The following is a 72,089-nucleotide window of genomic DNA, read 5'->3' as shown; positions in this document are numbered from 1 at the left end:
CCTTTTGGAGGGAGGTTGGACTTGTTTATAAGGCTAGAGAGGTTCAAGGACCTCAAGGCTGACTTTCACACTTAGAGACCTGGGCTATGTAAAGCAGTTCTGCATGTAAATGGCCTATTTGCTTTACCTGCCCAGCATGGGTTTATCAAATACTCTTTATACCAGCAGATCCAACTCTCAACCAAACTGCTTACAGTTTGCCTTTTGTCTTCTTTCCCCTCAATGGAAATTTCTCTTCTCTGCCTTGCATTAGTCAGGGTAGGATACTGTAACAAATAATCCCAACATTAACTGTTTTAATATATATAAAAAAAAATTACCTCTTGGTTATGGAGCTGTTCTGTGTGGATTGGTGTAGAGGGGGGAAGAAGAGATGGACTTTGTTCCACAAAGCCATTGAAGTACCCTGGTTTCTTCCCTCTTGTGGCTCTGTGCCACTTTAGATACTCAGGTTCTTCTGTATTAAACTTACAGATGGAGGAAGAGAGTAAGGATGGGGCAAAAGATGTTTATGGGCCAGGCCACTCCTGCTTACATTCCATTAGGGTGTAACTCAGTCACATGGCCAACCCTACTGTGAGACAGGATGGAAAATGTAATTTGACTGCCAAAACAGAAGAGAAGAACATAGGTATTGGTGAGCTTAGTAGTCACTTCCCAAATATCAAATACCTTCACTGCCCTTGGCTCAGCCACCTTCAAATAATGCTTTTAGAGGAGCATATTATACATTCAGTGATACTGAAAGATAAACGACCCTCAGAAAATGTCTTTTGGACTTGTGGTTCCCAGCTGACATATAAAGAGTTTGGAAGTTGTCATGCTTATCCTCACAGGGAGACAAGAGCCAAATACACTGAAAATCACCAACTCTTCTTAGATTTACCAGAGAATTTTGGTCACATGACAGGGTGGCTCCCAGAAAATTGGATGGACAAACAAATGCAGAGAATCTCAGTTTAGCAGGTGCAGAAGCCAGGAACAAAAGCTCACTGGTGGAGCCAGTTCCTGTAGGAACACTTTAACTGTGGTTGACAAATTAATGGAGGTTCAGTCTGAATCAGCCTGAGAGTTAAAATCTCTATGGTCCCGGGGCACCTGGGTGGCTCAGGTCATGATCTCATGGTTCGTGGGTTCAAGCCACACGTTGGGCTCTATGCTGACAGCCAGCTCAGAGCCTGGAGCTTGTTTCGGATTCTGTGTCTCCCTCTCTCTCTGACCCTCCCCTGCTCATGCGCTCACTATCTCTCTCTCTCTCTCTCAGAAATAAATTTTTAAAAAAGATTTTTTAAAAAATCTCTGTGGTCCCAATCTTCATCTTCAGGAGTCCCACCAAGTTCTCAGGTGAACATTAGAAAGAAATCTCATGTTTCCAACAGCAGCAGGGGAAAATTAGCTATTTTGAAATACAGCCAGAGTATGTTATTCTCCTTTAATTTTTTAAAATGTTTACTTATTTTTGAGAGAGAGAGAGAGAGAGAGAGAGCCCATGAAGGAGGGAGGGACAGAGAGAGAGGGAGACACAAAACCCAACACAAGCTCCATGCTCTGAGCTGTCAGCACAGAGCCCCATGTGGGACTTGAACTCACAAACCATGAGATCATGACCTGAGTGGAAGTCAGATGGACTGAGCCACCTAGACGCCCCTGTTATTCTCCTTTAAATGAAAACAAAACAAAACAAAACAAAACAAAAACCTTCTCTCATAGGATACTATCTTGCCATAACCTAACCAGGTGGAAGGCAAATAGCCAACTCTAGGCCCATCCAACTTTCCTCTCTTACCTAAGGGGTAAAAATTAGTGAAGCATGTGTGATGTCCATTCTGGTGGCACAAGCTCACTGAAGTCTGAGATCTAATCACAGGTCTATAGAATGCTTCTCTTCCCCCACAACTTATTACCACATCAATCAGGCTCCTCTGTTGTAACAGGAGATTACAGCTGAAAGAACTGCCATCCTCATTAGCCAGTTAAAAAGGAGCATCTAGGAAAACAAAAGACAATAGAGGAAACAAAAACATGGACACTAAAAGAAATTCTAGACTCTGGCACCTAAAGTTACAGCAAACACTAAACACAATCTAACACCTGACCAGATAAACATAAAACCTCACACTTTATAAGGGCTTATTTGTCTCCGTTCCTCTTACCTGATAGAGTATGTCTGGCTATCAGCAACAACAAAAAGTATAAGGCACCCTAAAAGAAAAAAATAATCCCAAGAGCCAAAGCTAACTTCAGAGCCAGACTCAGATATAGCATTATCATACCAGGAATTTAAAATAACTATGTTTAATATTCTAAGGGCTCTAATGTAAAAAGTGGAAAAAATGCACAAACAGCTGGGTAATCAGAGAGATGGAAACCCTAAGAAACTTTTATTCTAAGAATATTTCAAATATCTGCACTCTTAAAATCAAGGAATGGGTCAGTAATTAAGACATCTTATGCACTGAGATTATTTATTACTATTTTTTTTTCCTACACAAAACAGTTTTTTTTTTTTTTTTGTAAATCTTGCTCTTGATGCAGTCCCAATGGAAGGGCCTCCCATTTCTTCCAAGGATGGCTTCTATTTATTTTCACCTGCTAATAGTGATGGCAATGCATAAATGGTGTTATAGGATAAATCATGACTTGTACCCTTAGGGTTATAAATAAGGTTTTTGATCATGGGGCTTGAGACACAGTGATGTGTTTCAAAGTGTCAGATTCAAGCTTAATATGGGGAAGAACCATATCTATTCTGTTCAGCACTGAATACCCAAGAAAGCTTTGTACATCCTTTTGTTTTATCTGTTGCTCCATTTACCAATCATTCTTTCAGGGACATCCACAACCAACTAAAAAAATGCCTCCATTTTCATTAACACAATCAGAATTTTTCAGCAATAGACTCTCCTAACTCTATTCCCTGATTTAAAGAAATGCGTGCAGTGCCTGCTATATGCCATTATAGGAAAGTGCCAGTAATAGAAAGGTAGAAAGATTTGGTCCCTCCATTCAACAAAATCATAGTCTAAACAAAACCTTGTGAATTTTTGATGAGATTATTCAAAGAATCCTATCATGAACACTAATTATGTGATGATGAGAAACTGAATCAAGTGTTAGAGAACCAATAATCCATTGCCCACTCTAACATCTCTGGCAAGTGATATCCTACGTAGGGAGCAGTTTCCAAGGAACTCAGAAGACAAAGGGAAAAATAGGAGTCTCATAGACTTCCTTAACTGTTTACCCAGAAATATATAATGATGTTTCTTTCTTTTCAACACAGTCTTTAGTCTTTAACCCTTAAGTAATAAATCTCAACATTTCTGAAAAAGAATTCTCAGCTGACAAAAATTCCTCTTGAATATAATGACCTACTGCTAACTGTTTTGGCTGTATGTGAATTTCCAGGGCCATGTGTTACACTCAGAAGCAATAATGTTACTATTTCCATTCAGAAGAGTTCCTGTCAATCCATCTTGTGACTTGATCCCTCTAAACTGGCAACAGCCACACCTATTACATAAAGTTTTTGCTGGAATTAAATGTAATCATACTTAAAGTTTAAAAAAAAAATGTTTCTGTGTTTTTGCACTATGCCAGCTATGTATGATTAACTGTATAAAACAAATTGCTGTCAGATTTGCTCAGTGCAATTTTGTATTTACTGCATTTAGCCACAGTTCCTCTTCTAATTGGTAATGATAACATTTATTGAGTGAAAATCATGTGCCTGACTGTCTTCTAAGCACTTTACACAAATTTATCTCATACAGTCTCTGTGATGAATCTGTGTAGTAGAATTTAGTTTAGATCAGAGGAAAGTGGAGTAAAAAGAAGTTTAACAACTGTGTACCATCATACAGTGGTCATGTATGGTATACCTGCCCATATTTATTAGGACTGTGCTCTTAATATTTACCCCATTATCAAGAACTTATCAAGAGTCTGAATTTTACCCTACTTGAAAGCTAACAAGAGAGTCTGTCTCACTTTCACAGAAGTTGTTGGAAGTCACAAGGCATGTGGATCAGAGACAAACAGGAGTTTATTAATAATGCAATAGTAGTAACCAGAGTATCACTACTTTTACAGTGGTCCCAGACCCCTAAATGCCATAGGCCATGTGAAGAGAGCCAGAGAATACCTATATATTCAATAGGTTGCAGTATCAAAGACAAACCTTGAAGTTAAAAGAAACTTGACTTTGTTTTTAATATTTATTTACTTTGAGAGGGAGAGCAGAGTAGAGAGAGGGAGAAAGAATCCCAAGCAAACTCCACACTGTGAGCACAGAGTCCATTATGGGGCTCAGACTCACAAATGTGAGCCAAAATCAAGAGTCAGATGCATGGACTGCCACCCAGATGCCCCAAAAACTTATGCTTTCTGCCTGCATATTTTTTTAAAATCTATCTGTTTCTCCTTTGCTATTAAGCACAACACTATATCATCCAAGGCTGTCCACTATACAAACATCTTTGAAATGATAGTCCAGAACAGTGGGAAGTCAATGCCTCCTTCACAAGATTTGCAGAAATGCAAAAATAACTATGAAGAATTTCATCCAGACAACTATTTCAAAAACATGAACCTATTTCTTCTTTGTGGTAGTCTGTGTTACCTAAAAGGAAATTCAGTGTGGAATGAGCTGTGATTTATCTCCTATTCATCATTATTTCATTTTCTATAATAGTAACAAACCCCCAGAATTCAAAGGACACATGGATTTCCAAAATAAATACATTTTCCAACTCTCTTGCAAGTATATTTGACCATGTGACACATGTCTAGCTCATTACATTCTGATAGATACTTCAAACTATGTATGTAATGTAACATTATCTAGTAACTACATACTTTTTAAAAAGTAAAAATAAAATATGAGAATAATTATAAGGATATATTTTAACCCAATATACACTAAAATTATCATTATAACATACAATTGATGCAAAAATATTTGTGATGTAATTAACATGCTTTTTTCATACTAAGTCTTCAAATTTCATTGTATTTTAAACTCATACCACATCTCAATTTGATATTGAGCTATATTTCACATCCTTAATAGCTACATGTAGCAAGGGGCTATTGTCCTGGACAGTAAACATCCAGCCAATGAGATTTGAGAGGAAATGATGTGGTTGATTTCCAAACTGTATTTTTAAAAGGAAAATAATTCCTTTTCTCTTGCCTCATCTGTTTTGCTACCTTGATATGGTAATGGTGGCAAACCATCTTGGACATACTGACTCAACAAGATAAGAGATGCCTGCATTTTAGAAAAAATAGAGAAGATAAGCTATGACCTGCTTATTCTGTCTATGCTGTTATCAGAGAGAAAAACAAACTGTATTACTTCAGTTACTCTCACTTTATTTTCTCTTGTAGCAATTAAAACTACATCTTAAATAACATAAATTGTGTCTTATTCATTTATGTATTCTCATTACCAAATGGAGTGTGACTCTGCAAATGTTTATTGAGGTAAGATGTAAGGGTATAGCAGGGATCCAAATCACAAGATCATCTGAAAAATGAATATGTAGTGGCTGAGAGTCACACTCACAAGTGGATACTAACCAGAATTTATTCTTATTTAAATTCTGGACATGAACAGTTTGGTGACTGCTGCACAGGCATACCTCAGAGATACTGTAGGTTTGTTTCCAGACCACTGCAATTAAACAGATATCACAATAAATGAGTCAAATGATTTTTTTGTTTCCCAGCTATGTTTATTCTATACTGTAGTTTATTAATGGTGCATAGCATTATGTCTCTAAAACAATGTACATAGCTTCCTTAAAAAAATACTTTATTGGGGCACCTGAGTAGCTCAGTTTGTCAAGCAGTGCAGAGCCTGCTTGAGATTTTCTCTCTCTCCTTCCCTCTGCCTCCCCTCTGCCTCTCTCTCTTAAAATAAATAAACTTAAAAATTTTTTTTAAATTAAAAAAAATACTTTGTTGCTAAAAATGCTAAGCATCATCTGCGCTTTCAGTGAGTCATAATCTTTTTGCAGGCAGAGGGCCTTGCCTCAGGGTCAATGGCTGCTGGCTGATTAGGGTGGTGGTTGCTGAATATTGGGGATGTGTGCCCATTTCTTAAGAACAATGAAGTGTGTCCCATAGATCAACTCTTCCTTTCATGAGTGATTTCTCTGTAGCATGTGATGCCATTTGATAGTATTTTATCCACAGTAGAACTTCTTTCAAAATTGAAGTCAATTCTCTCAAGCCCTGTTGCTGCTTTATCAACTAAATTTACATAACATTATAAATCCTTTTGTAATTTCAACAATCTTCACACTCTCTTTACCAGGAATACATTCTATCTCAATAACCCACTTTCTTTGCTCATCAATAAGAAGGAACTCCTCATCCATTCAAGTTTTATCGTAAGATTGGCATCATTTTGACACATATCCAGTCTCCACTTCTAATTCTGTTTCTGTTGGTATTTCCAGAACATTGGCAGTTTCTGACTCCAGTGCAAGTCATCTCTGAGGGTTGGTATAAACTTCTTCCAAACTCTTGCTCATGTTGATATTTTGACCTTTTCCCATGAGTCATAAATATCCTTGATGACATCTAAGTTGGTGAATCCTTTAAGAGGGTTTTCAGTTTATTTTGCTGAGATCCATCAGAGTTATCACTATGGCACCTACAGACTTACAAAATGTATTTCTTAAATAATAAGACTTTAAAGTCGAAATTACTCCTTTAGTCAAAATTAGTAGATGCATTGTCAAAATTACCATGTGTATTGTCAATGAGCAGTAATATTCTGAAAGGAATCTTTTTTTCTTGAGCAGTGAGTCTCAAGAGTGGGTTTAAAAAATTCACTAAATCATATTACAAACCATGATACATCCAGGCTTTGTCATTCCATTTATAAAGCACGAACAGTAGATTTGGCATAATTCTTTATGGCCCTAGGACTTTTAAGATGGTAAATGAGCACTGGCTTTAACTTAAAAGTCATCAACTCCATTAGCTCCTAATAAAAGAGTTAGCTTGTCCTTTGAAGCTTTTAGCCATTGACTTATCCTGTCTAGCTGTGAAAGTCCAGGTGGCATCTTCTTCTGATAGAAGACTATTTTGTGTACATTGAGAATCAGTTGCTTACTGCAGCCATCTTCACTAATTATCTTAGCCAGATTTTCTGGATGATATGCTGAAACTTCTACATTAGCACTTGCTGCTTCACTTTGCATATTTATGTTATGGAGATGACTTCTTTTCCTAAGTCTCATGAACCAACCTCTAACTTAACACTTTTCTTCAAAAGTTTTCTCACCTCTCTCAGACTTCATAAAATTGAAGAGAGCCATAAATTTGGCTTTACCCTGTATTAGGCTTTGAGTTTAGGAATGTTGTCATTGGTTTAATCTTCTATCCAGACCACTATAACTTTCTCCATATCAGCAATAAGGCTGTTTCGCTTTTTCTTTTTCTTTTTTTTTTTTCTTTTTTCTTTTTTTTTTTGGAGACAGAGAGAGACAGAGCTTGAGCAGGAGAGGGACAGAGAGAGGGAGACACAGAATCCAAAGCAGGCTCCAGGCTCTGAACTGTCAGCACAGAGCCTGTTGCGGGGCCCAAACTAACAGACCACCACATCATGACTTGAACCAAAGGCAGAGGTTTTAACAGACTGAGCCACCCAGGCACCCCAACGCTGTTTCACTTTCTTATCATTTATTTTTTTAAAAATTTTAAATGTTTATTGACTTATTTTTGAGAAAGAGTGTGTGAGTGGGGGAGAGACAGAGAGAGAGACACAGAATCCAAAGCAGGCTCAGAACTGTCAGCACAGAACCCAACATGGGGCTCAAACCCATGAGCCATGAGATCATGACTTGATCCGAAGTCTGATGCTTAGCTGACTGAGCCACCCAGGTGCCCCTCTTTCTTATTATTTATGTGTTCATTGGATACTACATTTAATTTCCTTCAAGAATTTTTCCTTTGCATTCACAACCTGGCTAACTGTTTGGCATAAGAGATCAGCTTCTAACATGCTTTCCTCACTAAGCTTAATTATTTCCAGGTTTTGCTTTAAAATGTGAGACATGTGACTCTTCCTTTGACTTGAATGCTTAGAGGCTGTTGTAGGGTTATTAATTGGCCTAATTTCAATATTTTTTGTCTCATGGAACTGGGAAGCCTTAGGAGACGGAGAGAAATGAGACAATGGCTGGTCAGTAGAATAATTAGAACACACAATGTTTATCGACAAATTTCATCATCTCTTAAGGGTATAGTACATGGTGCCCCCAAACAATTACAATAGTAATATCAAACATCTCTGATGACAAATCACATTAATAAATAGTAATAAAAATTGAAATATTGTCAGAATTACCAAATGGGACAGAAACACCAAGTGAACAAATGCTGTTAGAAAAATGCTACTAATAGACTTGACACAGGATTGCCACAAACCTTCAAAATGTAAAACATGAAGCATCTATGAAATACAATAAAATGATAAAATGAGATATGCCTGTATGAATAAATTTAAAAGTATTTTTAGAAGCAATAATATAGTTAGTCCTTTCCAAAAACATAAAAATGCAGAGTAGTGTTCAATTCCTTGCTTGTCTATAAACATATGCATTAATTATTTGAATTAGTTTTTTTTTTTTTAAGTTGAATTAATTGGGGCTAGCATGGTCTACAAAGAATTATTAAAAGAACTGAGACTTGAGTAAGATCCTGGAGGACAGGTAGGATTTAGCTGAAACACACATTCTCAGTTATACATATTCTTATTTAGAAAGTTTGGTATTTTCTCATAGCCCTATGGTTTGAACAGTACATCAATATATAGCTTGTCCTCTGTCTTAAAATAGTCCTAACTCTTGGTTTCTACTAAGTACCTGTTCTACTTTATTATTACTAATGAGGAAAACGATGCATGGGCTACAAAAATAATATGTGCCCAGTGTAAACAACAGAAAACTCAGAAACTTAGGAATAACATTTTAAAAATCACCAGTAATCTCACTTCTCAAACAATCACTATTGGAGCACCTGGGTGGCTCATTTGGTTGAGTGTCTGACTCTTGATTTCGGCTCAGGTCATGATATCAGTGTTTTGGGATAGAGCCCCATGTTGGGTTCTGCACTGGGTGTACAACCTGCCTAAGATTCTGTCTCTCCCTCTACCCTTCTTGCTGACTCATGCATTACCCCCAAAAAAGAAAAAAATTATGCACATACATCAATGTTTATTGCAGCGTTATTTACAATAGCCAAGATATGGAAATATGGAAGCAACCTAAGTGTTCATTAATAGATGAATGAGTTGAATGGATAAGAAATATGTTATATATATATATATATATATATATATATATATATATAACTATCCATAACCATATATATGTATATGCATAGATAGATAGATAGAATGAGATGTTACACAGCCATAAAAACAGCCATAAAAAAGGATGAAATCTTGCTATTTGTGACAACATGGATGGGTGTTATCCTAAGTGAAATAAGACAGAGAAAACAAATACCTTGATTTCACTCTTATGTGGAATCTAAAAACCAAAATTAATGAATTAACAAACAAAAATCATAGCTCCACAAATATAGAGAACAAACTGATGGTTACCGGGGGAAGGTGTGGAGGATTGGAAAAATGAGTTAAGTGAAGTGGACGTTTCCAGTTATGGAATGAATAAGTCCCTGGAATAAAAGACACAGTATATAGAATATAATCAATGATATTGTAATCACATTGTATGATGGGAAATGGTAGCTACTATGCTTGTGGTGAGGGTAGCACAGCATATAGAGAAGTTGAATTACTATGTTGTACAACTGAAACTAAGGTAACATTGTGTGTCAACTGTACTCAAGTAAATATTAGTTTTACTAGTTATGTAAAACACAATCAAATGAAAGTTTCATCACATATTTAATTACTGTTGTTATATTGGACATTAGCTACATTTTGTTTTGTTTACTTAGCAATCTTTTTATTTTTTAACTTTTATAACTGAGTTTTGTAAAGCTTCTGCAAAAATATTTATCTAAGTCTCTGACTATCTCCTTGGGTTTTATTTTTAGAAATCTTACTCAACCAAGTATTCTCAAAGATTTTGATACATATTTTTCAATATGTTGCCATAAATGTACTTAAACAAGAATATAAAATAATATATATAAAAGAATATAAATTATCAGTTTCTCTGCCTGTTTACCAAGTGTTATTCATTTTTTAACTACTTGACAATTTTTTTTTAATTATACAAGTTATGTGTATATGGAAAAGTGCAAAAGAAAGATAAGAGAAAATACCCATTATCTCTACCTCCAGAAATAATACTGTGGGTTAACAAGATGCATTTCTATCCTGAATGGTCAGTCACTGTGAAGAACATCTTTCCATGTAAAACATATCTTTCTATTTTATTTTATAAATATATAATAGTTTATTGCATATATGTCATTATTAAATATATTATGGGGTAATTAATTCCAAATGTGTGCTATTGTATAAATGTCCAAAATAGACATCCTTGTATATGTGTTTTGGACACACATGTAGACTAAATTTGAAAAGAATTATTAGATTAACAGTTATTAGCCTCTTGATATATTTTGGTAATTATAGCTAAAGTGTCTCTTAAATAGGCTAGATCAGTTTGTGCTTTAAAAGCAATATATGGGACCACTGCTTGCCCATATGTTGCCTAATAGGCAGAAGTAGTATTTCATTGATTATGTAAGTTGTAATGCTTTGATTAGTTATGATGTTGAATAAATATTTTTATTCATCAATACTATATTTCATAAGATGTAGAATCAAGTCTCAAGAATCTGATATTCTCATGGGTTGCTTAGACATTTCTTATATACACAGACATTGAAAAATTTTTCCCTCAGGGAGTTTTTAGGGTTCAGCTCAGTGCAGACTTTTTTTTTTTTTTTTTAGATCAAATACTTTCTCAACTCAATAGATCAATGGCTTTTGATATAAATCTTTACATTAGTGACCACAATTAACTCTTAATTTTGCTTTTGAATTTAGAACATCCAGTAGAGTTGCTTCCTCAATAAAACCTAATTGTTTTATCATCACCTTCAGTTTTATTTTCCTGTTGCATTCCTAGGAAGGAAGATGTTCTGCCAGCAGAAGTATAAAATGACTTGAAATTAAGGTAACCACCTAAAATTTGTCTGTGGTTTACTAAAGAATCAGTTTGAAGTATGCTCTATTTTAATTAGTACCTGTAATGTTTATATGTAAAGGCCTGATTGTAGCCAGAAAGACTGGAAACAGAGACAGACTAATATGCTAGAGAAAGGTGACATATGAAAGAGTCTGGGGTTCTATACAAGTTGGGATAATTGCTTTTCTGAGGGATTCTTGTTTCTTAGAAGTAAATTTTAAAAATACGGTTTCTGAATAACGATAAAGTCAGGATCAGAGGCTATCACATGAAAAAAAAAAAGAAAGAAAATTAGCAAAAGTGTCGTTCCATGCTGCTGAGTCAGACGCAGGTGTCAATACGTGGTCTCTTGTGGAGCCTGCGGGACCAGAAGGAAATTTAATTATATCCTATCAACCTAATAGCTTTTACTCTCTTGTAAAGTTTGTTGCCATAAATGTCACATGCCAACCAATTGAGTGCTGTAGAAATATCCCAAGAGTTGATAAAAGAGAAGGACTAAACTTTAGTTTTTAAGACAGAGCTAAGTGTTTGGACACTGTAACCTATAAGAGATATAGAGAGCGCTGTCACTTGGCCCAATTCCATGGAGGAGAGAAAAGCATTAGAATCAAAGGGCTCTTGTTACTCTTTGTGAAATGAGTTAGTCATTTCAAGCCAAATCCTCATGGACAGATGTCCAGACACCTGTTGCTGTGGTTACTGTTAACAAACAGCTTTTTGGAAAGTGAATCAAATCTATATGCCTGTATGCAAGATAACATCATTGTATCAGAACATGCTTGCACAGAATCATGAGAATAAACTTGGTAATGCTATATAGCAATACTGTATACCATGTTGAGACAGTAGAGATGATCCTTGGTCTCACTGTGTTTGGACCAATGGAAACAACTATAGAATATAAAAATTAGAAAGTTAAAGGAAGTGTTGAATCTATTTCTGGCACTGATGTCTTTTAAGTCTCCTAGAAAATGTGTATCTTAATAAGAAAAAAGAAGCATAAAAATAGGTTTGGTAACTTTACTTGGCAGTGTGTGTGTTTCAGAATATTAAAAACTAGGTTAAGAAAATATTTTTAAGTTTATTCAATATTCTTTCTGCATAGCATAGGGTTTTTTTTTATTGTTTGTTTCCCTTTCTTCTCTAGTTATAGGGTAAATAGCTATAAATATATGTAGGTTATTATTAAATAACTTATATTTTTTCTTTAAAAATCATATCTTTAGATGATTTACCAGTTTTAATTTGTGATTATTCAGATGTATAATCAGAGCCAGCTTATTATAATGCAATGTCGGGAAACAACTGGTTGCTCTCATGTTGTTTTTGCTTTAGGCTACCTGCTATTGAAGAAAATTAACTTGCATGTGCATATAGGAGAAGCATCTAAACATGATTTATTGTATAGAAATTAGTGATTGGATTTACAAGTTTTAATATTGGTGACAAAGTTATTTAAACTATTTATTTCAATTGGTGGTGCTGGTTGTGGGTTATATGGGCATCCTCTGTATCCTTTTTGTGACTTTTCCGTAAGCCTAAAATAATTACCAGAAAAGTTTAATTAAAAAGTAATATGGGAATTTGGTTTAGTAATTTCTTATAGACTTGTAGAATGCTACATCCAAAAAGAATTTTAAAGATGATAATTATGGTTTTAAGGGCATGATGATCGATGATGATTATGGTGATTAGATGACAAATATTAAGTAGGTATATATACCTAGCACTAAGAAACACTTTGAGAAAATGCTTCGGGGTGCCTGAGTGGCTCAGTCAGTTAAGCATCCGTCTTCAGTGCAGATCACGATCTTACAGTTTGTGAGTTTCAGTCTGCATCAGGCTCTATGCTGACAGCTCAGAGCCTGGTATCTGCTTCGGATTCTGTGTCTCCCTCTCTCTCTGCCCCTCCCCCACTCATGCTCTGTCTCTGTCTCTCTCTCTCTCTCAAAAATAAATAAACCTTTAGAAAAAATGCTTTGTTTTACTTGCATATTGTTATCGTCTCTTTTTTCTTTTCTTTTCTAAGTAACTACTGCCTTATTGAAAGACACTAACAAGTTGATAGCAGACTTGCTGCTTTCTTAGTGATTAACATAATCTTCAACCCAAGTCTAAATTTTTATGGAATTTGGAGAAATTAAATATTTTAATTGTATTTATTATTTAATGGTTTATTAAGGGAAACTGTCACTGGATAAATGTGAATATCTGATTTGACTTAATTAATAAAGTATGAGTTAAAATATGCTTTATCATGCATATTAAAATTATGCATAGGTTAGCAGGAATTTATTTTTCAATTACTGAAAGAAGATGTCATAAACTATAGAGTGATTTCAGTTACTGCTGAATAATGCCATCGTAATTAAAGAGAAATATTGTAAATGTAAACATGATTTCACAGTGTTTTCTGTTGGGTTGTTTAAAACAAAGCAATGCATATATATATATTTCAGTTCTACTACCATTTGCTGTTTCAGTCACAAAGACACTGTCTAAACAGGTAGCTTTCAAACTTATCTCAGCCTCAGAATGCTTTCCTCAAAAGTTCAAGAGAGATGTGTAGTGTCCGTTTAATCCAGCATGATGTTCTAGAATTGTGTCTCTAACTTTCTCTTTTCTCTGAGAAGCACTTGAATGAGGGTGCCCTTTGGGTAGAGTTTGGTGGATAGTTTGAAAGCTACTGTTAAAACAGTTGAGATGTAAAACCTGGTTATATACTTGGATAGAATGAAAAAGCAAAGAAGGCTTTATTTATTCTTTTCCAATAAAGTCTTAGTGATTTTCTCTTAGTGTCAGTTAATAAGCTTTCAACTGCTAAAATATGAAGTCCAAACAAAAATGATTTAAGATAATAGAGAAAATTTTGTCACACATAGATAACAAGTCTCAGAACAGGGCAGGCTCCAAAGCCTTAGACATAGGTGTTAATGGCAACATCAAGGAACTGCATTTTTCAATCTCTCAATTCGGCCTTTGGCTGTATATCTCTCTCCTCAGGTACCAAAGGATGGTTGGCTTCCAGTGTAGTCACAAAATGACTATAGCTCATCCAAAGCCAGTGTTCTCTCAGCTTCAGTCCATGAAAAAGAACACAAATATCATTCTAAAGATTTCTGTAAGAAGATGCATTGTGTCTTTTTGTATATATCTGGGACATGAAGCCAATTCATTGAGTGATACGTTAGCTGACTTGCACATAGGTCCCTGGCTCTACCTTTGAAACAGATAAAAGCTGCACTTTAAGCATGGGAGCTGAGTTTGGGGCAAGGATGGTACCTAGAGAAAAGCACAGTAAAGTTAACAGAAGAATGAGGAATAGACATAAGAAACCAAAAACTGGCAAGTGCTTACTACTTTTCTTAAAACTGATGAAGTTTATCCATTAACTCGTTTCCTATCAAAGCTTTTCTGAGTTTCCACTGTGCTCGTTCTGTTATTTCCTGTCTATATCTTAATAAAACACACTGTATCACACAAATACATAACAATCTATATTCTTCTATCTGATAAATTATTCACTATGTGCATTTATAATAGAATGTATGCATTCCCTAAATATTTGAAGCTGAAAAAAAGTCATCACCACCATCCCCCATTTCCACACATTTCAGTGTTACTGGCAGAAGGCTGCAGATGACTTTGGGTTTTCCAATACCCATTGTGATATGTTACCAGACTCAGTAAGAAATAAAAGAAGAAAAATTGTACATTCCATGTGTTGAGCATTATTTTAGGTATAAATTCTGACCAAATCATTGCTTCCAGTTTACCTAAAAGAAACCTCTGAGGAATTATATGGACCCTTTTCTTGCTTAACATTCAAACATGAAAAGGACATGATGATGAATAACTTGTATATAAGTAAAAACATACAGGGGAGCCTGGGTGGCTCAGTCTATTAGATGGCCGACTTTGGATCAGGTCATGATCTCACAGTTTGTGGATTCAAGCCCCGTATTGGGTTCTGTGCTGACAGCTCAGAGCCTGGAGCTTGCTTCAGATTCTGTGTCCCCTTCTCTCTCTGACCCTCCCCTGCTCATAATGTCTCCCTCTCTCTCAGAAATAAATAAAAAACATTAAAAAATTAAAATAAATAAATAAAACCATACAAATCATAAGATGCAATAATTGTATTTTGAAAATAATGATAAATACAACTGCTTATGAATCAAGGAAATATAAAACATATATTTTATGATAGATTAATAGAAAATGAAATGTGAATTACTTTTTTTAATGTTTATTTACTTTTGAGAGACAGAGGAAGAGAGATAATCCCAAGTAGGCTCTGCAGTATCAGCACAGAACCTGATGCATGGCTCAATCCAATGAACCATGAGATCATGACCTGAGCCGAAATCAAGAGTCAGATGTCAACCAACTGAGACACCCAGGTTTCCTGAAAAATAAATATGAATTTTAATTGGATGCTACATTAAAAAGTCAGTGCTATTTCAAAAACAAATGGGCATATAATGGTTTTCTTCAAAATGACATCTAATTATTATTAAGCTTATTAATAATAATATGCTTATAATAAAAATTATTAATTATTAATGAATTAAATTATATTAATATTGTTATTATTAAGCTTAATAATTAATGTAATTATTATTACTTAAAATTATTAAGCTCAATTTTTTTAATGTTTTATTTATTTCTAGGAGAGAGAGAGACAGCGTGAGCAGGGGAGGGTCAGAGAGAGAGGGAGTCACAGACTGAAACAGGCTCCAGGCTCTGAGCTGGCAGTCAGCACAGCGCCCGATGCGGGGCTCGAACCCACGAAGCGCAAGATCATGACCCAAGAGAAAGTCGGATGCTCAACCGACTAAGCCACCCAGGCGCCCCAATTTTTACTATTTATGAAGGAAAATAAGTAATTAACAAGAAGGGAATTTATAGAAAAGTTTAATAAAAACAGTGGAGTAATTATCATAAGATCTGAATATATTAACAGGCAAAAGTTTAAAGTTTACTCTACAATGTACGTTTAAAAAAGATGATAAACATAATATGTGATCCCATGTACAGTAAACAAGCCTAAGTGTGAATTTCTTCATAATGTCTTTATCTGTAAATAATTTTATAACCTCTTCTTAATAGGAGCAAATGGTTAAACAGGAACACTTTAAATGATTCATGAAGAGGGATACCTCGGTGGCTCATTTAGTTAAGCATCTGTCAGACTTCGGCTCAGGTCATGATCTCATGGCTTATGAGTTCAAGGCTCATGAGTTCAAGCCCTGCATCAGGTTTTGTGCTGACAGCTCAGAGCCTAAAGTGTGCTTGGGATTCTGGGTCTCCCTCTCTCTCTGCCCTTCTCCCATTCATGCTCTGCCTCTCTCTCTCTCTCTCTCTCTCTCAAAATATAAATAAGAAGTAAATAATCATTAAAATAAATGGTTCATGAAAATGAATTGCAACAATAATCAGAAAAATCAGAAAATCACAAAAAGAACAAGGATACATATATTTAATAGAACACTCTTGCCAAACACACTAGAGCAAGGTAGAAAATATGATGCATTGCCATGGCATGCTGCCAGGTCACAGGATACTTAGAGGAGAGAGGCATCATTGGATAGATAGACATGTCATGAGCAGATAATACATACATGAGAACAAATATTTGCAGAGTGCTAGAGTCAGAGTATCCTTCTTAGCATGAAAGGGAACTACAGCAATAAAAGTATACCGTTTAGGTCTCAGAATATGACACCTGAATTTTGTGTGGTTGCAGTGTGATTGAGAGCTCTCTATAGATGGTATAAATGTCCAGCCCAGTAAGGTGTGATAGTCTTCCAAACTTTGACTGCATAAAGGGAAGTTCCATACATGCCCTTACCTTGCCTTCTTAATACTTCATGCCTTTTCCTTTCTGTTGAGTACCAGGGCATAAGATCTTACTATCCACACACAGAAATCCTTGCTTCCATGCATTGTTCTGACAAACAGCAGACTCTCACTGCTCCTGACCTCTCTCCTTCCAATTTCTTTCTTCTCTCTCCTTATAAATTGTAAAAGTTAGAATTTTAGCCTTCCCCACCCCAAGAACTGTGCCTTGGCAAGACACTCAGGTGAGGAATGGGTATCTTGAGTCTCTAGTATGAAGAAATTATCATTTCAATTTGCAATTTTTTTTTGGCCTTAAAACACTGTGGCACAGAAAGGACAAAGATTAACACATAGGATTAAAAAAGTAGAATTGGTTACAAATTGAAAAACACATAGAAGGCAATTCTTTCTAATTAAAAAAAATGTTAATGTTTATTAATTTTTGAGAGACAGAGACAGAATGCAAGCAGGAGGGGGCAGAGAGAACAGAGAGGATGAAACAAAATCTGAAGAAGGCTCCAGGCTCGCAGCTGTCAACACAGAGCCCCACATGGGACTCAAACTCACAAACCGTGAGATGCTGAACTGAGCCGAAGTTGGACATTCAACTGACTGAGCCACCTGGATGTCCCAGAAGGCAATTCTTTAATGCCATATAAAAGATTTTCTATTTACAAGCAGAAAATGTTGAAAAGTAATTGACTAAGTACCCTGTCCCAGTAAGTAGAGATAGGAGAGAGTGATTGAAAGAAAGAATCCAGGGCTTAATTCTGGTCTGTTATGGAATAGCATGTGTAAGAAATTGTGTGGAAACTTCTCATTCAAAACATATCATACTATAAAAACCAACAAAGCGGGCAGAGCAAGAAACCAATAAGAAATTAAAAAAAAAAAAAAAAAAAAAAAAAAAAAAAAAAAAAAAAAAAAAAAAAAAAAAAAAAAAAAAAAAAAAAAAAAAAAGCCCTGAGGCACAACTCTAGAAGATCTGCCAATGGAAGAAGCTTATGCAACCTAAATATAATCCAGGGTACCTCTTCATCTTTGTATAAATTATATTCATTAATGGAAACATAGCCTAATAGCTAAACCAATTAACACGGCATCTCAGTTTTAACCTCCACAGTTAAGGGAGACCCAAATCAGAATGAATTGGATATTTTTCAAACTTCCCTTTACTGTCAGTCAACATTGCCTTTCATCCTTGTAGTAGATCCAAAGGCTTTTCTCAAGCCTTTCCCTACACACTGTGCTCTCTCCTGCCTCTTCAGCTAGCAAGGCTTTTGTGTCTGTATTCTTTCTGCTTTTCTTTCTGATTATTTTTTATTATGTAGCTTGACAGACTTTCCTGCTTGTGTTTTTTTTTTTCTTTCTGCTTCATTTATTACCCATATTCTTCATAAACTAGTAGCTGTTCCAGGAAAACCAGCAGTTTGACTATTATATTTATTAGTATTAGTATTAATCTTTTCCCCACTATCTCTCCTCTCCTTTATCAATTCTTTTGATTCTGGGTTATAAAACCCCAAACTGGGCTCATGTAGGTTATGTGCTCTTAGAGTGTTGCAAAAGATAAGAAGCTAGTGTGCAGACCAAATTATTTTAGGGAGCTAAAGATTCCTCTACTTATTCTGCCATTCTGATGTTATAGTAAATTCTAACATCTAATAATTCTAATGTTTTGTTTTGTTTTATTTCTAGGAGAGAGAGAGAGACAGCATGAGCAGGGGAGGGTCAGAGAGAGAGGGAGTCACAGACTGAAACAGGCTCCAGGCTCTGAGCTGGCAGTCAGCACAGAGCCCGACGTGGGGCTCGAACCCACGAACCGCGAGATCACGACCTAAGCGAAAGTCGGACGCTTAACCGACTAAGCCACCCAGGCGCCCCTAACATCTAATAATTCTAGAGTGTAAAACTTAGAACTAGGGAAACAGACACAAGATAAAGAGGGAAGTGAACACATAGGACACATCTGCCTAGAAGGCAGATACTTCTTTTTGTTGTTGTTGTTAAAGTTTCATTTATTTATTTTGAGGGGGTGTAGGGGCAGAGAGAGGGAGAGAGAATCCCAAGCAGGTTCTGTACTGTAAGCATGAGGCCCAACATGGGCCTCCAACTCACAAACTGTGAGATCATGACCAGAACCAAAATCAACAGTCAAACACTTAACCAACTGAGCCACTCAGGTGCCCCAAGAAGGCGGATACTTCTGATTGTTTCTTTTATGAGCTGATTTGTGTTCAGGGAAGTGAAGCAGTAAGTTGATTGATTTCAAAAAGTCAGAGATAGACTAGATAAACTACCTGCACATTTCAAAGCAACATATTCTGAAGTGTATCCCACAAACCACCAATACCATGAAACATTATGGGGGCAAAAGAGGTTTAGCAGTAAATTTTGATAAATATGTTTGTCTTTTGGTTATTCACAAGGCATAACTGCATATTAAATTCCCCTAGAATCTTGCTGAAATAAAATCTGATTATTTTTGTTTATGTGAGTGCTTCTTATCCTCATTGGTCAGGATACTATTTCCTTTTAGGATGCTTTTCTGTCAAACACTGAATTGGGTTGCATTTCTAAAGGCAAATAAGCATGTATGCTGAGGGACACCTGACTTCTTTGAAAACATATGCTGATTTCTCAGCTTACTTGTGAACTGTGTTATAGCTTTTGAAAAATATCCATTCATCCAGTTCAACCCCACTTGCTATCAAGTGATTTAATTACTGCAAACTAAATTATAATTCTCTTCTTTTGATGCAGAGTTGTTTCTAGTCTGACCTTTAATGACTCTCTAAACAATAATGTTTGGCAAAGAGAAATGTTGTCAGTCAAGCAGAACCATAAACATCTGTGTTTGTGTATAGTAAACTTGCCTATTTAATTAAATATATAGATATACCAGGAAACTTCCACATTACTGGAAATTCCACTGGAAGAATGTGAAATCTTCCAAGAAAGTGTGTGCTACCTAAGAAAGGCAAAATTTCTCTCAGCATTAGAAGATTGATTTTCTTGTTGTGACTGTTTTCAAAATGCATGTATCTTAACTTTTCACCTTCCATATGATTAAAGCTCTTCTTTATTGTCAAGGGCATAAGAAAATAAATTTTAAATATGTGGGAATAGAGTTATAAGCAGAAGTTTTCCAGTTTTTAATATTGTACCAAGATCTATCATCTTCATTCTATCTTGAAAAATACTTTTGCCTCATTTTATAACAAGATTCTGATAAACAATGGCAATGTATTCACAATTGTTCACTAGTCTAAAAATAGTTCATTAGCACGAATATTAGGCATGATTAAATGCTGCAACATAATTATTTTGTCCTATGCCACATAATACCCACTTGTCTTTTCTCTTGAAATCATCCCAAATCTATTTTTTATATCCCTAAATTTTTAAGAGCTGAAACATTAAGATATTAAAAATATATAGAATTGTCTCTCTCTCTCTCTCTCTCTCTCTCTCTCTATATATATATATATATATATATATATATATATATATAGACAATTCTCTGGAAAAAATGTGTGGTCTTTAAATTATATGATTAGTTTATAAGCAAGGACAACAGTTATTCCTACATTATATTAATCTTTATATGACAACATTCTATAGTTAATTATAAAGCAAAGATAAACTATAGTTTGGAATCATTGACTATATTCTTCATATTTCTCCTCTCACAAATATTACCAAATGGTTAAATATCATGTAATGACAATAATTTAAACAGTTTTAATGATCATCAAATGAGTAGGTTCTTTTAGATTGGAAAGGTAACATATCATTAATAATTGTTAGGATTGTGTGTGTTGGCAATTCAACCCTATTTCCCAGAGAGTAACTATCACAGCTATACCTATAAGCAATATCAGTGTCATCCTTATTGTACATATGTATGTATTTATTGAATTGCATAATATGTATGATCAACAGGAACACCTTATTGAATATCAAATAGATTTATACCATTATTTTCAATTTTTTCCTTGAAAACATGGTACTATATTATTAAAATTAATTACATTGGAAAGAAACTTCTGAGATAGAATGATTTGTAATAAGATTGGTTTTTTCCTTTTTCAATTGAGAAAAGATACAGATGGCAGATCATTGTTCTGTGAATTAACACTTATTTGATTTCATCAGTTAATCCCTCTAAAATAGGACTCAGAGTTGTAGTTCCATGGTGTAGGCAGACCACCATAATGACTAGTTTTAAGGAAAGTTTCTCTTTCATATCTGTTGTCTGCCATTGTAAATGGATTTTGACTGACTTTACTGGATTTCCACCTATGAAATTTAATGATTCAAAAACATTAAACATAAGGGGCAAAGGAGGTAGAATATAGTTTTCAAAAAAATTTCACTGTCTCTGGTCTTAGAGCTTATGTTCACCCTTATGAAATATTACAAGGGAAGGACCACTCAGAAAGACTGCCATAGTAGCATCAGAGGCTTCTTCTGTAAACAATTAATCACTTCTATCTGCCAAAGATGGGTAATAAGCTGAAATAGTAGCTGAACAAATTAGTCCTCTACTATTCTTATCCTACTGCACTCAGATGACTGCATTTTTCTTGTGTCTGGCAGCCCCAACTGAGTCTGGGATCATAATCATACTTGTTACTCTGACTCAAACTTTGTCATCTTCCCCTTAGCCACTAGCATAGCCCTCTTCAAGTGAGTATACCTGAGATAACCTTGCTTTTCTGGGTGTTTCTATTAGACCCTTTGGGGTTCTTAATTTCCCTCTCAGCTTGGTTTTCTTGAACTTCACCTGTGGGCTAGGCCACTTCCAATTCCCAGGACCAACAATAAATTCAGGAAGAAAAATTAAGCAACTTAAGGGACTCTATAAACAATCGCTTCCTGCCCTGACGTACCCCACTGAAAATGAACCTTACTTAAATCACTATCATGGCATACATTGTAGTCTACTTTGGGAAGCTGGATTTGAGACTTGTTCCTGGGTCAGTCTCATTTTTGGTGTCCCACCTATTACTTTGGTTCTACTAGGTCCAAATCTCTATCTTGCCTTTCTCACTTACCTTGCAATATTCTGACTGACTGACCTGTTGCTGAGTTGCCTGCATGCATTTCAGGTTGTTAGTTTTTCACAGACTTTGCTCTTGTGTTTTACTGATTTGTAAAAATAGCCTCTCTCCCTTGATTTTATGAACCTTCTCCAAGATATTATAATGACTATATCTGCTAGATACTATCTACTACCTGCTAGATTTCACGTCTGCCAAAATGTGATTCTATGTGCAAATCCTCATATCCTCTACTCAGTTCACACATAGAGTTCCAGATTTTGTTGATGTTGGTATTGAACGACTGGAGTTAGAACATGAAGAGCTCTGTCACCCAATTCAAAATGGAGTATATAAAATTTAAGAGAACTGGTTAAATGAAAATCGCCAAACCATAATGATTTCCTTCACATTTTACTACAATTAGCACAATTGGTGATTGAAGTTTTATTACACAACCACAAACACCAGCTGCTTTCCTGTCAGAAACCAACCAAATATGCCAAGACAAGATTGGAATTTGGGCTTTCCCATGACCAGAGAATTAAGTAATTGGAGAGGTCCAAGGTCCATCTGGTCTAGTCACCTGCACACTTGGATATCAATTCTGAAATCACTACATCAAACCTGTTTTTAGAATTTCCAAGGACAAAGGTGCTACAAAGTTGTTAGTATATTTGAAAAATGTAATTACACTTAAAAATGCACCTTCATAGAGCAATGGTCCCCTTATTTCTGAAATGTTACCTGATTCTGTGTTTCATCTTCTGTGCATGTAAAATGTATCTTCCTTGTTGTCAGTCTTGAACACTTAGTCATGACTGTGATTTCTTCTGTTCTAGAGGTTATTTCTTTGAATTTTTTTACTGTGATTTTTCCCCGACCCCTGATTTTTTATATAAATATTTTTAAAAAATTTTCCTTAAATGACAACATTGATGTGAAAAGGTACCAACGCCTAAAGAAATTAGGTACTTTAGTTCCCCACTCCACTCTGTGCAATAGCAAGGCTCATGTCAAACTAGAATAGGCCTTGTTTTCCCACAATTAACTTCCAAGAAAAATAAGACAATGAGAGTGCATATATGCTTTTTTACAAAACTGATGCTATGAATCTTAAACAAGAAATAAAACATCTTTAAGCTGGCTTAGAAGACAATAAATTCAAAGTAAAGAGTAAATTGGAAGGAGAGCAGTGATATTTACCAAAGTCAAGTCATAAACAAGTGAAATTAGACAGAAATTACAATCTGCATCCTCAAAGTCACTGAAAAATTAATGCCATTGGGAAACAGCCTCTGAAGATATTTAGCTTTTAACATGTAATACTAAAGACATCATTTTCCTGTTGCAATTGTAGAGAAGAAAAGCATAGAGACATTTCAGAAGGTCTTATTCCTTGAACTGCTTCTTGGAAATAGCACTTGGGAGCTAAATAAATCATCACCACAATAAACTAATTTTCTTGATTGAGCATCCACCCAGACTGCTGAGGCAAAAGTCAGTCACTTGTACTATTGCTGTTGCCATCTGTTTCACTATTTCTCAAAGCAGGAATGATTGTTGATTAATGTGCACTATGCAAATTCATCCACTGTACAAGTACTGACCTACAATTACTCATGCAAAACTATCTGATGGAGCAAGGAGGCAGTCGATCAACGCCAATAAAGCACCATTAATGATTTTGGCTAGCCTAATGTTATAGAATAGGTAATATATTTTCAGCTACAAGGGCTATGTTAGTCAAATAGAAATACTCAATTATATATAGGTGAATTATGCTCTTTAAAGACATTTTTCTCACTTTTGATACAGAATTCCTGATGCAAGAAGCATTTATATCCTTTTCAGAAATTAACCAAGTGATTGACAATTGCTGGAAAACATTTTATTTTATTACCTGTTTCCATTAACTTCCTGAGTTTTTCAGAGAAAATTTATGATTCTCTGTGTATTTACTACTTAAAATCTAGACTCTGGAACATAATTTGGAATTTTGCTTATACAGCTTACTAGCTCTGTCACCTTAGGCAAATTATTTATAATCTCTATGTCTTAGTTATCTCATCTGTAAAATGAGAATGATAATTGGACTGTCTACATCATGAGTTGGTTGTAAAAATTACCTTACCCATAAACAGTCCAGAAAACAATTGTACATGTATGGTTGTGTGTAGGCATCGTGTAGGCATGTATATCTGTATGTGAATGAGCAAATAATAAATGTGCTAAAAGGTCAATGATGGGGCGTCTGGGTGGCTTAGTTTGTTAAGCGTCCGACTTTCGCTTAGGTCATGATCTCGCGGTTCGTAGGTTCGGGCCCCACGTCGGGCTCTGTGCTGACTGCCAGCTCAGAGCCTGGAGCCTATTTCAGAGTCTGTATCTTCCTCTCTCTCTGACCCTCCCCTGCTCACGCTGTCTCTCTCTCTCCTAGAAATAAAATAAAAATATTTTAAAAAAAGGTCAATGATAAGCAAATCTGTGCATTAGAATATATGAGAATGTATTTTGCAACTTATCCATAAATTTAAAATTATGTCCAAATAAATATATGAAGAATTATTTAATAAGATTTAATTATTTTTAAATAAGCTTCATTTAAGTAACATTATTTTTAAATGATATGAACCATCATTTGTATTCTGTTTTCTACCTAATTAGGAATATTTTCAAAGCAAGTTGACTTTCAGAAAACAAATTTATTTTAAATATTTAAATTATGAAATAATGTGTACATTTTATTTTAAAAAGTCCTATTGTATAAAATTCAAATATAATCACAGGTAATTCTTAATCCCTTATATATTTTTATCAGAAGAACAAAAAATCAATGAGAATCCCCATTATTCCTACATAAGTAATGATTTTGCTGAAGTGGAGGTAAAAATATATTTTACAGTATCCCTTTGAATTATACATGTCTTTATTACTTAGCTAGACATATTGGCCATTCAACAAAAACCAATGCACATAGAATCATATATATATTTGATCCTCTTTGAAATCTTTCAACTTTCAGTCATATTAAAATTATAGCTTTATTCACCTTTATTTTATCATAATAAAGATATATTTTTCAAGATGGAGGATAAAAATATTTTCACGTAACTCTTCTTAGCTTGAATTGAAACTTTTTAAGTATTTAATAAGATATAATATGTAGGCATCCTTTTATACCCAGGCTATAGAAGTGTTATTGATACTAATGATTATCCTTCATTTATGTAAATTATAAAAGAAGAAAAATAAAAACACACAGAAGAAAATCAGACAATATAAACCACTAAAATAATTACATTTTTAAAAAAAGACAAAAGAAGCATAAAATCTGATAAAAGAGAGTTCCTAGGGAATTCTGAGATACAGAATGAGGAATGTAGACAAAGAGACTCCTTTTCAGTAACAATTTTATTTTTCATGAACAAACTGTATTCATATATTATTTAACTACATTTAATTTTTTAAAAAGCCTGCCATCATTTTATCTTCTAAGGTCTGTTGCCAAGCAAATAATCATAGATGTTTCTTATATACACATGTGATGTAAATGATATTTTAAACTCTAGTGGAAACCTTGCATTCACCTCTCTTACTTTTGATCTAATTATTTGAGGACTATGATTTTAACTTATCAAAATGAATTTGAGTATTCTTTCTGTCATTTCATGTTCTCCCAGTTTGCACCATTGAATTTGATATAACTTGTAACCCACTTACTGTCTTGTACCAAAAAAGCTTTCAAGTTAAATGGGTTTACTAGTAAGAATTTCCATTTATTTATTTGAACCACTGATTTTAAAGATGTTAAATATGATTAGAACAATATACAATGATCCACCATAAACTGGTGTTTACCATCTCTCTAGACACAGATCCATGAATAATTCCTCTTTTAGTATGATTCTGAAATAGCTGCAAATCCAACTGATAAAATCATTGATCTGATCCACTTAATCAGTGTCCCAAAATATGTTATCACATACTTCGCCAAATGTTTGACTGAAATCAAACACATTCATGGTCTATTTGTGTAACAACCCATGAAATGGATAAAGAAAGCCCATCTGAAGTGAGAGTGTTCTGTGAATGCTCACTGACTCTTGATCATCACCGCTTCTGATAAATGCTCACAAAACATTTACTTAATCCACTCTAGAATTTTTCTTATTTTGGGAAGTACCAAATTCATGAGTCAGTAGTTTAGGAGATTCGTTATTTTAACCTCTGAAGAAGCCTGTAGAATTATTTCTTCCTGTCATTCAATTTTTTACCCCATTTTCTATGTTCAAATGTCTCAGAATTACTGGCAGAGATTCCATGTTGATACTTGTAAATTGTTCTAGTCCAATAACTTGAATTACTTTTAATGCCATTACACACCATTCCCCTCATATTTTTACCTAATATTTACTGCGGTTCCCTTGCTCTTGGCATTATCCTGGCAACATTTCTACAGTGATTACCTAACAACAATGATTTATGATAGGTTTTATTTTCTCTATTTTATAAATGCAAAGTCTGAGATTAGAAAATGTATATGTTCCAGCTTTCATACTACATGGTGCAGTTATGATTCAAAATGAGTGACAATAAAAAAGAGAGATTTCCAGGGAAAGTTTCAGGATAGGAGGACACTAAGCTCACTTCAGCCCATGGATACAACTAGATACATCAGTGTAATTAATCCAGTAAAGGACCCAAAGATTGAGAGAACAGACTCTCCATAGCTAAATGTAGAGAAGAGGCTACATCGAAGAAGGTAGGAGGGGGAGAGATACAGTTGGAGGGCTAAATGGACCCACAGGACTGTCTGGGAAGGAGGAATGCTGCAGTCACAGAGAGGAGAAAGGGCCAGACTCCATGCCAGGCAGCCCAGACATGGGGAGCCCACCTGAAAACCAGAGGGGCATAATTTTTTGTTTCCTATAATCAACAGGGTTTAACATCTAGAACTTTAAAAATCAACAGGAAGGGCAAGAAGAACCTGGGACCTTGCCCTTAAAAGACAGCACAAGAAACAGCCCCACAAAGATACAGCATAGAAGCAGCAATTTGGAAAAATGCCTGGCGTATCCAGGAAAAAAAATTTGTTTACCAATTTGTGTACTAATTTGTTTATTGAAAGGGCAAAGATATTTGGGATACTTCTTCAGGAACATGAGATGAAGGGTGCCACTTCCCTCTCGTGCTACCCAGGTTAGATACATGGACACCTGTGGGAGCCAATGTGTGCCAACACTTGTGACCTAACCTGCTTACAGCATGCCTCTCCACTTCATTCTCCTGCAGACATACCCTGTCATCCAGGATCTAGGTCCTGGGCCCCTCCCACACCAGACGGGCAGAAACCTTGTCTAACACCTCACACTTTGTCCCTATATTATCCTGAAGACCTGTTCCCGCCAATATGCCCTTGCATGGAGCCCATACAGAGTGGTATTGAAAGCCTGGCAGCATATAAACAACCTCAACAGGGAATAGCACGGAGAGGGGGAAGATAACCATACTCACCAGTCTGACTTCAGCCCCACCACAGGGCTGGAAGTAGACATCTAGTCTAAGTGCAGGTTGCACCACTCACCACAGAAATCTTCTCTAGGGACAACACAAGGGAAGTGCCCAATAGTTTGGTATTATGGAATCTCAGGCAAATGCCTGGGCTGTCTCAACTCAAGCCTAAGGTGGTCCCAGACTGGCCTACTAGCAACACAGGGACCAAACCCTGCCCACAAAAGAGTTTGCTGAGTCATTGCAGATTACTGGATTGGAAAATGTGGCTCAGCCACAGTGGTAGGGCATAAACAACACACATAGGAGGCACTCCTGAGGCACCAGATTCTGGTGAACAGGGGAAATTGCGCTGCAGGACTCTACAGGACCTCTTAATCATAAGGTCACTACTTTCAAGAGGAATTATAGCTGACTTTCCTAATACATAGAAACAGACAAAAGGGAGTTAAATAAAATGAGGAGTCAGAGGAATATGTCCCAAAAGAAAGAACAGGACAAAATCACAGCAAGAGAGACACATAAATGCAGATAAGTAATGTAGCTGAGAGAGAATTTAAAGCAGTGGTCATAAAGATATTCAACGGACTTGAGACAAGAGTGGAGGACCTCAATAAGACCTTTAACAAAAAGAAAGAAAACATATAAAAGAATCAGAGATGAGGAACTCAATAACTGAAATAAAAATGCACTAGATGGAATAATTAGTAGACTAAAGGAAAGAAAAAAAAAATAGATTAGCAACATGGAGGACAGTGTAATGAAAAGCAATCAAGCTAAATAGAAGAAAGAACGAAAAAAAAATAGACTTAGGGGACTCAGCAACACCATCAAGCATAATAACATTTGCATTGTAGAACTCCCAGAAGGAGAAAAAGGGTGGAAATTTTATTTGAATAAATAATGCTGAAAATATCCCAAATCTGGGGAAGCAAACAGAAATCATGATGCAGCAGGCACATATAGCACCCAGCAAAAATCAACCCAAGAAGGTCTACAGCAAGACATAGAAATTGAAATGGCAAAAAAGTAATGATAAAGAGAGAATTGTAAAAACATTAAAAATCTTTTAAAAAGAAAAGAAACCAGTTACATACAGGAGAAACTCCATAATGCTATCAGCTGATTTTTCAGCAGAAACTTTGCAGGCCAGAATGGAGTGGCATGATATATTCAAAATATTGGGAAAAAAGTCTGCAACCAAGGATACTCTATCCAACAAAGCTATCATTTAGAATAGAAGGAGAGATAGAGTTTTTCAGACAACTAAAAGTTAAATGAATTTATGACCGCTAAACCAGTACAACAGGAAATGATAAAGGGGACTGTTTGAGTGGAAAGGAAAGACCACAAGCAGGAGTATGAACAGTAGGAAACTCAAAAGCAGTAAAATTAAGTATATCTATAGAAACTTAGTCAAGAGATTCATAAAATAAAAGGGTGTAAAGTATGATACCATATACCTAATACATTGGAGGGAGAGGGGTAACAAATGGGTTCAAACTTAAGCATGTATCAGCTTAACATAGATTACGATATGCATATTACATAAAAACCTGATAGTAACCTCAAATCAAAACCCAGTAATATGTGCAAAAAATAAAGAGAAAGGAATCCAAGTATGACTAAAGAAAGCTAGCAAAGCATGGGAGAAGAGAGCAAAAAAAGAGAGGAACAGAGAACTACAAAAACAACCATAAAACAAATAACAAAATGGCAATAGTATGTACCTCTCAATAATTACTTTGAACATATATGGAATAAACTCTCAAATTAAAATACATAGGGTGGTGGAATATATAAAAAAGCAAGACACATGTATAAGTTCCTTACAAAAGACTCATCTCAGACCTAATGGCAGTTGTAGAATGAAAGGGAAGAGAGGGAAAAGCATTTAATATGGAAATGAAAATGAAAAGAAAGCCAGGATAGCAATACTTACATTGGACAAAAAGACTTTAAAACAAAGATGGGTATCAAGAGTCAAAGAAGGACACTATATAACCATAAGGGAACAATTCAACAAGAAGATATAACAAATCTAAATATTTATGCACCCAACATGGGAGTACCCTAATATATAAAGCAGCTAATAACACACATAAAGGAAGTAATCATTAGTAATACAATAATAGTAGGGGACTTTAGCACCCCACTTACATCAATGGATAACTCATTCACACAGAATATCAACAAGGAAACAGTGGCTTTGAATGACATATTGGATCAGAAAGGCCTAACAGATATATTCAGAACATTCCATGCTAAAACAGCAGAATACACATTCATTTCAGGTGCACATGGAGCATTCTCCAGAATTGATCATACATTAGGCCACAAAACAAGTTTCAACAAAGTAAAAAAGATTAAAACCCTACCATGCATCTTTTCTGATCACAACACTATGAAACTAGAAATCAATCACAAGAAAAAAACATCTGGAAAAAAAGCACAAATATATGGAGGTCAAATAATATGCTATTAAACAATGGGTGGGTCAAGCAAGAAATTAAAGAGGAAATGAAGAAACACATGGAGATAGATGATAATGAAAACAAAACAATTCAAAATCTTTGGGTTGCAGGAAAAGCTCTTCTCAGAGAGAAGTTTGTAGCAATACAGGCTTAACTCAAAACCGAGAAAAATCTCAAATAAATAATGAAACTTTACACCTATAGAAGCTTGAAAAACAGAAACAAACAAAACCCAAAAAAGGTAGAAGGAAGGAAATAATAAAGATAAAAGCAGAAGTAAATAAAATAGAAAACTAAAAACAAAACAAACATAATACAAAAGAACAGATCAATGAGTCCAAGATGTGGTTCTTTGAAAAGATCAACAAAACTGATAAACCTCTAGCCAGTCTCTAAAAATGCCAGAGAGATGGAGAGGAGAGGACCCAAACAAAATCAGAAATGAAAGAGAAGAAATAACAACTGACATCACAGAAATACAAAGGGTTGTAAAAGATTATTATGAAAAATAATATGCCAATGAATTGGACAATCTAAAAGATATTGAATAAATTCCTAAAAACATACAACCTACCAAAACTGAATCAGGAAGAAGTAGAAAATTTCAACACACTGGTTAGCAGCAATGGAATGGAATTATTAACAATTAAAAAAACAAAAAACAAAAAACTCCCAACAAACAAAAGCCCAGAACCAGACAGCTTCACAGGTGAATTTTACCAAACATTTTAAAGAGTCAATACCATTTTTTGATACCATTCCAAAAAAAGTAGCAGAGGTAGGAAACTTCAAAATTCATTCTATAAGGCCAGCATTACTTTGTTGCCAAAACTAGATAAAAGACACGAGAGAGAGAGGGAGAGAGAGAGAGAGAGAACTATAGGCCAATATCTCTGATGAACATAGGTGCAAAAATATTCAACAAACTGTTAGCAAACTGAATTTGACAATATATTAAAAAATCATTCAACACAATCAGGTGGGATTTATTCCTGGGATGCAAAGGTGGCTCAATATTCACAAATCTATCAATGTGATATGTGACATCAACAAAAGAAAGGATAAAAACCATATGATCATTTCATTAGACACAGAGAAAGTATTTGACAAAGTACAACATGCATAGATGAATATTTCTTTAAAATCCATAAGAAAGTAGATCCAGAGAGAACATACCTCAACATAATAAAGCCCATATTTGAAAAACCCACAGCTAACATCATATTCAATGGTGAAAAACTTAGAGCTTTCCCTGAAGATCAGGAATAAGACAAGGATGTCCATTCTCAACAATTTTGTTCAACATAATATTGGAAGTCCTAGCTGCAGCAATCAACAAAACAAATAAAAGCATCCAAATTGGTAAGGAAGAAGTAAAACTCACTATTTTCAGATGACATGCTATTGTATGTGGAAAACCCCAAAGACCCCGAGAAAATACTAGAAGTGATGAGTGAATTCAGTAAGGTTACAAGATACAAAGTCAATATGCAAAAATCATTGTGTTTCTATACACTAATAATGAAGTAGCAGAGAGAAAATAAGAAAACAATCCCATTTACAACGGCATCCTAAGTAATAAAATACCTAGGTATAAACTTTGACCCAGGAGATGAAAGACCTGTAGTCTGAAAACTATAAATAACTGATGAAAAAATTGAAGATAACACAATGAATTTGAAAGCTAGTCTATGCTCATGGATTGGAAAAACAAGTATTGTTAAAATGTCCATACTCCCCAAAGTAACCTACAGATTTAATGCAATCCCTATCAAAATACCAATAGCATTTTTTGCAGAACTAGAACAAAGAATCCTAAAATTTGTATGGAACCATCATTTGCATGGAACTAAATAACCAGAGCAAACTTGAAAAAGAAGAACAAAACTGGAGGCATCACAATCCTAGATTTCAAGGTACACTACAAAGCTCTAGTAATCAAAACAGTATGATGCCAACACACACAAAAAAGAAGCATAGATCAACAGAAAAGAGACCCTAGAAATAAACTCATGATCATATGACCAATTAATCTTTGACAAAGGAGACAAGAATATGCAATGGGAAAAAAAAAAAACACTCTGTTCAACAAATCATGGAAACCTGGACAGCTATATGAAAAATGAATAAAATGACCACTTGTTTATACCATAAACAAAAATAAACTCAAAATATATTAAGTACCTAACTGTAATACCTGAAACCATGAAAATCCTAGAATGGAGCAAGGGCAGTGATTTCTCTGACATCAACCACAGCAACATTTTTCTAGATATATCTCCTGGGGCAAAAGAAACAAATGCAAAAATAAACTGTTGAGATTCCCACAAAGTAAAAATCTTCTGCACAGCAAAGGGAACAATTGACAAAACTAAAATGCAACCCATGGAATGGGAGATAATGTTTGCAATGACATATTTGATAAAAGGTTAGAATCCAAAATATATAAAGAAGTTAACTCCACAATTAATCCAATTAAAATGGGCAGAATGCATAAACAAACATTTCTTCAAAGAAGACATACAGATGGATGGCTAACAGACTTATGAAAAGATGCTCAATGTTACTAATTAATAGGGAAATGCATATCACAACTACAGTGAGATACCACCTCATACCTGTCAGAATGTTGAAAATCAAAAACACAAGAAACAAGAGTTGGTGAGGATTGGAGAAAAAGAAACCCTAACAAATGGTTAGTGTTTTTGGAAACTGGTGCAGCCAGTTTTGAAAACAAAGAACTATCATATGATCTGGTCATTCCACTGCTGGATACTTACCCAAAGAATACAAAAACACAAATTCAAAGTGATATTGCAGCATTATTTACAATAGCCAAATTATGGGAGCAGCCCAAGAGTCCATCAGTAGATGAATGGGAAAGAAGATGTGGTGTAGATAGATAGATAGAGGTATTTATGCCTCTCTCTATATATATACACATGATAGATGATAGATAGATAGATAGATAGATAGATAGATAGATAGATAGATAGATAGATATAGATAAAATGGAATATTATTCTGCCATAGGGGGAAAATGAGAACTAACTATTTGGAACAATATGGATGAATCTAGAGAGTATCTAGAAAGTATAATGCTAAGCAGAATAAGTCAGAGAAGACAAATACTATATTTCACTCATATGTGGAATTTAAGAAACAAAATGAACAAAGGAAAAAAGAGACAAGCCCCAAAAGAGACTTTAAATTTTTTTAATGTTTGTTTATTTTTGAGAGAGAGCGACAGAGTGTAAGTAGGGAAGGGTCAGAGAGGGAGGGAGACAGACTCTGAAGCAGGCTCCAGGCTCTGAGCTGTCAGCACAGAGCCCAATTCAAGGCACTAATTCACAAGCTGTGAGATCATGACCAGAGACAGCACCAGACACCCAGCCAACTGAGCCACCCAGGTGCCCCAAAACAGACTTTTAACTATAGAGAACAAACTGACGGTTACCAGAGGGGAGGTGGGGGGAGAGAGGGGATAGGTGGAATAGGTGACCAGGATTGGGAGTGTACTTATCATGATGAGCACTGAGTAATGTATAGAATTGTTGAATCACTGTATTGTGAACTCGAAACTAATATAACACTGTATGTTAACTATACTGGAATTAAAATATAAAAAATTTTAAAAAGGAAGAGAAAGAAAAGAAAGGAAGGAATTAAGAAACAAAGGAAGGAAGGGAGGGTGCAAGGGGAAGAAAGAAAGAAAGGGGGAAGGGAGTGAAGGAGGGAGGGAGGAAGAATTTTAAGAAAAGAATAACCTTTTTTTCCCATCACATAGTCAAAATTTGAACTTAAATCTCATAACTTAACATGCTCTTTTTATTAAACCACTGTATATCAGTCAAACTGGCATAGAATTGGAATATTTAAAAGCAGTCTCACTTATCTAAACATACTTTTAAAGCTATAGGAAAGGATAAAAGAATGAACATGAATAAATGAGAGGAGAGGAATAGGTCAATGAAGGTTTTTAAATTTTATTTTACTCATGTCTATTATACAAAGGGTGCGTGCAAACCACTTATTTGATCAACATATCTTAGATAATTTCTAAGAATTTAAATAAATGTTTTCTTTATCAATCTAATCCCTTGCCTATCTGCATTGGGTTGGCTTTGAAGTAGAAGGGAAAAGTGTCTATTTTGTGTGAGTAATAGCTCTATTTTAATCTTTTTTTCTCACACTTTCTGTTTGAGTGTCATTTATTTTAAATGGTAATTAAAGAATGATTAGACAGCCTTATTAACCCTCCTCTACCCCTTTCTGGGAGCATTGTCTTGGAATGCAGTATCAGGCAGAAATCTGAAATTTCCACATGAAAGCACAGATTAAGCTGACTGACATTAATAGCAAACATGTGACTAATATTTTGACAGTGGATTTTCAATTAATTAATAATGATAGTCCATTTCAGAACATTTCTTGGTATGATACAAGACTTTTGTCTTTTCCTTTTATTAACTACTTGTGGTTATTTAGAATCAGTTTCTTTGGATATTTAATCAATATATCTTTTAATTGAGATATCTTTAACTATTGTTTGAGATCTCTTTCCTGAGTAAAAACAAAGAAAACCAAAAGAATACTTTAGCATAAATATACACTCTGATTTGAGATTGTATTTTTTGTGTATATTTTTCTTTTCAATGACTATTTTTCTCATATATGAATAACCAAAAAGAATTGGATAAGTTGTAAAACAACTATTAGATTCCAATAATCGTCAATAAGTGACATAAATATCATAGTCTTGTTAAAAATTATTTTATTAGTCGGTCCTTTATCAAATAAATTATATAAGAACATATCATAATATTTTCAACTTCTTGAATATTTATTCAATAAGATTAAAATGTAAAGTGAAAAAAAAAAAGAGAAATACAAAGACCATCCCTAGTTGTTTAGAACCTGGGCTGTGATTTGTCACATCTTTGAGGTAAATAACTTCCCAAATTCACAAACCTGATGCTTTGATGAAGGAGTTGCAAATCCCAAATTAGATTCTTTATCTCACATGGGAATATGTTTGTGTAGAATATTTACATACATCTTCTGTGATTCAGTAAAATAATCTTCCTATCTTTTCCCTTGGGATATTCTTCAACACATCTTATAATGACTTCCATGAAATCATTTTCACTCATGGTGACATCATTCAGAGTTAGCTTTATTGAAATAAAGATAAAGAGATGACATTTTTCTGTCTGCCTCCTAAAGAAAATGAATAAAATCACAAGTGAGTGATGACACTTTTCTAATCTCTCATATATCTTATTGTGTTATCTCACTCTCTCTCTGTGCTCTTTGGACTGTGACGATTGTATGTGAAATCAAGGTACGGGCTTGTGTGGTTTTGTTGGTTTATGTTGTTGATGTTCTTGCCACCTCTTTCACAACATTGCTTTTAGTGGATAGATCACTAAAGCTTGTAAATCAAATTACAAAACCTGTGCGGATATCCTGTGGATTTATGTATCTTCTATAGAAAGACATTTTTAACATTTTCTTCATCTGACTCAAAAGAATGCTAATATTGACAACAAATAGCCCCACTAAAAATTTATTAAAGGTTACAAAACAATCAGAAAATTTAAGATTTATAAATATTATGAAACTTAAGTGATTAATTTAGTAATTATCATAGGGAAATTATTAATATCTAAAGGTATATACCCACTTCAGTAATATATAGACTTTTAAAAAATTGCCCTTTACAGTTCCTGCTTTCCTCTGTTAAAATTGCTTTCACTAATTACTTTCCATGTAAGCTCTCTAGGGAAAAAATGCTGACTATAGTAAATTAATCAGTCCATCTTATGGATTTGTTTTCACAAGTAAGTTCAATGCTTCATGATTAGATAATTTTGGAATTATAGAGAAATAAATCATAACTAGTAGGGATTATAAACCATAGGGCTTTAGGTATTTTTTAAATTAAATACAATCACCAACACTACTTCAACAAACCTCATTTCAATGTTGTGATGATCTTAAAACACTCGAATTGACCAAGCATTTATTCATTCGTTTAGTAAACATTTTTATCTTTCCATCTACCATAGGCCATGGACCTAACTAGGCATAGAGCAAGTGCAGTAAATAAAACAGATAACGCCCCTGCCCTCAAAGAGTTTAATTTATATTCTACTGGGAGAGATACATTTTAAACAAGCAAATATTAAATATACCATTAATAATAACAAGTGGTATGAAGAGAACTAAAATATGGGATGGGGTGAAAATGACAAAAGTACTATTTTATAATTAGGGAAGATTCTCTTAGGGGTTGATATTAGAACTGAGCCTTGAGGAAAAGATTGAATCAGAGAACAAGTGTTCCAGAGAAGGGGAAGAACACCTGCAAAGACCATGAACTGGGAACATGCTGAGTATGTTCCAAGACCATCCGATATGGCTGGAATCCAGTGAATGGGAGGGGATGTTTGAGGCAGTGAAGTAGGAGAGGGTCTTTAGGTTTATATGAGATAAGCTCTCTCATGTTTAGATTTTATTCTAAGTGAAATGGGAAACTATTGGGGAGTTTGAACAGTGTTGTCACATTACTTTCTCTTCCTTCCTTCCTTCCTTCCTTCCTTCCTTCCTTCCTTCCTTCCTTCCTTCCTTCCTTCCTTCCTTCCTTCCTTCCTTCCTNCTTCCTTCCTTCCTTCCTTCTTTCCTTCTTTCTTTTTCTTTCTTTCTTTCTTTCTTTCTTTCTTTCTTTCTTTCTTTCTTTCTTTCTTTCTTTCTTTCTTTCTCTACTCAAATGGTGGTGGAAAGGAAACTAAAGACTCTGTCCATTTGTTAAATCAATTTGTTTGTTTGCTATTAAGTACCATGAGTACTTTATATGTTTTGGATGTTAACCCCCTATGAGATAGATGGGTTGCAAATATTTCCTCCCATTCCATAGATTGCCTTTTCAATTTGTTGATTGTTTCTTTTGCTGTGCAGGAGCTTTTTAGTTTGATGTAGTCCCATTTGTTGATTTTTGCTTTTGGGCTTGTGATTTTGTTGTCATATCACCCTCCCAAAAAAATGACTGCCAAACCAATTTCAAAGAGCCTTTAAAAAATAAATAAATAAAAGTGTTTTCTCTATGTTTACTTTTAGACCTATTTTGGTTTCAGATCTCACGTTTAAGTCTTTAAAACATTTTGAGATTTTTTTCCTGAATGCAGTATAATAGGGGTCCAAATTCATTCTTTTGCACGAAAATATCCAGTTTTCCCAGCACATTTATTGAAGAGGCTTTTTACTCACAGAGCATTCTTAGCTCTGTTGTCAGATATTAATTGACTCTATATTAGTGAACTTATTCCTGGGGCCTCTGTTCGGTTAGTCTGTGTATCTATTTTATGCCATTCCATCCTGTGATTTCAATTTGGACATCATTAGCATATAACTGAAATTTAAAATCACTGACCTGAAAAGCAGGCTAATGCTATGTTATTGACTCAAGTTGCTAAAAACAAAGACAAGAGAGATTAAAACTACCCTTATTATATTGAACAGAATTATATTGTATTTTCATAATATATATTGTGCTTCCATAAGGTGGTAAAACAACCCAATATTTTTTAGATAAATATGTGCACTTTTTATGACAGTGCTATTGTAAGTAATAATAACAAGTATTTACTATGTACCAGGCAATAGTCTAAGATGGCTATAGATAGATATAGATACACATATTATATGTATATATATTCTAAAATATATACATAAATTACAGTATGCAAGATATATTGTTATTTATTATGTATATGTTATTATACACTATAATATGTAAATTATTATGCAATAAACTATAGCATATGAGTATATATTGTAATGTTATAATACATATTATATATTATGCATTATTATATTATACATTTTATGTCCCCATGCCCAAATAATGAAAATATTGATATTAATTACATTCCATTTGAGATAAGCAACTTAAACCAGAGGTATGTAAGTTAACTTGTGTCAACCCCTCAGAACAATGTGACTCATAAGATGTAGTTATGGAGAAATATGGTGCACAAAACTATATAATGATTGGTACAGCTCTCAGAAAATACCCATTGTAATGTCTCTCTGGGAAAGCAATTGATTTATGACACAGGAGCCGGGCAGCCGGGAACGCCTGGCCAGCCCTGGGCAGAGCGCTGCCAGCTTCTTTTGTGTCGACTTTTCCACTTCCTCAGAGACCACCTGTTCAGATGAAACTTATTGATTATACCTGATAAAGCATAACATACCTGCCTGAGCACGTTCTGTTTTTCTCATGAAATCATATTCTGATAACTAAAAATAATCCTGGCATTGATTATCTTATTCTCAATAAATATGGGGCAGTGGAGTTGTTTGGGGTGACAGTCATTCCAAACTGTCGTCCTCTGCTCCCTTTCTCTTTTACAACTGACTTGTTCATACCTAATTCTTCTCCTGTGAGCTATTACGGAAAGCGGCATTAACTCACTTAAATACAACAGGTTTTTCTTTTTTTTCTTTTGTCTTTTAATTTTTTTCTTAAATAGTTTATTGTCAAGTTGGTTTCCATATAATACCCAGTGCTCATCCCCACAAGTGCCCTCCTCCATGCCCATCAGCCCCCTTCCCCTCTCCCCCTCCCCCATCCACCCTGAGTTTGTTCTCATCATTCAAGAGTCTCTCATGGTTTGCCTCCCTTCCTCTACCCAACTATTTTTCCCCTTCTTCTGTCCCATGGTCCTCTGTTAAGTTCCTCCTAATCCACCTATACATGCAAACATATGGTATCTGTTCTCTCTGCCTGACTTATTTTGCTCAGCATAACACCCTCAAGTGCCATTCATGTTGCTACACATGGCCAGATTTCATTCTTTCTCATTGCCATGTAGTATTTCATTGTATAGATGAACCACATCTTCTTGATCCGTTCTCCAATTGACGGACACTTAGCCTCTTTCCATGTGTTGCCTATTCTTGAGAGTGCTGCTATGAACATTGGGGCACATGTGCCCCTATACATCAGCACTTCTGTGTCCCTCAGGTAAATTCCTAGAAGTGCTATTGCTGTGTAATAGGGGAGTTCTATTGTTAATTTTTTGAGGAACCTCCACACTGTTTTCCAGTGGGGCTGCACCAGTTTACATATCCACCCACAATGTAGGAGGGTGCCAGTTTCTCCACATCCTTGCCAGCATCTATAGTCTCCTGATTTGTTCATTTTAGCCACTCTGACCAGCATGAGGTGGTGTCTCAGTGTGGTTTTGATTTGTATTTCTCTGATGATGAGGGACACTGAGCATCATTTCATCTGTCTGTAGGCCATCTGGATGTCCTCTTTGGAGAAGTAGCTGTTCATGTCTTCTGCCCATTTCATCACTGGATTATTTGTTTTTCAGGAGTGGAGTTTGGTGAGTTTCTTATAGATTTCGGATACTAGCCCTTTATCTGATATGTCATTTGCAATGATTTTGTCCCATCCCATCAGTTGCCTATTAGTTTTATTGATTGTTTCCTTTGCCATGCGAAATCTTTTTATCTTGATGAGGTCCCAATAGTTCATTTTTGCTCTTGATTCCCTTGCCTTTGGGGATGTGTCAAGTAAGAAATTGCTGTGATGGAGGTCAAGGAGGTTGTTTCCTGCATTCTCCTCTAGGGTTTTGATGATTTCCTGTCTCACATTCTGGTCCTTTAACCATTTTGAGTTTATTTTTGTGTATGGTGTGAGAAAATGATCTAGTTTCATTCTTCTGTATGTTGCTGTCCAGTTCTCCCAGCACCATCTGTTAAAGAGGCTGTCTTTTTTCCACTGGATACTCTTTCCCGCTTTGTCAAAGATTAGTTGGCCATATATTTGTGAGTTCTGTATCCTATTCCATTGCTCTGTATGTCTCTTTTTGTGCCAAAACTGTACTGTATTGATGATTATAGCTTTGTAGCAGAAACTAAAGTCTGGGATGGTGATGCCTCATTTTGGGTTTCTTCTTCAATATGATTTGGCTATTCGGGGTCTTTGTGATTCCATACAAATTTTAGGATAGTTTATTCTCACTTTGAGAAGATGGCTGGTGCAGTCCTGATTGGGATTGCACTGAATGTGTAGATTGCTTTGGGTAGTAATGACATTTTAACAATATTTATTCTTCTGATCCATGAGCATGAAATGTTTTTCCATTTCTTTGTGTCTTCTTCAATTTCCTTTATAAGTTATCCCTAGTTTTCATCATACAGATCTTTTACCTCTTTGGTTAGATTTATTCCCATGTATTTTGTGGTTTTTTGTGCAACTGTGAATGGGATCAGTTTCTTGATTTCCCTTTCTGTTGCTTCATTGTTGGTGTATAAAAATGCAACCGATTTCTGTACATTGATTTTGTACCCTGCAACTTTGCTGAATTCATAGATCAGTTCTAGTAGGCTTCTGGTGGAGTCTGTTGGGTTTTCATTGTAGAGTATCATGTCACCTACAAAAAGTGAAAATTTGGCTTCTTCTTTGCCAATTCTGATGCCTTTTATTTTCTTTTGTTGTCTATTTACTGATGCTGGACTTCCAGCACTATGTTAAACAATGGCGGTGAGAGTGGACATCCCTATCATGTTCCTAATCTCAGGGGAAAAGCTCTCAATTTTTTCCCCACTGAGAATGATGTTAGCTGCGGGCTTCTCATAAATGGCTTTTATGATGTTTAAGTAAATTCCTTCTATTCTGACTTTCTCGAGTGCCTTTATTAAGAAGGATGCTGTATTTTGTCAAATGCTTTTTCTGCATCTATCAACAAAATCATTTGGTTTTTATCTTTTCTTTGTTAATGTGGTGTATCACATTGATTGATTTGTGAATATTGAACTAGCGCTGTAACCCAGAAATGAATCCCACTTGATCATGGTGGATAATTCTTTTTATGTGCTGGTGGATTAGATTTGCAAGTATCTTGTTGATGATTTTTGCATCCGTATTCATCAAGGATATTGGCCTGTAGTTCTCTTTTTTTTTTGCTGGATCTCTGTCTGGCTTGGGAATCAGAGTGATGCTGGTTTCATAAAATGAGTCTGGGAGTTTTCCTTCGATTTCTATGTTTTGGAATAGCTTGAGGAGAATTGGTATTAAGTCTGTTTTAAACGTCTGGTAGAATTCCCTAGGGAAGCCATCAGGTCCAGGGCTCTTATTTGTTGGGAGATTTTTGATCACTGATTTGATTTCTTCACTAGTTATGGATCTGTTTAGATTTTCTATCTCTTCCAATGTGAATTTTGGTAGTGAGTGTGTGTTTAGGAATTTGTCCAATTTTTCCAAGTTGTCCAATTTGTTGTTATATAATTTTTCATAGGATTGCCTGATATTTGCTTGTATTTCTAAGGGGTTGGTTGTAATAAGTCCATTTTCATTCATGATTTTGTCTATTTGGGTGCTATCTTTTCTTTTTTTTTTTTTTTTTTTTTATTATGCCTGGCTAGAGTTTTGTCTTTTTTTGCTCTGTCTTCAAGTTCAGTGATTATTTCTTCCATTTCATCTACTCTGTGTCTTTAGTCTTGTATTGTATTTTTAGTGCTCTGATTTTTACTATTTCTCTTCTTCTACTGGGTTTGGGGTGCTCTTGTTGCTCTGTCTTAGTTCCTTTAGGTGAGCTCTTAGATTTTGCACTTGTGCTTTCTCTAATTTCTTGAAATAGGCCTGGAATGCAATGTACGTTCCTCTTAGGACTGCCTTTGCCGCATCCCGTAGAGTTTGGATTGTTGTATTTTCATTTTCATTTGTTTCCATATATTTTTAAATTTCTTCTCTAATTGTCTGATTGGCCCATTCATTCTTTAGTAGGGTGTTCTTTGACCTCCATGTTTTGGGAGGTTTTCCAGACTTCTTCCTGTGGTTGATTTCAAGTTTCATAGCATTGTGATCTGAAAGTGTACATGCTATGATCTCAATTCTTTTATATTTGTTGAGGGCTGCTTTATGTCCCAGTATGTGATCTATCTTGGAGAATGTGCCATGCACACTTGAGAAGAAAGTGAATTCCATGGCCTCAGGATGTAGAGTTCTAAATATATCTGTCAGATCCATCTGGTCCAATGTGTCATTCAAGTCCATTGTTTCTTTAGTGATTTTCTGTCTGGTTGATCTATCCTTTGCTGTAAGTGGAGTACTAAAGTCCCCTACTATTAGCACATTTGTATCTATAAGATTGTTTCTGTTTGTGATTAATTGTTTTAAATATATAGGTGCTCCCATATTCAGTGCATAGACATTTATAATTGTTAGTTCTTCCTGATGGATAGACTGTGTAATTATTATATAATGCCCTTCTTCATCCCTTGTTACTGTCTTTAATTTAAAGTCCAGTTTGTCTGATATAAGTATAGTTACTCCAGCTTTCTATTGACTTCCTGTAGCATGATAGATATTTCTCCATCCCCTTACTTTTAATCTGAAGGTATCTTCCTGTCTAAAATGTGTTTCTTGTAGATAGCAAATAGATATATTTTGCTGTCCATTCTGCTTCCCTATGTCTTTTGATTGGAGCATTGAGCCCATTTACATTCAGTGTTATTATTGAAATATATGGGTTTAGAGTCATTTTGTCCTTTGTGGGATTCATGCTTGTGGTGGTGTTTCTGGTATCTTGTGTTCCTTGCAACACTTCCCTCAGAGAGTCCCTCTCAGGATTTCTTGTAGGGCTGACAAATTCTTTCAATTTTTGTTTATTTGGAAAGAATTTTTTCTCTCCTTCTATTCTGAATGACAGGCTTGCTGGATAGAGGATTCTTGGCTGCTTTTTTTTTTTTTTTTTCTCTTCATCACATTGAAGATCTCCTGCCATTCCTTTCTGGACTTCCACATTTCAGTAGATAGGTCTGTAACCATTCTGATAGGTCTCCCTTTGTATGTTAGGGCCCTTTTATCCCTAGCTGCTTTCAAAATTCTCTTTGTCCTTATATTTTGCCAGTTTCACTATGATATGTTGTGCAGAAGATCAATTCAAGTTATGTCTGAGAGGAGTTCTCTGTGCCTCTTGAATTTCTACTTGTACTTCCCTCTCCAGGTTGATTAGATATCTTCAGTAGTTATGGGTCTGTTCAGATTTTCTATTTCTTCCCCTGTGGATTTTGGTAGTGTGTGTGTGTTTAGGAATTTGTCCATTTCTTCTAAGTTGTCCAGTTTTTTTGGCATATAATTATTCATAGTATCCCCTGATAATTGCTTGTATTTCTGAGGGGTTGGTTGTAATAAGTCCATTTTCATTCATGATTTTGTCTATTGGATGCTCCCTCTTTTCTTTTTGAGAAGCCTGGATAGAGGTTTGTCAATTTTGTTTGTTTTAGTCATCTGTTCAGCTGTTTTTTGGATCCTATATTGTTTATTTCTGCCCTGATTTTTATTTCTTTTTCTTCTACTGGGTTTGGGGAGCTCTTGTTGCTCTCCCTCTAGTTCCTTTAGGTGCATTGTTAGATTTGTATTTGTGCTTTTTCTAATTTCTTGAAATAGGCCTGGAATGCAATGTACTTTCCTCTTAGGACTGCCTTTGCCACATCTCATAGATTTTGGATTGTTGTATTTTCATTTTCATTTGTTTCCATATATATTTTAATTTCTTCTCTAATTGACTGTCCCATTCGTTCTTTAGTAGGGTGTTTTTAACCTCCATGTTTTTGGAGGTTTTCCAAACTTCTTCCTGTGATTGATTTCAAGTTTCATAGCATTGTGATCTGAAAGTGTGCATCGTATGATCTCAGTTCTTTTATATTTATTGAGGGCTGCTTTATGTCCCAGTAGGTGATCTATCTTGGAGAATGTCCATGCACACTTGAGAAGAAAGTGAATTCCATGGCCTCAGGATGTAGAGTTCTAAATATATCTGTCAAATCATCTCGTCCAATGTGTCATTCAAGTCCATTGTTTCTTTAGTGATTTTTCTGTCTAGTTGATCTATCCATTGCTGTATGTGGAGTATTAAAGTTCCCTGCTATTAGCACATTCTTATCCATAAGATTGTTTCTGTTTGTGACTTATTATTTTATGTATTTAGGTGCTTCCATACTTGGTGCATAGACATTTATAATTGTTAGCTCTTCCTGATGGGTAGACCCTGTAATTATTATATAATGCCCTTCTTCATCCCTTGTTACTTCCTTTACTTTAAAATCCAGTTTGTCTGATATAAGCATAGCTACTCCAGCTTTCTTCTGACTTCCAGAAGCATTATAGATATTTCTCCATCCCCTGACTTTCAATCTGAAGGTGTCCTCAGGTCTAAAATGAGTCTCTTGTAAACAGCAAATAGATGGATTTTGTTTCTTTATCCCTTCTGCTACCCTATGTCTTTTGATTGGAGCATTTAGTACATTTACATTCAGTGTTATTGTTGAAAAATATGGGTTTAGAGTCATTGTGTTCTCTGTAGGATTCATGCTTGTAGTGGTGTCTCTGATACCTTGTCTTCCTTGCAATATTACCCTCATAGAGTCCCCTCAGGATTTCTTGTAGGGCTGGTTTAGTGGTGATGATTTCTTTCAGTTTTTCTTTATTTGGGAAGACTTTTATCTCTCCGTCTATTCTGAATGCCAGGCTTGCTAGATAGAGGATTCTTGGCTGCATATTTTTTCTGTTCATCACATTGAAGATCTCCTGCCATTCCTTTCTGGACTGCCACATTTCAGTAGATAGGTCTGTAACCATTCTGATAGGTCTCCCTTTGTATGTTAGGGCCCTTTTATCCCTAGCTGCTTTCAAAATTCTCTTTGTCCTTAAATTTTGCCAGTTTCACTATGGTATGTCATGTAGAAGGTCTATTCAAGTTACGTCTGAAAGGAGCTCTCTGTGCCTCTTGGATTTCAATATCTGTTTCCTTCCCCAGATTGGGGAAATTCTCAGCTATAATTTGTTCCAGGACTCCTTCAGCACCTTTCCCTCTCTCTTCTTCTTCTGGAATTCCTATGATTTGTATATTGTTCCGTTTGATTGTACCACTCAGGTCTTGAACTCTCCTTTCGCGTTCCTGGATCAATTTATCTCTCTTTTTCTCAGTTTCATCTTTTTCTATAATTGTGTCTTCTCTTTCACCTATTCTTCTATCTGCCTCTGTAATCCGTGCATTGGATGCCTCCATTTTATTATACGCCTCATTTATAGCATTTTTTAATTCATCCCAACTATTTTCAAGCTCCATAGTCTTTGTAGCAATAGCTTCTCTGATGTCTTCCAATGCCCTTTTCAAGTCCAGTGATTAATTTTATGACTATTATTCTAAATTCTTGTTCAGTTATGTTGCTTGTATCTGTTTTGAGCATTTCTTTAGCTGTCATTTCTTCCTAGAATTTATTTGGAGGAGAGTTCTTCCATTTCATCATGTTGGCTAGCTTTCTGTCTCTTGTTAGTTTTAATGGTTTGTTATGCACTCTGCACCTGTGACGACTGCTGAATTAAAGAAGGCTCTTTGAGTGTCCAGGGCCTGTCCATTCAGGAAGTGTTCTTTGAATGGTGTCTCTTGGTTTCACTTGTTGAGACTTTGGTTATTTTATTTCCCTACTTGTAGTGGTATTTGAGACTCTCCACGTGCGTACTTTGGCTTGTTTCATGAGGTAGCGCTGGAAAATAAAGCAGACAGATGAACACACAGGGAACAAAGGCACACAAACAAATCCAACAAACAAGTGACATGAAAGGGAAAAAGAAAAAGAAAAAATGAAGGAAAAAAAGAGGAAAAACAGATAATAAAAATAAAAAAGGGAAAAAAAAGAAAAAAAAAACCCAAAAGACAAAGTACAGTCTAAAAGGATAAAACCAGAATTCCCAGCTACCAATAAAGAGCACAGTGTATGTAGTGCTGATGGAAGAGCATATACAGAGAGAAATGACAAGGTGGGGAGAAAGCAAAATTGGACAGTGACCAGGCAGAGATACTAAGAGGCTTAATTCAGAAAGAGAAAGAGGAGAATATGGTAGGGGGCGAGGAGAAAGAAACGAAGATAATGTTACTCAGAGAAACTATGTAGTCTGATTACTCCAGAGAGAGAGATAGATAGATAGATAGAGAGGTAGTGGTGGAGGTGTAGAATATACATCTAGAGAATGGATTAAATGTGACTGTTTAAGCAAACCAATGACCAGAGTGCCCAGTCCAGCAGAGGGGAGAGATATGAATGAGCCAAGGGAAAACATATCTGAACAGAAATAAGTGATCTAGAATTAATCACAGCAGTGCATCCATATTGGACTTTTCCTGGGCTCCTAGAAAAAAAGAGCAGCTCTTTAGTGGGGATGGGCATGGTTTGGTGTAGGCAGGTCTTAGCCTCCACTGTGTCCTGTGAGCCACTCACTGAGGTTCCACCTTGGTGGTGTGGGTAGAAAAATGGAGGCACCCAGTCTCTTTTCGAATGAACCAAGCATTACAAATCACTCTTTTGGGTTCAATCGCACTGTGCCATGGGCGTGGCCAAGGTGGGCCGTGTTCTATGTTTCAAGCCACGCCTCTTTTCCAAGTCTTAGTCTGTGTGCTTTATTGTTACCACCCGAAATATAAACCCACAGGCTGAGTCCTTCTGAGCTGTTTCAAGCCAGCTGCTTCCCCACTGAGGAGCAAACCGGGAGAGCAGTGGAGCAGTTTTAGGTAGGCTGCTTCCCTTCTGGATTGAGCTGGAGAGCAGAAGAGCAGTTTCTCCTCTTGTGTCCTGGAACTAGGGTGCCCAGCTCAAAGTCAGCACCACAGCTAGAAATCTGATTACGCTCTGTCCCGAGCCAAGTTTTTTGTCTTCTCCAGGAGCAGTTCTTTGAGCAGTTTCAGCCGTTCTTTCTTTGCCCCTCGACTTACCACGACTCCCTGCAAAGGGGGCTCCCTCCACTCCCTCTGTTTCTATGGGTCCTGGCCTGTTTTTATCTTCCCCAGTTCACACTCATGCACCTATAAGGTTGTTTTCTCAGCAGACTGTGTGTCCTTTTCCTCCAAGACTCCTGCAGTTCAGTGTCCTATGGCTTCAGTCCTCTCCGTTTGGGAGATGGGGGCAAGTGAAATATAAAAAGCTCCCTTTTCTCCACCATCTTGCCTCTTCTCTAAATATAACTGTTACGTGAATTGCCCAGGCAAAATTTGCAAAAGAGCAGCTACAGATAAACTATCTTATTCACATGTTTTATTACTTTGCTAATATTATACAAGAAAAGGTGTCAATAGATCAGAGTTTATTTATATTTATCTATCTATCTATCTATCTATCTATCTATTTATTTATTTATTTATTTATTTTTGAGACAGAGACAGACAGAGTGTGTGTGTGGGGGGGGTAGGCAGAGAGTGAGAGGGAGGGACAGAATCCGAAGCAGATTCTAGGCTCTGAGCCGTCAGCACAGAGCCCGACGCAGAGCTTGAATTTATAAACTGTGAGATCATGTCCTAAGCCAAAGTCCAACACCCAACTGACTGAGCTACCGATCATAGTCTATTTATATGTACAGTTACAATATTGTCAAAAATAAATATTAACCTCTGAAAATACTTTTATTATTCTCCCTTTATATTGACTCACAAAAACACTCTCCACAGATGTTTATGAGATTATTATAATTAATATATCACTTTATAAAAACAGCCTAGTAGACTTAGGATTTGCATAGGAAGAAAAATAATCTGCTATTAGTCATTACTGAGATCATATATTTATGTGATGATCTGTATCTATTATTTGGTACTGAGAAATGATATATGTTTAAGAAAATAAGTCATTTTAACATTCCTGCTACCTAACTACTAAAGATGCATTTGTCCCACCATTTCTTCTTTCTCCTTGCCTTTCTCCTATCATGAATTTGTTCTTGGTATTCAGCGTCTAAGTTAAATTCTACTCTCTAAAACAGGTATGGTTTTCCATAGACTGTTCTTCAGAGACGGGGTATGAGGTATGAGGAAATAAGAGTTTCCTTTCATCTACTTTGAAAATAGCTTTTGAAAACACCCTTAAAATTCTAGCTTATGAAAAGTTGATGTTGTCTTGAAAGTTATAAGGGGTCAAACAGAAAGTTCCTGACTGTAGAAAACATGACACTTTTTCTTGTGCCATAGGAGTGACTGTTTTCTCCCAGGGCACTGAAATATGCCCCTAGAGGCAGAGCCCTGGAGGGTAGAGTCCTTGTTCTTTGTTTTCTTGTAGTGTATAGACTTGATACTCCCTGGGAGGAATATATAGACCCTCAACATTGACTTTAATTCTACACAGAGTAAAGTTGTATTCTCTCACCTGTATTTTCTTACTTTTATTTAGATTTGTAACCATAGGCTGTTAGAAGTTCCTTTTTAGAATTGTCCTTATGACCATCAGAGTTTCCTAAATACTCAAATTACGTTGTCATTTATAAATTGCTTTTTGAACCTACTACTGTTGAAGTTAAAGATCATCTCATCAATGACTGCATGCTCTCAACAGCCCTTGGAGGATGCTTCTGTTGCCTCCACAATGAGGTTTCTCACATGAAACAATAGTGTATGCAGTTCAAGCAGTGATCTAGAGTTCTGGCCATACAGTCACAATTGCCTCAACATTAATTACCTCAAAATTACTTCTTTTTTTTTTTTTTACTATATTGGACTCTAAATTTAATTCAGGCCTATTTCCTTCATCAATACAAATCTTCCTCTCTGTGCACCATCCACAGACTCTCTGTTTTGTGCACCTTTATTTTATTGACCTATATTCACATCAAAGGTCATTGGATTTGAATTCATACAGTAAAATCATTGATTATATGATTCTTTTATATTACTTCTATTAGTTTCAGTGTACAAGTTAGTGATATGCTACTTGGATATACAGTGAAATGACCACTGAGATATGTCTATCTCACCATACATTGTTATGTATTCTTTTTCTTGTGCCGGAAACTTAGGATTTACTCTCTTAGCAACTTGCAAATATATAGTATTATTAACTATAGTCACTATGCTGTACAATAGATCCCCATGATTTGTAGCTGGAAGTTTGCACTTTTTAACCCCTTTCACTCTTTAAGAGCAGTTAAAAATACTATTTTTTTTTTGTTTTTACTTTTTTATTTATTTTGAGACAGAGAGAAAAAGGGACAGAGAGAGAGGGAAAGGCAGAAGCTCAAGCAGGCTCCATGCTCTCAGTGCAGATCCTGATTCAGTGCTCAACTTCACAAAATGTGAGGTCATGACCCGAGCTGAAATAAAAAATTGGCCGTTTAACCAAGTGAGCCGCCCAGGTGCCCCTAAAAATACCATAATAATAATAATAAAAAAAAAATAATAATAATAATAAAACAACCCTGATCCATTCCCCTACATTTTCAGAAAGGGTCACAGATAATTGCAAAGACTGAATAGGAAAACATATATATGAAGGAAGAAAAAGAGTGAAATAAAGGCAAGTAAATAGGGATGGTGATGACTCAAATTCAGTTCTATTTAACAAATGATTTTGGGGCACCAATTATATATAAACAGTGTACTAAATGTTGGAAAGAGATATGAAAATGAATACAAGTAAGTGTCATCCTCAAAACATATATGTCCTGGTAGAAATATATCCATTGAAACATATCCAGAGGACACTAAAATAGCCACAAGAGTGACTGATTTATAAGTAATTCAAGATATAACAACCCTGATTTATAACTGAAGTAACATACTTAAGCAATAAATACATAATGAGTATATATATGTAACAAGCATATAACAAGTTATCCTTGTTTTCCATTCTAATTCCAATGCTTCTTAGTTGTGTAGAAGAGTAGGGAATTAATCTTGCCTGGGACAGTCAGGAGGACTTGATTATATGGAATTTATGCAAGAATTCTAATATTAGAGGACTTAAATAAGCCCTTATATTATTTTCCTAATATTTAATATGAAAATATTAAAACATCTAGAAAAGTTGAATTTTACAGTGAACACATATCTATCCATCCATGCATCTCTTTACCATCTACCAATCCATTTTATTCCTTGATGCAGTTTAAAGTAAATTGCAAACATGTACTTCACCTCTAAGCATTCAGTACATATATCATTAACTACAGTTCAATATTCTCTTACTTTTTTCATGTAAATTTACATATTCCGCAATATACAAGTTCCAAGTACCGTTTGATGAATTTTGACATGTGCATATAATGGTATAATGCTGGAGACCGAAATTGCACAGGTCATCCCTGATGGCAAGGCCCAGGGAAGAGACTGCAGTGCAGTCAGAAGAACCCCCGGAAGAATTCTTCATCTCTACTTTGTCCATACCTTTTACTCTCACTTCTGCTGTTAGTCTATTCTAGGGTTAATATGAAACCAGAATCGCCCAAAGTTCCCCCCTTCCTCAAAAATGGAATGTACCTAAATATCATGTCTTCCCCCTCAATCAGGTGTTGTCTAATAAATATTGTAGCAATTAGCAAAATTGGAGACAGTCCAGTATGCATTGGGTCTATGAGAGACCTAGAATTTATTTTCCTTGTATGAGTCTAATTGCCAGTAAGAATACATATTATGTCATAAGCAGAGACAAAAACAAGACTTACTAGTTGTGGAGGACTTTCTTGAATAAGTGTTAGAGAAATATTTGCCTGCTGACCTCAAGCCTGTAAGGCAACTTATGGATTGTTCTGGTCAAAGAATGAGATTGGTAAATGCAGAGACCAAATTCTAGTTGATCCAAGTAAAACATTTCCATACGTCATCTATGATAAATGTTGACATTGTTCTCTCTTAGTAAGGGGTTGTGAGAGTCTGATACCTACAACTGCGGGTACAAGTATATCCTGTTTTTGCATGCCCACTGAATTTAAACAATTAAAGGGCACCATGATCTCATGTATTCTGGCAATATGCTTCACTTATCCTTAGATACCCTGTCATATGTAGTAAAGAATATGTAAAACTTTGTTATGACTCCCTGGTTAAATTTTATTGGTTGAAGTGGAAATTACGTACCGTGAAATCACTGTTGCCAAGAAAACTTAGAAATGTTAAGTCCTATGACTGTACTCAAAAAATGTAAATTATTTAAGCATGATTGTTTGAATTTGCTATATAAAAACCCTAAGCTGAAAAATAAATTTGAGCAGTCCACCTGAAGAGGCTGGCTCCGTGTCTTCTTTCGCCAATGCCAACCATCACTCTCCGGGCCAACCCTGGCTTGCAGAGGCTGGTCCCCTGCAGTATAACAAAACTATCTATCAAAATACAGAACATTACCCTCACCCTAGAAATTTTCCTGAAGTTCTTTCTCCTTTTAATCTCACAATTCTGATGTATGTGCAATGGTATCTCATGGAAGCTTTAATTTGCATTTTTCTGTTGAGTAATGATGCTGAGTACCTTTTCATTGTTTATTGCTTATTTGTCTTTCTTTGTGGAATTTCTGCTTATTTTATACTTTATTAAAGTAATATATGTTCAATAAAACTTGAGAACTGACTATCCACACCATCTGAAAGTAATAATTATTTTATTATATTTGTCACTGAGGGTTTCATGGAAACTTGTGATGTAAAATTAACAGGATTTTATTTTTTCTTGTTGAAAGATAATTGAGTGGTTGCTAATGTATCTATTTGAATAACTTTCTCAGAAATTGAGTTCCCCAGTTCATCTCTCCTTGTATTTCAAAATTCCTTCTCTAGGTCGAAGGTGGCTGGGAAATTCACGGGTTCTATAGTTAGGCCTGGGTTTCAGGATTTCAGTTCCACCTCAGAGACTTACTATATGAGGATAAACAAGTCACTTATTTTCTATGAACCTCAAATGTGGGTAATAACATCTCTGTCACATAGTACATTTCAGGATTAAAATTTAGAAGTCTTAACACAGTGGCTAAGGCATCACATTCACTCAATACATGTTGATTTTTGTCACAGAGCCAAATGTTACCTAAAAGCATTGATATATTAGCCGCTAGACTTTCCACCAAAATAACTCAGCACAATGTAGTGTCCGCAGTAAACTTGTTTGTGTTCTAGTGAGGTTCTCAGGACATGTATTATATCCATTTTGTTGACCACCTCTAGCCCAGTGCCTAGCACAATGCCTGCTAGGAGCAAAAATTTAATGAAAAGTTGTCAACTACAAAATAAATAGGAAAACAGTCTCTTTTCCCCAAACTGTAACTAGTGTCTTAGAATGTAGATCCCTTCTAATTTGTGGCACATTTCTTTCCACATATGTATTTGGTAAACAAGCATTTATTGAGCACTGTGTGTCATGTACTTGTTCTAGCTGCTTAAAGAAGATGGAATAGCTCCGTACTCTCATGAAGCTTACATTAATGGTGCAAGAGAAACAGTAAACAAATTAGCAAATACATTTGAAAAAATAGCAGGTAGTGACAAGTATTGTAAGGAAAATGAAATAAGAGAGCTAGGGAGTGGTTATGTGTATCGATTTTTATTCTTTATGATTTTGTGGAGAGTAAAAGTAAAATATGACCACTTAAATATTAGAAAATGCATTACTTTTAACCAAGAGAAATAAAGCAGGCCTTCTGCATTAGGCTCCTTGAAGGCCTACCTGGTCTTTTGGTAGACTATCAGGGTCTATAAGAGCACAACCTCTTTTTCTCTTCAGATATCAGCATGAGTCTGACAAGTGGTGCTCTGAATACAGCTTCAAAACCGGAAATGAAGGAAAGGGGTATGTGAAGGTGAAACATCAGTATTTAGTCCCTGAGCAGTATTCCAATCTCTTTATTTGTGGTTGTTTCAGAGTTATTCCAGAATGAGAAGGTTACCACTCACTGTCTCCAAGTGTAGGTTACAATTGTCCCTCTAATCCTTAGTGATCAAATTCTTGGATGGATATCAGGACAAAGGGAAAATCTAAGATTGCGTACTTCACCAAAAGAGTTGTCATCATTTTGTTTGTGGTAATTGGGGGTACCAAGGAATAGTGTTTATAAAATAAGATAGTAATTAAGCACTTATGGGAGCACAGCAGTCAGACTTGCTGATGTTTGAGTTCTGGTTCTGAAATTCACAAGGTGTGATTAGACATTAGTTCTTTGTCTTATGTCAAATTCCCTGGGAAACAGATTCTGAAATGGTTTTGCATGCATAAAGTTTATTAGATTGTGCTCTCAGGAACAGCTTCTGTAAGGCAGAAGTGCAATAGGGCAGAGAGAGAGTTTCAGCTGGAATGCAGTTGAAATAGATGCCCTAACCACTGAGCTCATGGGAGTTCCTGAGCTGTGAGGACTCCAACAAATCTAAGACCTACAGTTGTCTGTACTGGTGGGGCAGTTGAAGCCAGCCACCCTGGGTGCAGGCAATTGTTAAGAAGTTAGTCTAACAAACGATGTTTTGGAGAATGAGTATGTCATCACTGACATTGTTTAGAATTGCAGGTGCATGGTGATAATAAGAGCAAATTGATTTCTAGTAAGTTTTTTATTGATTTTTCTCTATAGAAAGTGCATCCCTTTATTGCCTGAAACTGGGGTAGACTCTTTCCACCAACCTGCCCTTGAGATACCATAATATAACTCTTAAGTTAATTGGAAGTAGCTCAGCTATGTATCTTATTACCATTGTAGTGTTAAAAAAAATTGGGGCACTGGAGAGTTAAATAACTTGCTTAGATTTCATAGCTAGTTAAGTGGTAGTTCTGGAGTTTGAACAAGACTTACAGCTTGTGAACTCGTGCTATACTGCCTCAACTTTTACAAAGTTACCATGAAGGTTTAAAGCAACAGCTACATATAAATTATCTGATATTTTATAGTAACAGTTCTTATATATTTTGATCTCAGGATACTTTTACACCCTTAACATTTATTGAGGACATCAATGGGCTTTTTCTTTTGTATAAATATCTATGAACATTCACTGTATTTAAAATTGAAATTTAAAAAATGCAAATATTTATCAATTATCTTAAAAATAGCATTAATAATTTCATGTCTTTATAAAATAACTATGTTTTCAATTAAAAAAAGTCTAGTGGTAACTGTTGCAAAATTTTACATCATTGGAAAATCTTAGTATTTGTCTTGATAGAAAAAGAAATTCTCCCTTCTATTACTGTGTTCAGTTTGTCAAGATATATTATTTTGGGGGCACCTGGGTGGCTCAGTCAGTTAAGCATCCAACTCTTGATTTTGGCTCAGGTCATGGTCTCATGGATTATGAGATTGAGCTCTGCATTGGGCTCCATGCAGACAGCACAAAGCATGCTTGGGATTGTCTCTCCTTCTCTTTCTGCCCCTCCCCTACTTGAACTCTCTCTCAAAATAAATAAATAAACTTAAAAAATGTCATATTACTGTGATTGAATTAAATTAAAGAATATTTATTTGTATGTATTCTTACATATGCATACATATGTATATACATGCTATGTATAACACACACACACACACATGTTCACACACACATACATAAAGTAGTCACTTTACCAAAATAGTAGTTTGTATATTCTGTGGTATGATATTACTATTATCAAAAGGAGTGTGTGGATTTTCTGTTTATCTTTTTGTTCACAAAACCAAATAGTAAATTGAAAGATATATGTTCCATGCAACTTCACTACACATTCAGTTGTCTGTCGTCGAATAAGTGATTTTAATTTTCTTACTCTTTGTTGACTCATTTGAAAGACTAGGATAATAACTCTTGCCCTGGTGACCTTACAATTATTGTGAGGATTAAATGGAAACATGAATATAAAAATGCTATAAACTATTATGTAAAAAAGTTATTATTTTCATGCACAGTGGCTACACTGCGATCATTATACTTATCATTAGGATTTTCACCTTCCAAAATACAGGGATCAATAAAAATATTGTTTAACTTGCAATTTCTAAAAACAAGCAATGAAGAGCAAGCTTCTCTACTGAGTGCTTATATAAGCATATGCTCCTGGCACTACAGACACCATATGGATAAAACTAAACTCATTTTTGTCTCTTTACCATTTTTATTTTCTTTTGTATTCTTTAGGTTCTCAAGTCTCATCTTCTCATCTTTCTAGCTAAGTCACATCTCAAATTTACCATTCCTCTCTTACCACCCATCGAATTGTTTGCCAGTTTTAGGATTTCCAGTGTTATTGTTTATCATGTTCACCTTTTGTTCATTATTTTGACTATAGAACCTTCCATCTAGTTATTAATGGCTCTTGCTAGAGATTCTTATAGATGATCAGGCCCTATGCATTTAAGTTTCAGTGTCTTCAACTGATCCTTACATTGTCCAAGAATATGTTTCCAAACCCAAACAGGAACAGGCCACTCTTGTTTTAAAAAATTGAATAGTTTTTCCCTGCCTAGAGAATATCTAAACTCCATGCAGGGGAGTAAGAATCCTGTATGAAATTTCTTCAGCTTATCATTAAATCTCATCTCTCCATATTCTTTGATTCCTAGCTCCTGTGGACTATTTGTTATTCTTGAAATACCATTCATTTTTAAATATCATCCTCACTTTGCTCATGTCTAAAATGCCCTTAACCCAGTTTTCCACCCCCTTTAAAAGGTCTCTAATTATCAATGTCATGCTCACCCAAATTCAATTCAAATATCCAAGTATTAGTGATCCCTGATTCTTCAAGCAAAATTAATTACAGCCTACTCTGCTTTTCCAGAGCAATTTGTTTCTACCTGTATTGTTTAACATATAAATACTTACTGAAAATCTACTAAATGCAAGACAAATATTAGATTATGCATAGGGCTTTAAATGATTGTGTATGAAACCTATGCTCAAATCACCATATGACATTATTTTGCTTTATCTTGTATTTTCTGTTTAGATTATAAGCAATGTGATACCATAGATTGAGATTCAGTTATCTTTATCTCCTTTAAAGTGTCTAGCATAACACATTGCGGAGATATCAGTGCTTCTAAACAAATGTTGATTTTGTTTGAATTTAGAAAGACTCAGGTAGGGGCTGAAGAATTGAACAAAGCTACTATGCCTTGTGGTGTTTCCTTTTGCCAAGAAGAAATTTGTCATAAAGATCTATATACTTATTGACAAGGCTTCCCAACATTTTAATGCTATTTCTTTTACTTACTTTGAAAGATTCACTATACAATTTTCTTTTCTGTATTCTTTTATTTAAAAAAAATCCCTGAAATATAATAATGTGATTATAAAAAGAGGATGCTTTTACATGAGTTCTACTGTTCCTCTTTAAACTCCATTGGCAACCAAATTTCTTACTGAAGAAATATGCCTACAGCTACACATTTAATGACTTATGAATTGTGGCAAGATCATATATATGTATGTATATATATATATATAATCTATGTGTGCATATATATGTATATTGATAATTATAAATATACATTACATATATGTGCATGTGTATACATACATACATACATATATATGTAGGTATATATACATGATTTATGACGGTGTGGTTTTAGCCATTAGGTCTACTTTTTGAAGAATCAAGTTCATAAAGTATGTCAGAAAAAAGTGGTTAATCAAGAATTATATTATGTTGTGTTTTAAATGAATGAAGTCTTATTTTCCATGTAATAAAAAGTTCAAGGAAAGATAGTAAGGAAGAGGCATGGTGGCTTCAAGATGCCATCAGACACCAAGCACTTTCTTCTCCACCTACATATATTTATTGCCTACCAGTCATGAGAAGACTACTGTACCTCCAGACATCATGCCTGTGTTAGAATCAGGAATATAATATTACTACATACTGTTTTATTCATGAAAGTGCTGTATACTATTTATTCATTTTAATATTATTATTATATAGTATTATTTTAAAATAACAGTACTAAAATAAATGATACTATATACCATTTATTTATTTTATTTAAAAATCTATAAACTAATATTCATATGGATTCAGTGACGTAAAGTTCATAGGGCCTAAAGATTATAGGGACATAAAGATAGATTTCAATCTATATACAGAACCCACTAAAAACATATGGTGCTAACAGAAAGAAAACCAGGCTGAAACTGAGTATTAGTAGGCTTCATTTTCACCATTTGATCAACATGCATCCACAGACTTTTTACTTCATGGATTTATTTGTGTATTTGTTCATTCTTTCAACAGATTCTTTTTAATTCTTCCTTAGGCCAAGTATGATGTTAAGACCTATGGATAACATGTTAAATAAAAAAACAACACACTCTGTATCTACATTATCTTAGACTAAAGGATGCAGACATGAGTCAATTAATCTCAAATTATTTTGGGTGCAGTGCTACTAACATTATGTTTTCCTTGATATGAGTGTCTAAAAGAGATATTTGTTTTAGTTAAGGTTGTCACAGTTTTCTTAAGCAGAGCTCCAGCTCAGATCTCAAGGACAAGATGGCATCAACCATGCCAAGATGGATGCAGGAGCTTTTTAGGCAGACAAAATGTTTATATGGGGCCTAACATACTATCAGTGAAATCTGTGTGAAGTAAATGTACACCCCTTCCAGGCCTGACCTGCTACATTTATATTTGACCAGCTAGAAGCAAAGAATCTATTGAGGACTTTGTGGTCCTAAGGGATAGATGAACATCTGAATTAAAGAAGCCCAGGTCTCTCTATTACTTTACAGACTAAATCCTACCACCCGCCCTCCCACCACATTGGTCTTTGACGTTAGTTTATAAAACTGTATTTTATCAGGCCCTCTGTTACGGAGTTGTTCAAAGAGCCAGCGTTAAATTCCCTAATCATGGGAATGGATTAGTTTTATCTCAAAAAGTCTTTTCTGTTTGGAAATTTCTGTGATCAAATTCACTATTTGAATATAAAGATAATTGTGTTCTTTAGTGCTTTGCATGTTTTATTGAATCTCTCAAATGAGATTGTAAATACTTCATTAGTAAGTACTACATCTTACCCATTTTATTTATTCCATCTAATAAACAACTGGGTAAATAATAGCTAGCTAATAAATGCTTCCTAATATATCAATCAATTGATCTTTCTCTGTACAGAGGAGTACTCTTTTTTCATTGCACTATACTGCTTTCACTTAGAATTTTCAATGCTTATTGAAAAAACACATTTATATCTGACACTTCCTGTGCTTTCGAGAGTTGGAGTGAATTCTTTCTCTATTTTTCTGCGGTTTATAATGGCCAAATCTGCAATTAAGGTTACTTCCATAAAATACTGAATGATTAATGATTTTAATAATATTAAACTGCTTTTAGTAGATTGCTAATGACATTAGAACCAGGATATAAACCAAAGCAGCTGGTCATAATCACTGATGTTGAAAACATGTGGCTGTAAGTTGCACATCTCCTAAATCAAGTATAAAATGTTCTCAACCAAATATACTTAGGAAAAACATAAACATAGCTATAAATTCAAATTTGAATTAATGTGTTTGAGATTATATCAAGAATTTTGAGGTGTATAATCAATTTGTCTTAATTATATAATATACATATCTAGCTACCATATTTTTAAAATATATATCTTTCTTTCATGAAATCCAAATGATTTTATGACTAATAAAAGAACTAATTTTTGGTAATGTTATTTTTCACTGAGAAACAAAACAAGTGCAGTTTTTGAGAGATTTTTACTCCAACCTTTAGCAATACTTTGGTTGACAAAACTCATGCTAGCAACTTTCTTAAATACTTTTAAGCTAAAATCCACAAGTGCTGCCACCAAAATATCATCTTCCATGTTTTCCCTCTAGGTAAAGACGGCCAAGAGACATACACCTGGGTAATGAGATATATAAGTTGGCATTGTTGGTTGTCCTTCAAGACAGACCAAACCAGGTGGTATTTGTCTTTTAGTGTCCTTCCCCTCTTTCTCAAATCTAACACAGTCATAATGCTTGGAGGAAAAATTGCCATCTCATGACTGGGAGGTGATAAACATATGGTAAGTGATGGAGCAGAGAGTATCTGGTGCTTGATGGCATCATTAAGCCACCATGACTGTTCCTGACTATTTTCCTTTGAACTTTTTATTACAATGAAAAATAAGACTCTTCATCCATGTAAGCCACAATTTAATATAACTTCTGACTGAGTCACTACTTTTTTTAGACAAACTCATATGTACTTGATTCTTCAAACAATACCTAATAGTTAAAACCATGCCCTCACAAATGTTATGTATATATACATATACACATACACACACACATATATATTTATATATATACATAATCTTATCACTACTCATAGGCAGCATATATATCATTATATATAATATGCATATGGTATGTATCATATTAACTATCACAGTTATAGCACAATTCACCTACACTGTTGAATTTATTTACTTAAAATTGTCCACTATATTGTCTGATTTTCCTTCTTGTATATGTAGAATATTTAGTGATGTCACTTCTCTCATTCTTGGTGATACTAATTTTTGCCTTTCTTTTTATCTTTAATAGTTTCATTGTTAATTAATCAACTTTATTGATTTTCTTTAAAAAAAAGCCTTGTTTCCATTAATTTTCTTTTCTTTATCTTTTTGTTTCTATTCATTGTTTTCCATTCTGTTTTATTGTTTTCTTTTCTTCTCTTTTTTTTTTTTTTTTTTTTTTTTTTTTTTTTTTTTTTTTTTTTTTTTTTTTTTTTTTTTTAAAGCTGACAGAATTCACTAACTCGAGACCTTTCTCTTCTTCATCTTATCCTCCTTCTTCTTCTCCTTCTCCTTCCTCTTCTTCTCCTTCTCCTCCCTATCCTTCTTCTTCTTTTTTATTTAAATTTTAGTTCACATACTAAACCAATATTGGTTTCAGGAATAGAATTCAGTGATTCATCACTTACATGCTACACCCAGGACTCATGATAACAAGCGCCCTCTTTATTTATTTATTTATTTATTTATTAAATGTTTTATTTATTTCTAGGAGAGAGAGAGAGACAGTGTGAGCAGGGGAGGGTCAGAGAGAGAAGGAGTCACAGAATGAAACAGGCTCCAGGCTCTGAGCTGGCAGTCAGCACAGAGCCTGACGCGGGGCTTGAACCCACGAACCGCGAGATCATGACCTAAGCGAAAGTGGACCCTTAACCGACTAAGCCACCCAGGCGCCCCAACAAGCGCCCTCTTTAATACCCATCTCCCATCTAGCTCATCTCCCACCCACTTTCAACATCAACCCTCTGTTTTCTATTATTAAGAGTCTCTTGGGGTTTATTTATCTCCCTTCTCTATCCCCGCCCTTCCCATATGTTCATCTGTTTTGTTCTTAAATTCCACAGATGAGTGAACTCATATTCTATTTTTCTTTTTCTGATTGACATTTTTGCTTAGTATAATACATTCTAGTTCCAGCATGTCTTTGCAAATGACAAGATTTCACTCTTTTCAATGGCTGAGTAATATTCCATTGTGTGTATGTGTGTGTATACACACACACAACACAATATTATATATATATACACACATGAAATCTTCTTTATTCATTCGTATTATATTCATTCATTTATTCATTTTATACACACACACACACGCACACACACACACACACACACACACAACATCTTCTTTATTCATTCATCAGTTGATGGACATTTGGACTCTCTCCATAGTTTGACTGTTGTTGATAATGCTGCTATACACATCAGAGTGCATGTACCCCCTTCAAATCTGTATTTTTGTATGATTTGGATACATATTCCTTTATTTCTTTTCCTGGCGCTTCATTATTGGTGTATAGACATGCAACAGATTTCTGCAGGTTGATTTTATATCCTGCAACTTTGCTATTCATGTATTAGTTCTTCCAAGTTTTTGGTGGAATCTTTCAGATTTTTCTACATAGTACATCATGTCATCTGCAGATAGTAAAAGTTTGACTTCTTTCTTGCCAATGTGTATGACCTTTATTTATTTCTGTTGCCTTATTGCTGAGGCTAAGTCTTCAAGCACTATGTTGAATAGTAATGGTGAGAGTGGACATCCTTGTCTGTTCCTGACTGCAGGGGAAAGGTTCTCAGTTTTTCCCCACTGGGGATGATATTAGGTGTGCATCTTCATACATGGCCTGTATAATGTTGAGGTATGTTGCTTCTATCCCTACTTTGTTGAGGGTTCTTACCAAGAATGGATGCTGTTATTTTCTCAAATGCTGTTTCTGTCTGTTGAAAGGATCATATGGTTCTTATCCTCTTTTATTAATGTGGTGTATCACATTGATTGATTTGCAAGTATTGAACTAGCCCTGGAGCCCAGGAATAAATCCCACTTGATCATGGTGAATAATTCTTTCACTGTATTGTTGCATTTGATTTTCTAGTATCTTGTTGAGATTTTCTGCATCCAGTTTCATCAGGGACATTGGCCTGTAATTCTCCTTTTTAGTGAGGTCTTTGTCTGGTTTTGGAATCAAGGTAACACCTGCTTTGTAGAATGAGTTTGCAAGTTTTCCTTCCATTTCTATTTTTGGGAATGTTTTGAGAAGAATAGGTATTAGAACTTCTTTAAATAGCTGATAGAATTCCCCTGGGAAGCCATCTGGCTGAGGACTCTTGTTTGTTGGGAGATTTTTAATTGCTGCTTCAATATCTTTGCTGGTTATGAGTGTTCAAATTTTAATTTTTTTCCCATTTCAGTTTTGGTAGTTTATGTTTCGAGGAATTTATCCATGTCTTCCAGATTACCCAGTTTGTTGACGTATCATTTTTTATAACATTCTCTTATAATTGTATTTCTGTGATGTTAGTTGTGACCTCTCCTCTTTTATTCATGATTTTATCTATTTGGGTCCTTTCTCTTTTCCTTTCGATAAGTCTGCTAGAGTCTTCTTTTTTTAAAATTGAAGTATTTAGCATACAGTGTTATGTCAGTTTCAGGTGTATGGCATAACGATTCAACAATTCTGTATATTATTCAGTCACTTTAAGTGTAGTCACCATCTGTCACAATACAGAGGCATTTCTTCTGTTACAGCAAAATCTTTTCTGCAAATATTGCTTTAGTAGTATCCAACACATTATGATATGTTGTGGTTTTTATTTTTGTTCAGTTCTAAATACAAACTAATTTCTCTTTTTTTTTTCTTTAAACCAGGGTTTATCCAGAAATGTGCTATTTAATTTCTAAATATTTGAATGTTTTCTAGAAAGCTTTCTATTACTGATTTATTATATAATTCCACTTTGCACAGAGAACATATTTTGTATGATCTTAATCTTCATATACTTTTAACTGGTTTTATGGTCTTTCCATATTTTATAGGAAATGACCTGTCTTGTTAAATGTTCTTGAAATGAATGCTTATTCTACTATTGTTAGGTGGTAAGATTTATACATATAATGAGGTCAATTTGATTTTTTCTGTGAGTCTTGTTTTCTGTTTTCTTTTCCATCTTTCTGTCTTATTGTCCTCAGTTAAGTATTTTTATTACTTATTTTAGCTTTGTTGAGGTATAATGACATATACATTGTAAGATACTTAAGGGGTATATCATGTACCCCTTGTACAAGGTACATGTATATATAGGTAACTTCAAGAATTCCTTCCATCTAGTTAGTTAACATACCCATCACCTCACATATTTATCTGTATCTGTGTGTGAGAGAAAACATTTCAGTTTTATTCTCAACAAGCTTTGATTATATAATGTGGTGTTATCAACTATAGCCACCATGCTTTATATTAGATCCAGAGAGCTTATTAATCGTAGAGTTAAAGCTATGCCCTTTTACCAACATCTCCCAATTTTTTATCTCCTTTAACTTATTGCTACACCTTTGTGTTTTGTTTTATTGTGGCTGCTTTAGAGTTTATAGTATAGGTCTTTAACTTATAACAGTCTACCTTTAAGTATTATTATACCACCACACATGTATTATGAGAACTTTAAAACACTCAAAATCAATTTCTCCTCTTTGGAACTTTGTGCTATGGTTATCATGCATTTTATTTCTACATATATTATAAACCACATACTACATGTTGTTAATATTTTGCTTAAACAATCAAATAATCTTCAAATATATTAAATGCTAAGAAAATGCTATAGATTTACTAATATAGTTATCATTTCCAGTGTTTTTCATATCTGTGTAGATACCTACTGCCATCTGACATCATGTTCCTTCTGCCTAATGAACTTCTCGTAACTTTTGTGTAGTGTGAATCTGCTGGTGATGATTTTTTTTAGCTTTAAATATCTGAAAAAGTCTGAATTTAACTTTGTTTTAGAAGATATTTTGCTGGATATGTATTCTGGATTGATAGTCCTTTTTCTTTTAACTTTAGAGTTTTTATTCTACTGTTTTCTCAGTTGAAATTTTCCAAGAATAAATCTGATGTTATCCTCATCTTTGGTTCTCTCTACATAAAATATCTTTTTTATTTCCTTAGCAGTTTTTAAGATTACCCCTTTATCAGTGGTGTTGAGAAATTTGATTATGATGTATTCTTCAATATGTTGGGGTTCATCGAACTTCTTATATCTATGGATTTATTTTGTTCATCACCTTTGGGAAATTTTGGCCATTATTTCTTCAAATATTTTCTGTCTTCCCACCTTCTAGGACACTAGCTGCATGTATATTAGGCCATTTGAATTTATACCACAACCCACCCAAAGTGAGGGACACAGAGGGGATCTAGAACCTATCTATAATAATAATAATAATAATAATAATAATAATAANCTTTATCTTTTTGTTTCTATTCATTGTTTTCCATTCTTTTTTTTTTTTTTCTTTTTTTTTTTTTTTTTTTTTTTTTTTTTTTTTACTTTCTTTGGGTGTAATTTGCTCCTAGTGTTAATATGAAAGCTGACAGAATTCACTAACTCGAGACCTTTCTCTTCTTCATCTTATCCTCCTTCTTCTTCTCCTTCTCCTTCCTCTTCTTCTCCTTCTCCTCCCTATCCTTCTTCTTCTTTTTTATTTAAATTTTAGTTCACATACTAAACCAATATTGGTTTCAGGAATAGAATTCAGTGATTCATCACTTACATGCTACACCCAGGACTCATGATAACAAGCGCCCTCTTTATTTATTTATTTATTTATTTATTAAATGTTTTATTTATTTCTAGGAGAGAGAGAGAGACAGTGTGAGCAGGGGAGGGTCAGAGAGAGAAGGAGTCACAGAATGAAACAGGCTCCAGGCTCTGAGCTGGCAGTCAGCACAGAGCCTGACGCGGGGCTTGAACCCACGAACCGCGAGATCATGACCTAAGCGAAAGTGGACCCTTAACCGACTAAGCCACCCAGGCGCCCCAACAAGCGCCCTCTTTAATACCCATCTCCCATCTAGCTCATCTCCCACCCACTTTCAACATCAACCCTCTGTTTTCTATTATTAAGAGTCTCTTGGGGTTTATTTATCTCCCTTCTCTATCCCCGCCCTTCCCATATGTTCATCTGTTTTGTTCTTAAATTCCACAGATGAGTGAACTCATATTCTATTTTTCTTTTTCTGATTGACATTTTTGCTTAGTATAATACATTCTAGTTCCAGCATGTCTTTGCAAATGACAAGATTTCACTCTTTTCAATGGCTGAGTAATATTCCATTGTGTGTATGTGTGTGTATACACACACACAACACAATATTATATATATATACACACATGAAATCTTCTTTATTCATTCGTATTATATTCATTCATTTATTCATTTTATACACACACACACACGCACACACACACACACACACACACACAACATCTTCTTTATTCATTCATCAGTTGATGGACATTTGGACTCTCTCCATAGTTTGACTGTTGTTGATAATGCTGCTATACACATCAGAGTGCATGTACCCCCTTCAAATCTGTATTTTTGTATGATTTGGATACATATTCCTTTATTTCTTTTCCTGGCGCTTCATTATTGGTGTATAGACATGCAACAGATTTCTGCAGGTTGATTTTATATCCTGCAACTTTGCTATTCATGTATTAGTTCTTCCAAGTTTTTGGTGGAATCTTTCAGATTTTTCTACATAGTACATCATGTCATCTGCAGATAGTAAAAGTTTGACTTCTTTCTTGCCAATGTGTATGACCTTTATTTATTTCTGTTGCCTTATTGCTGAGGCTAAGTCTTCAAGCACTATGTTGAATAGTAATGGTGAGAGTGGACATCCTTGTCTGTTCCTGACTGCAGGGGAAAGGTTCTCAGTTTTTCCCCACTGGGGATGATATTAGGTGTGCATCTTCATACATGGCCTGTATAATGTTGAGGTATGTTGCTTCTATCCCTACTTTGTTGAGGGTTCTTACCAAGAATGGATGCTGTTATTTTCTCAAATGCTGTTTCTGTCTGTTGAAAGGATCATATGGTTCTTATCCTCTTTTATTAATGTGGTGTATCACATTGATTGATTTGCAAGTATTGAACTAGCCCTGGAGCCCAGGAATAAATCCCACTTGATCATGGTGAATAATTCTTTCACTGTATTGTTGCATTTGATTTTCTAGTATCTTGTTGAGATTTTCTGCATCCAGTTTCATCAGGGACATTGGCCTGTAATTCTCCTTTTTAGTGAGGTCTTTGTCTGGTTTTGGAATCAAGGTAACACCTGCTTTGTAGAATGAGTTTGCAAGTTTTCCTTCCATTTCTATTTTTGGGAATGTTTTGAGAAGAATAGGTATTAGAACTTCTTTAAATAGCTGATAGAATTCCCCTGGGAAGCCATCTGGCTGAGGACTCTTGTTTGTTGGGAGATTTTTAATTGCTGCTTCAATATCTTTGCTGGTTATGAGTGTTCAAATTTTAATTTTTTTCCCATTTCAGTTTTGGTAGTTTATGTTTCGAGGAATTTATCCATGTCTTCCAGATTACCCAGTTTGTTGACGTATCATTTTTTATAACATTCTCTTATAATTGTATTTCTGTGATGTTAGTTGTGACCTCTCCTCTTTTATTCATGATTTTATCTATTTGGGTCCTTTCTCTTTTCCTTTCGATAAGTCTGCTAGAGTCTTCTTTTTTTAAAATTGAAGTATTTAGCATACAGTGTTATGTCAGTTTCAGGTGTATGGCATAACGATTCAACAATTCTGTATATTATTCAGTCACTTTAAGTGTAGTCACCATCTGTCACAATACAGAGGCATTTCTTCTGTTACAGCAAAATCTTTTCTGCAAATATTGCTTTAGTAGTATCCAACACATTATGATATGTTGTGGTTTTTATTTTTGTTCAGTTCTAAATACAAACTAATTTCTCTTTTTTTTTTCTTTAAACCAGGGTTTATCCAGAAATGTGCTATTTAATTTCTAAATATTTGAATGTTTTCTAGAAAGCTTTCTATTACTGATTTATTATATAATTCCACTTTGCACAGAGAACATATTTTGTATGATCTTAATCTTCATATACTTTTAACTGGTTTTATGGTCTTTCCATATTTTATAGGAAATGACCTGTCTTGTTAAATGTTCTTGAAATGAATGCTTATTCTACTATTGTTAGGTGGTAAGATTTATACATATAATGAGGTCAATTTGATTTTTTCTGTGAGTCTTGTTTTCTGTTTTCTTTTCCATCTTTCTGTCTTATTGTCCTCAGTTAAGTATTTTTATTACTTATTTTAGCTTTGTTGAGGTATAATGACATATACATTGTAAGATACTTAAGGGGTATATCATGTACCCCTTGTACAAGGTACATGTATATATAGGTAACTTCAAGAATTCCTTCCATCTAGTTAGTTAACATACCCATCACCTCACATATTTATCTGTATCTGTGTGTGAGAGAAAACATTTCAGTTTTATTCTCAACAAGCTTTGATTATATAATGTGGTGTTATCAACTATAGCCACCATGCTTTATATTAGATCCAGAGAGCTTATTAATCGTAGAGTTAAAGCTATGCCCTTTTACCAACATCTCCCAATTTTTTATCTCCTTTAACTTATTGCTACACCTTTGTGTTTTGTTTTATTGTGGCTGCTTTAGAGTTTATAGTATAGGTCTTTAACTTATAACAGTCTACCTTTAAGTATTATTATACCACCACACATGTATTATGAGAACTTTAAAACACTCAAAATCAATTTCTCCTCTTTGGAACTTTGTGCTATGGTTATCATGCATTTTATTTCTACATATATTATAAACCACATACTACATGTTGTTAATATTTTGCTTAAACAATCAAATAATCTTCAAATATATTAAATGCTAAGAAAATGCTATAGATTTACTAATATAGTTATCATTTCCAGTGTTTTTCATATCTGTGTAGATACCTACTGCCATCTGACATCATGTTCCTTCTGCCTAATGAACTTCTCGTAACTTTTGTGTAGTGTGAATCTGCTGGTGATGATTTTTTTTAGCTTTAAATATCTGAAAAAGTCTGAATTTAACTTTGTTTTAGAAGATATTTTGCTGGATATGTATTCTGGATTGATAGTCCTTTTTCTTTTAACTTTAGAGTTTTTATTCTACTGTTTTCTCAGTTGAAATTTTCCAAGAATAAATCTGATGTTATCCTCATCTTTGGTTCTCTCTACATAAAATATCTTTTTTATTTCCTTAGCAGTTTTTAAGATTACCCCTTTATCAGTGGTGTTGAGAAATTTGATTATGATGTATTCTTCAATATGTTGGGGTTCATCGAACTTCTTATATCTATGGATTTATTTTGTTCATCACCTTTGGGAAATTTTGGCCATTATTTCTTCAAATATTTTCTGTCTTCCCACCTTCTAGGACACTAGCTGCATGTATATTAGGCCATTTGAATTTATACCACAACCCACCCAAAGTGAGGGACACAGAGGGGATCTAGAACCTATCTATAATAATAATAATAATAATAATAATAATAATAATAAATAAGCCCTGCAATTTTAAAGCTATAGGAGGTTTGAGTAACAGCCAAAAGATAAACACAAGTGGACATTTTGAACATTACAGATGAGTTGCTACTTGTGGGCTCCCAAAGATATTAAGAGTAGGGAATCTGGAAAAGAGACTGAGAGCCTACTGTTACTAATTGGAAAGAGCTATGGAGGTACTGAAATTTGCATCTACATATTAGGGTGTGTTAGTTTGTGGACAAAGAATGGCAAGTCATATGACACAATGTGCTTTTTATTTATTCTGTTAATGTTTTATTTATTTCTGAGAGAGAGAAAGAGACAGCGTGAGCTGGGGAGGGTCAAAGAGAGAGGGGGTTACAGAATCTGAAACAGGCTCCAGGCTCTGAGCTGGCAGTCAGCACAGAACCCGAGGCAGGACTCAAACCCACAAACCATGAGATCATGATCTGAGACAAAGTTGGACGCTTAACTGACTGAACCACCCAGGCAACTGCACAATGTGCTTTTTAAATAGAGCAGAGATTTTACTGTTTGAGCATACCAAGTACCCTTTTATAATTAGATACAACATTTAATAGTTTCTTAAATTCAACCAGTATTATCTCCCTCCTAACTTACCAATATTTGTAACCTTGTTTAATATAATATAATAGTATGAATTCCTGAGTGGTATACATTCCTATGTCTTCAATTTCTTTTCCAAATGTGTGTGTGTGTGTGTGTGTGTGTGTGTTCCAGTAAGTAGGTGCCTGATTAGTGATTTTGGCTGGTCGATTAAATATAAATGCACAAAACTGAGTTTTTTTCAAAAAGTTATATTATTAAGACATAACTCAGAAATAAAGTAGAATTCAAAATTATATATACAGTTTGCACTCAACTGGGACAAAAATCCAAAAACCAGTGCATGCATGAGGAGGGACATTAAGTTTAGTTGAAAGTCATATTATAAAGAAGACAATAATCTTTCCCCTTTACTAAAGTGTCTCTCAGCCCACTAACCGTGACTGCAATTAGTTATAGGCCTGATTTTGAATCATATATGCAACAGTAATTAGAACAGATGGTTCTTAAAATGTGGGGTTTTAGAAAATTCAAAATATTGCATGGGGTGGTAGCTCATGTGAAGAGAGACTAGAGTAGTATTAAAAAAATAGCCTAACTTCCAGTCTAAAACCATGAATGTAGGACTAATAATGTTTATTAGGAGACCATTGGTCTTAAGGAACTGAAATTTCAAAAATATTATGACATAAGAATGCATTTTTGAAACAGAACGATGGTTAGAATTTCTTCCAATTTTGTTAATGATTTTTTGGAGTTTGACACCTTTACACTTGCCCTAGGTAAGGGAATACTTCCACAAATATGCACATAAGTAATACAGCATTCATATGTCTTAGGTTCAACCATCTCTATATTATGAATAGGAAATACATTAATAAGATAAGCTAAATATTCTGGTTTGCAGTAGGCAGGTAGAAAGAGGAAAAAAAAAAAAGAAACATTCCCAAATCGTAAAGCAAAAAGTAAGTTTACACACACACACACACACACACACACACAATCAAGAAGGAAGTATCTGAGAGGAATCCAATCATATACCAAAACCTATGATTTCCTTCTTTTGTCTTGTTAAGTGTTTATTTTGTTTTGTGGAGAGAGAAAAAGCCAGAGAATGAGCACAGGTTAGGGTGAGGGGCAGGGAGAGGAAGACAGATCTTCAGAAGCATTCTCATACTGACACCAGAGAGCCTGATGCAGAGCTCAAACTCAGGGATTGTGAGATCATCACCTGAGCCAAAGTCATTGCTTAACTGACTGAGCCACCCAGCTGCCTCCAATCCTCTGATTTTCCAATCTAATTTAATAATTCAATGATCTGGACATTTAAAGAAAAAGTCCTTGTGAACAACAACAACAAAATATGTTGAACCAATCTGATTTCTTTTCATGGCAAAATGATGATCTTTATATGAAGGCAAAATCATGCAATGCCATACGTTCTAATTTACATAAAACTTCTGTCTTTTCCTCACAGAACATGATTGTTTATGATCAGCTTGGAATATGCATTATGTTGACATGAGTGAACAAGTGGCAGATTAAATACCAACATTAATCAACAGAGACCGTGTACAAGCTTAGCTGGACAGAGGTTGAACTGGGCCTTGTATGTAGAGAATTGATGTGACACAACTTCATGCCCTCTGAGCCACACTCTTATATTCATAAAGCAGCCAGTTCTGTGCAGACAAAGGCAGCTTTGTGCAGCTGCTACCTGACAATACATCACCTTGACCTCTCTCCACATGCTTCACTCCAGATTCTCTGAGGCTGTACTATGAGTTTCATATGTTAGTGAACATCCTGTTGGAACCATCTGGTGGGTTACCAGGATGTACAGAACATTTAATGCCTGTGAAACTAATCTTGGCCAAGGGAGGTCAAAAGTCAAAGAATCAACATTGTTCCTTTGTTCCTAAGTTAGACGGTTATAAGCTACATCTCATATCATTTCTCAAATAATCTTGGGATGCGAACACCAGTCATGATAGTAGTTATCAAACTGATGAGACAATTTTGTGCAGACTTTTCCACATTTCTTTTTCACTAATCCTAAACCTCATACCTAGCCCAGGCACACAATCACAAATAAACTATTTGCATGAAAATATTTTTTTCTTCCTCTGTGCCAAGAATATATATTTCTTATTGTAAATCACAGTATCACCAAGGATATTTAAGAATGTTAAGGAATCCTAAAACCAAAATGTTTGAGAAGTGCTACAAGAGAGGAAACATAATGCAGATAACTATAGGATTGTTGAAATTGCAGAAAGGCCGGAGGGTGACAAGGAATCCCAGAGTGGCTTCCCTGGGAATTGCTTCTGCCCTGGAGACTGGATGAACAAGGGAGGAAGTGGTGTCCCAGTGGCTATGAGCAGGTAATTCCTTTTAGCATTTGACATTATAAAGGGCTAGAGTGCAGAGTCAGGGATACCTAGTGGGACAGAATCATGCCAGCATCTGTTTGATGGAAGCCAAATATATGAAAGAGGCAAAGTCCCTGCTGGAAACCCCATGCAGAACAGAGAGTATTGGGGAGAATGGCCCAGGTTTCCTTCTTTCTCTGTTCTCCAATTTCACTGGATAACCTGTCTGGAAGTTACAGACATTGGGGAACACAGCCTGAAGGAGTCAGCCTTCTTGAGATACAGAACAGAAGAAAGCAGTAATGTAAGAGCAACAGGCATATGGGTGGAAGAGAACCGGGATGTGGCTGGAAGGAGCCACAGGAATGAGAAGGAATGAGAAAACTGCTCTGGAAGGGAGGATCTGTACTGGTGTGAGGCAGAGTAACAGAGTAGAGGAAGATAGAGGCAAACAAACCTAGTCCTGCTGGGGATTAGGGCAGAAGGGGAGATGGCCAGCTCCAGGCAGAAAGTTAGCCAATTACCATATGAAAAGAGCTTTTATTTTATTTTTTTCCAGATTTAATAGCAGCTTTTTTTTTATTGGTTACAAAACCTAAAACCATATACCAAATTACGAACACATTTAGTTGCCTTGAAAAGAGCTTTTATTTGGCCAACTGTGAAAATCTTTTTCTTAATCACGCTTTCATGGAAACCCAGATAAGAGAATGTGTGATGTTAAGATAGGAACAATGGTCAGAAATTCACAGAAATACAATTCAGAACAATCTGGCCTCCCCCCCCCCCCGCCCATTTATTCAACAAATAATTTACTGAGAATCTTCTGCCTACTGTGTGCCATGCAGTGTGCTGAACAAATAGATATTACCTGGCTCTCAAAGACCTTACAGAGTGGAAGGAAGCATATATTACTCTTATAGTCATTCAGTATAGCAGTTACAAACTGTGAAAGAAAAATAGAAGGTATGAAAAAAAAAGCATAACACAGGAAGACTGTCTGTAAGTATACACAATCTCTCTTATGCAAGCAAAAATTTCACTGAGCTTTGAGAGGTAAGTAGAGGTAGCTAAAGTAGAACAGTGGCAGGAGCCAGGAGGATGCCCAACTTAGAGGAGAACGTGTGCTAAGACACCGAAGAAGCACAAAATATGGCACATTTGAGGAATGTATTGTTTTAAGTTTATTTATTTATTTGGAGAGAGACGGAGAGAGTGTGGGGAGGTAGAGAGAGAAGGAGAGAGGGAAAATCCCAAGGAGGTTCTGCACTGTCAGCGCAGAGCCTGATGGTGGGGTGGGGAGGCTCAAACTTACAAGCTGTGAGATCATGACCTAAGTTAAACCAAGAGTTGAATGCTTAACTATCTGAGTCACCGAGGCACCCGGAGGAATGTATTTTT

The sequence above is a fragment of the Hyaena hyaena genome, unplaced genomic scaffold (assembly GCF_003009895.1).
Source record: "Hyaena hyaena isolate Hyena2069 unplaced genomic scaffold, ASM300989v1 scaffold_1282, whole genome shotgun sequence".
Taxonomy (NCBI): domain Eukaryota; kingdom Metazoa; phylum Chordata; class Mammalia; order Carnivora; family Hyaenidae; genus Hyaena; species Hyaena hyaena.
Note: the sequence above shows the minus strand (reverse complement) of the source record.